Consider the following 72,089-nt stretch of genomic DNA (forward strand, 5'->3'; position numbering starts at 1 on the left):
AATTCCATATATTTTAAAGCACACCTTAAATATTTCTACAGGAAAAGAAAATTATGCATTTGACCTATTTTTACTCGCTTTTTTATTTTACTTCATTTTCACCCCATTTTCTTTTTCTTTATTTGTTTTCATAATGTATCATTGCTTGTTAATCTGTTTTCTTCCTTTTATTTAATTACTGAAAATTCAACTGTTTTCCTAAACTTTAAATGTTTTGAGATTTCATCCTAATTCTCTCCTTTTCTTTTATAATCATAACCTCGGTGTTACGCATTGCGTATGCCTTAGATTCTTATTTGATTTTGCATAAAAATGCTAACATCATACTTTTGAAATATAACTATGAAATTCTATTCTACTATGCTATTCGCAAATAGAAAAATACATATATTAATAATATAAAAATAAAAATAAAAATTATGGAGAGTGAAGAGGAGATAGAGGGGCCAATGGCCCCTAATTTCAATTATTAGTTATATTGTCGAGGTCATCTATGAATTTCTATTCTACGCCCTATTCACAAATAGAAAAAGTAAGGGAAAGTCGGCCACCATGATCCCAAAGTGACCAGTGACCTCAATTAGGGCAATGTGGCATGCACTGAGCCCCTATTACTTAGATCATTGTCCAAATATGTCCTCCCCTCTTTGGATTGAACAATGACCACTTTAATTCAACTTCTGATGGTCTCGCCTGGGCTAATGGTTCCTAGCATTGAGCCCTGACTAGCATTGCTTTGATTGAGGTCTCCAATGGTTTGACTAGCGTTGAGCCTTGGATAGCACTATCCCTGCAATCGGCAGTAACTTGCCTTGAGATGATCTTGTTGACTTTAGACCCCCTATCACTTCGATATGTCATTACTCCAAATTGTGCGCACTCTCTTCGCAAAGAGAGATGGGTACAAAGTCAAAGGTCATTGGCGGCCTCATTTGCATGATTATCTCGATCATCATGTCCCATTCATTGTCCTAAATTCTCTAGCCTCTGCCCTTTCATATTTTTGATTTAATAATTTAAAAATAATTTTGTATTAAAAAATATAATGTTAGCATTTCTGATGCAAAATTAAATAATAAGGCCAGTGTAAATATAATGTGTTAAGTCAAGGGCATGGTTGAAAAAGAAAAGGACGGAACTAGGACGAAATCGAAAAAAAAAGGTATGTTGAGGACTAAAGTTTGATTTTATTTTTTAATAAAAAATTGAATGTGAAGATGGAAACATATAAAGAAAAGATAGATGGTGAAAATGAACCAGGGAAAGGGTAAAAAAGAAAACCTAAAACTAAAAAAAAGAAGAAGCAAAGAAATGGATGAAAAGGAATAAAAAAATTAAAATAGAAAAGAAAGTAAACCACCGTTCAAATTGGAATATGATTTTTTTTCCTAATTAAGAAAAAAGAAAGAAAAACCTAGTAGTACCTTGGAGTAAGCCACCATTCAAATTCTATCCTCGTCGTTATCCTGGGCATATAAAATTCAAATATTCCCTCATCTGTTGGTTTCCATCACCGCACCTATTTGAGGAAAATCCGATCGTCCAACCTATTCCCTTGACTTTAGGCTTTCCAACGGTTGGCGGCTCCCTTACTAAACAATATATATATATATATATATATATATATATATATGCTTCATCCATCCGTAATAAAATCATCACATACTCGTATATTTTTGTGCAGTAAAACCTCCTTGTATTTTTTTTTGGGGAGTGACCATGACTATCATCAATCTAATAATCGAGATTAATCTTAACCATCGGCTTGCTTTCGACGCATGGTACTCTTAGTGGATTCGAACCCTTACACTATAAGTACAATTCGTGAGATGATATTTCAGTTTGTCGTTGAGGTACATTTTTATGGTTAAAATTCCTCATATTTAATGTCAAGTCTACATATATTACAAGGGAAAAAATATCTAACCACGAAAATACGGGGCGAATTGAACTCTCAGACGTGCGATGCAAGAATTTAAAACTCCTCAAAACTACCTTATAATCAAGACCAAATCGATATCCGAATGGAATTATCCTCGACGAATATGTTGACCATATCCGTGTTCTCACCGAATGTGGTCAATCTATTGTATTGTATTTGTGTTGTCCATTGCTCTGTATATAATATTATATGATATTGAGCTACAGTTTGGAAAATCTCCCCCCCCCCCCCGCCCCCCTCTCTCTCTCTCTCTACAGGGAGCTTTCTCTCTCTCTCTCTCTCTCCCTTTCACATTCTGCACGAGGAAATGGCGGTTCGTCCAATGCCGGTGACTTATTATTCACTGTGCATATGGCTTCTTCTGGTGAGTTCATGGTCCACGGCGGCTGTAGACGGTGGGATTCCGACGACCCTTGAGGGCCCATTCAAGCCAGTGACGGTGCCCTTGGACAAGCGCTTCAGAGGACAGGCGGTTGACTTGCCGGAATCCGACCGAAGAGTTCAGAGGACAGTCAGCGGCTTCGAACCCGAGCAAATCTCCGTCTCCCTCTCCTCCAAATACGACTCCGTTTGGATATCCTGGATCACTGGTATGTGCATACGTGCCCCCTGCCCAATTGATTATTTTCATGTGGAGTCCGAGAAATTCTACCGTTCGGAAAACTAATGGCTCACGACGATGTCTTTGCTGTTGGATCAATGCGCGATCGGCGACCCACCACCAAGCGCTGATCCAATTGTTAACTGGCTCGTGAACCTGTCAGGTCATCGAACAGTAGAAATTCCCGTGCATTCCGAGTCATGTCAACCTTTGCCCAAAAACCTTTGACCCATTTATTTTCAGGATTAAAATCACAAAAATTTGAACTTTAATTTTAACTTAATCCACTACACAACAAAAATATACATTTTCCAAGTAAAAAATTTTAACTTTTAACTTTAACTCAACACACTACGCAACATTTGTCCTTTTCCACAATCAAAATCAAAATTACTTTAACTTTGAAATCAAACGCACTATTTTTTGTCGTGCAAAAGGTTAATTTTATATTTTTCCTTGGTTAGGATGACGGCGCATTAGACTCGTTTGAGAATTATGTGAGGTAAATAAAACTGCACTGAAGGCCCCTCTAAGCAAAATTGAATTTATAATATCGCACTATTAATTTGAGTAAGTTGAGGGCAAGTATCACGGTACGAATAGTCTGAATTTGATAACTATATAATATATGACGATGGAAGTCAAATGACATCAACATCGGTTTCTAACGCTTTTGCGTGCCGTGCCAAGCTGGGATCTACTCATCCCTATATCAATTTGAGTGCGGCTGCAGAATCTTGCGCGCCGACCATTCTCATGCTTGGGAAGTGTGAGCTCATAATTATTCATAGTTGTCGGGAAATAAAAAATTAAAGAATTCTAACGTGTCTCATACGTGTTGTTTCTGAATAAAGCTGTGTCCTCTTAATAACTTATTAAAAGATGTTATAGTTCAAAAATGTAACGCCTGATGGCACGACGAATGAGTTATAATTCACAAAATATATATATATGCAAGTGTTACTTAATAAATGTGAGATATTTCGGAGGAAAATCAAACATATCACTCAGAAGAACTTATAATCGTTCAGTAATTTTGGTTGACTCGCTCAGTTGGGAGCCATTTTATTCATATTTGCGGTGATGCCCCTAAAATTTTTGTATTTGCAATTTGGTCCCATTTTGCTTTTTAGTCAGGAAGGGGAAGAGAAACAGAGAAAGAGGCGGGGGAGGGGCGACTTTGGTGAGGGCCGACAATCGGTAAGGGGCTGTGGTGGCTGGGATTGTCTTCACTAACGACGTCTCCTTGGGATGTGGTGTCTGGAATTATTGCCGCCATCGCCTTTAATCGTCCCTCTCTCTTGGGCTAAATCGGAGCGGTCCCCCGCGACCTCACCTTGGGCAGTGGTGGCTGGAATTGTTGCCGCGCTACCCCCTTCTTCAGTTGCCCCTTCCACGCCTCTCTCTCTCTCTCTCTCTCTCTCTCTTCCTTTTCCTTTGTCTGACCAAGAGGCAATATGGGACCAAATTGCTAATATGAAAAATTTTGGGGCACCGTTGCAAATATGAATAAAATGGCTCCCAACTGAGCGAATCTGTAAAAATTTATGAACGATTATAAGTAATTTCCCGCCTACTTAATGAGTAGTGTTTATTTTTTTTTTTGGTGGAATAGGGGTCGAAGCTCAATGCATTAAAAAAATAAATTAAGTTATATAGAAAAGAGGCATGGCAGTCTCAGCATATCCCCAAACAAAAGTAGATCAAGTCCACGAGGGCAGGTGACAAACTTATGAACACCAAAGGAAGCTTGATTGCATGTTTAACCAATCAGTCTGCACACATATTCCTCTGACGATACCCATGCTGCAACATCCCCGTCCAGTCCCGTCGGAGGAAAGCTCGAAAGTCTTGCACTAGTGCGTCATTGCTACCCATGTTATCTTGTTGATACCAATGAGATGGTCGTCCACCTCGGAGAAGCTTCTTTTGACTTGTGTTAAGTTAGTCACTTTTTTGTGTGTTTATCAAATAAGTTCAACTAATTAAGTGCTGAAAATTTAATTTCAACATTTAATTTGAGTAATCAAACCCCATCTAAGTTTTTTTCCTTTTTGTGTACACACCTGGTGTATACATAAGCCCTATCAGTCTTAATTAATTCAGGTTTGAGTAGGATTAACTCACTAAGAGGTAAAACGGATTTTCTTCATTTATAAGATTTGAATCCGAGACCTTGCTTAAGAAAAATAAGTACCGAATCACCTGAATCAATACACATCAGTTGTAGTAAATCTTATTTTAATTTAATAAATTTGGTAGTATCTTATTGTTGCAAATGTCCAAATATCTATAGGAATTGCTTTAAAACCCTATAATATTATGTTACAATGGAGATTAATGGATTTAATGCAAAAATAATCCTAATAACTAATAAATGGGCACGAGTATGAACCCGTGGCCTCTTAGTTACTAGATAAAGGTGACCGTTGCGATGCTACACTTTCTTTAATTAAAATCGTATAATTTAAGCGATTGGCACGAGAGACAAAAAAGAAATAATTTGTATTTTTGTTAGGGCTATACGGACTCGAACCATAGACCTTATCCGTAAAAGAAAACAAATTGACTATTTTAAAATAGAAGAAATTCTTGAGGTCTATACATTCCATGAATCATCACTCTGCCAAGAAAAATCAACGAGTTATCTTCTGTGATAGAATTAGATATTTTTTTCGGTTACAATGAAGGTACATGTACCTAGTACATTGAAATAGAAATCCTAAATATCTACTAAAGGGGTACGGGTAGTCCCACTGGGTATTGAACCTGGGACCTCTTGGTCACCAAGCGAGAGGTGCGCTACTATATTATACCCTCAGTTGATAAGTTAGATATTGTTGGGTCCATCATGTAGAGGACTCATAATTAACATTCAGCACGAAAACAGAAAACGAGTGTATCAGTCCCAGAGTACTAAGATAACACACAGCATCTTCAGGTTCCCATGTCGTGTGCACGGGGCTATCTTCCCGGAATTTTGAGCTTGTGCTCGTAAGGTGCACAGATAGGACGCAAGCCAAAGTACAATTTTCTCATTGCAGTAAATAGCATTTTGATTGAGTGAAAGTAATCGAATTCTGTCTTTTCGATTTACATCATGATGAGGTATTGAGATGTTGTCAACTGATGTATGCTTTTGTTCATATTTCCAGGGGAATATCAGATTGGTGAGAACATATCGCCTTTGGACCCTGAAACCGTAGCAAGTGTGGTTTACTATGGGATTGCAAAATCGGGACGTAGACATCGAGTCATTGGTTCATCGCTCATATACAGTCAACTTTATCCATTCGAAGGTCTTCAGAACTACTCTTCCGGCATTATACACCATGTTCGTCTCAGAGGTACAAATGCAATTTATTTAGTTTGAATCACCTACATAGGTAGTTACATATTGGTGAAATCCTCTTCCCAACTATAATACTCGATACTAGTTCGCAGTTGCATGGAATTTCCGTAGTTTCAACATGTTTTTCGACTTAAATTAGTCTGTTTGGTTCTAGACATTTTTTTGGGTAGAATTTCCGTTGCATTCTCTCAACAGAAATTTCCAACAGGGTTGAAGCCGAACACGCTGTATTATTACAAATGTGGAGACCCTTCGATAGCAATGAGTGGCTTATACTATTTCTACACTATGCCCGTCTCTGGCCCCAAGAGTTACCCGAGCAGAGTTGCAGTTGTAGGGGACTTGGGCCTGACGTACAATACAACTTCAACTGTCAATCACCTCCTTGCTAACCATCCCGATCTCATTCTTTTGGTCGGGGATGTGAGTTATGCTAACTTGTACCTGACGAATGGGACTGGGGCAGATTGCTACTCCTGCAAGTTTCCGGAAACTCCAATCCACGAAACTTATCAGCCTCGTTGGGATTACTGGGGAAGGTAAAAAGACCTCGAACTTTCTCTTCCCCGGTTAAAATTAATTTGTATTAGTTATATGTGCTCGAGTTTCTTATTTTGTTATTGTGTTTAACAGTAGATGGAATAACCTGGTAACATTTCAAAAGCAAGTCAATTGACTTGGCATTTTGGCGGTTTTCTGATTGATAGCTTTGATATTTTTTTTTTATCTTTGACGTTCCGATCCCTCAGGTTCATGCAGCCTCTAGTGTCGAAAGTTCCTATCATGGTCATAGAAGGAAACCACGAGATGGAGGAGCAGGCTGAGAACCGTACATTTGCTGCTTATAGTTCTCGGTTTGCATTTCCATCCAAAGAGAGTGGTTCCTCGTCAAAACTATACTATTCGTTCAATGCAGGCGGGATACATTTCATAATGCTTGGTGCCTACATTGCTTACGACGAATCATGTAACTTCAGAGACTCTACTTTTGAGGCCATTTAGAACTGTTTCCAACATCCACAGATGTGCAGATCTTTGTTTCTTCCTCGAAGAGAATATGATATTTCAATGTTTCTGTTGCAGCCGATCAATACAAATGGCTAGAGAAGGACCTTGCCAGTGTCAACCGTGATGTGACGCCTTGGCTTGTGGCTACATGGCATCCTCCCTGGTACAGCACTTACACAGCACATTACAGAGAAGCTGAGTGCATGCGGGTCGCAATGGAAGATCTACTCTATGATTATGGGGTTGATATTGTCTTCAATGGACATGTAAGTCTCTTTTTCTCGTTGGACGAGAAAACCAAAAGATCGTTGTTTGACACTCTACTCTACTTTCAAGACCAAAATGCTATTAAGATCGATCAAATTACTAGCCTGAGAAAGTTATTCAATTATCTGAACGATGTTTCGTTGGAATAAAAACCAACAGGTCCATGCCTACGAGAGGTCAAACCGAGTATACAACTACACCCTTGATCAGTGTGGTCCAGTTCACATTGCGGTTGGTGATGGAGGGAACCGGGAGAAGATGGCAATAACACATGCTGATGAACCAGGGAACTGTCCTGAACCTAGTAGTACACCTGATCAGTTCATGGGCGGCTTCTGTGCATTGAACTTTACATCAGGTCCTGCTGCTGGTAAATTTTGCTGGGACCGCCAACCGGATTATAGTGCATATAGAGAAAGCAGCTTTGGACACGGGATTTTAGAGGTACTCCTTTTAGTGTTTTGCAGATGATCAAAAAGCTAATCAGATCGCAAAATCCTCAGTTCAGTTGAGAATTCAACCCGAGAAGTCGGATCATGCTAGTACCTATAAATAGGATCCTGCATATTAATTTCGACTAGCTTCTCACAATATCGAGCTATTCACGTAACACGCTCTTCTGCAGGTGAAAAATGAGACTCATGCGCTATGGATCTGGCATCGGAACCAGGACATGTACAGGATTGCGGGAGACATCATTTACGTTGTTAGGCAACCAGATGTTTGCCCCATCAAAGGTTATAAATCGCAAACGTAATCTGAAACGCAGACATTCTTCTGTATTCTGAAGACGCGAAATATCGATTCAATCATTTACTAATTTTAGACGTAAGGTCAAGTGATCTCATCTCTCTCTCTCTCTCTCTCTCTCTATATATATATATATATATATATGTCTCTGTGTATATATAGTTGATTGACTTAATCTCATGCGATGTCATCACTTAAGATATCACAGAAAGAACCAACTAATTGATAAAATTCTATCGTACTCGACATTTTTCTATTATTGAGATGAATCGGCGTGGAAACGGGCATCTCTATTCATTTCATTGAGAAGTCGTATCATATATCTTTCAATTTGGGCAGCTAATTAAGAGCCATATCTTAACGAACGATGGAACTTCTCATGGAGTCGAGTGTAATTAAGTTCAAGGGCATGCATTCCCGGACGGCAACCTTCTACTTCAAGCACAATAGAAGAAGATTGGTAATTATGTCCCGCTTCGGGGTGATTTGATCAATAGGCACAGGGTCCTTCCTCTTAATGATCACCACTGTTTGATCGGAGCCGGGGTCGGAGTCGGAGTCGGAGCCGAGCAGCGTGATTGAGTGAGTGTGACGGCGGTTGAGATTTGAGGGAGGGAGGGACACATGCAGTGGGAAGGATATCTATACTATTCGATTCCCCCCCTCCCCCCGCCAGTGCCCGTTGGATCTGATGGTCTTTTAAAATACATCTTAGTAAATTTCTTATACGCGGAAATTGATTTCCAGTTTATCTGCTTATGTCAAATTTTCCGACTTTCCGGTTTCATCGATTTAGGAAACCTTTAATTTTTGAATTGTGATTTCAGATTTTTCCCACCAAAACTGCACGCTCTTGATTATCGTCTCTCGTATGTCTCTTGGCAGTTGCAATTTCTCCGTACCGGGAGAGGCTTGCTGGATCGAAGTAAGTCGTAACACTAGATTATTTAAGGTTATACTACCGACGAATTGCTCCCCCCTCCCCGGCCCTCTGGCCCCGATCGATCCTATTTCCTCTCTCAAAATTTCCAGTTTCCAATTTCATATCTTCTGCTCTGCCAATTGTCTGTCTATCTATAGATACTATTTTGGAAAGTTTCTTATATATGAAAATTCTATTTATATGTATCTACTCACCAATAAGTAGATTTTATATCCTCATGTATTGAGAACATCTCAGATTTTCTAATTAGGAAATCTCCAATTCTGAATTGTGATTTTATTTTTTAGTGCACCACATTCTTTTTCAAAAGTCCAAATATCGAATTTCAGTTGATGTTCTTGTCAAGAAATTAAAGAAAACACGGCTCCTAGACATGCCTAGAACGAAGATGTGCCGATATCCATGAAGTACATATGCGGGCAAAAGAAACAAATCTCCCCTGGTGAACTTGTCGAATAGTTGGATTGATCAGGCAAAATAATATTTGTCGGGTAAGTAGAAAAACTGTAAAATCTCCATTAAACCTTCAAGTGATTAGAAAACTCGAGCTTATTAGAGCGACCGGCTATGTCTAGTAACTATTTCATATCTGAAAGAAAAATGCGATAGAGATTTCACAAAATCAGAAAACGCTGATGGGTGCGGCCGCCTGCAGTGCGTCCCCGAAATCAGCTGGCATCTCAGACTTGAGGTGCCGACTAATTTGAAGAGTCGTTTGTTTTCTTTCTTTTTCTTTTTTTTTTGTCCCCTTTCTTTCTTTTCTCTTCTTTATGATTTTAATTTGTAAATTTAAAAAGAAACTGTTTTAAAGTATTAAACTTTAAAAATATTTAGTTTTTAAAGTTGTAATTGATAAAAATGAAAATCAAATTAAAAGAATTTGAAGACTTCTACTTAAGTACAAAAAAGTTCAAAAACTTAGTAAATTAATTAAAATGTTCAGTAGTTTTCACGGACATAAAAATACTAATATTTTGTTTTGGCTGGTAAAAATACCTTTTTTGGTTACAGTAAAAATATTAATATTGAAAATTGAAAATATGAAATCTGTTTAATTATGATACTTCACTGGAGTTTGAAATAATGAAAATATTTTAGTATTTGGCGAGTACATTAAACGATAACTTTGACAACTAAAACTATTAAATGGTCCAATTTTTGTGTTTCGTTTATAGTTTAGATACTGAAATTTTCATAAATTTAATGGAAATCCTAACATAAAAGAAAAAATCGCAGTAACGGTGACATATTTGGTACTTTTAGTAGAAATATTAAACACTTGAACTGAAGTGCTAAACATTTCAATTGAAATTATCAAATGTGTCATCATAATTTCTTGCCATGGTAGATGAACTCAAAACTTAATATTTTGATTTATGAGTTAGTTTTTAATTTTTAAAAATTTGAAATCAAATTAAATCATAATTCTACTCCATTACCAAACGCACTTTTAGTATTTCAAAAGAACATTAAAATACTACTTTATAACTTAAAATATTAAGTACGCCTAATTTTAGTACTTTGTTAGTGTGGGTATATAAATATATATATATATATATATTTGGTGAAAGTACCTTGTTAGTATTGAAGTACTCAAATTTCCAAATATTTTGAACTTTAATTATGTAAAAATTCTAAATATATATTTTACTTTGCTATTTTATTAGCTCTTGAAATATTAAAATTTCCATATTTTAATACTTTCATCTCTAATATTGTCCGATTGCATGGTGAAGGAGTGACGGTCTCCCCCCACCCGAAATCCCTTTAACAAGATAAACCTCTAATGAGCTAAAATCAACCCCTTTTAACTCGGGATTTCGGTAGGGTTTTATAGGCTTTATTCAGAGTTGATGACCAAACTTACACGCCAATGCAAGATTAACTGCAAAATGGTTAAAAGAAACCGGTTCAATCGTGAATCGATCTGAAATGGATCCTCCTAAAATGATCAGAAACAACCAGGCAGCATTGATCCAAAGGCTCTCAAATCCGAATACAATTAACATCAAGTCTTTCGGACCATAACATGGTATAGAACTTCTCTCCGACAAGAGAAAACATTAAACTACAATAGCGCTTCGCTTCTTACGCTCGAACAATCTTTTCATTTGACCCACTGCTCCCATCGAACTGCAGGTCAAGGCCGAAATGCAAAAGGGACCTTACAAATAACAAATGACTCAAAAGCATTCTTCTCTAATCGTATATTTGTCGAGAAAAATGTACACTATGTATCTTGTTACATGTCAAAAATTTTGGTAGGAAAATTAAAACTGACAAATCTCAATATGATCCCTAGTTGTACACTCACCGGGTTTGGATTCTGGTTTCCAGCTTCCTCTCCCTCTGCCTCTCACTGCTCTTCACTCGCTTTTTAAATTTTCTTCCCAATGAAAGAAGAATCATAAACAGAGCCCAAACAATGAACTGATTAAATTCAGATTAATTCGTAAAACAATATGTATGCATCACAGCGGAGAACCTCCTCGAGTGTGACCTCCCGCACGAGCGCATCGCTTGCGTGGTACCAAACTGAGCCACTGCCTCTGATGTAGGCTACGTAGTGTCCACCCCGCATTGTCCCGAGGTGCTCCACGACACCTACTAGTCGGTATACACACTTCTGTTCACCCTTGCCCCTGCAAAATTCAAGACGGATGTACAAAAACATGGTTAACAGATTGCAGGAAAAGGTGGTGATGCAATCCTCATGTTAAGTAGCCAATAATCACCTAATCACTCACTGATTGATTCTTCAGAGTGCAGGTCTTAAATGAGATACTACTGTTTCGATCTTACTCTCGTCCTCACACGAGAGCTGAAAATTGAGGGCAACGTTCATGAAAATGGTAATAAAAGGGGAGATAGATTAAAAACTGAAGACTCAACATAGTAACTGCTGTGATACTACATTATGCCAGTGAAAACCCGTATCAGAGGATTTGAGTTGGCGACAAATGGAGGTACCAACGTCCCAGAACACCTTGAAATTTATATGCAGTCCAACCATCTTCAAAGTAAAAACAATCATATTCATGAAATCCAGAGTTCAATAACAAAATTATTTTTCCATGCTGAAACTCTGGTGAGAGATCGAGCAAAAAATCTATAGGTTCAGTTCAAGAAGACTATTGAAAGGGCATAGATGATAGGACAATGTTTGACAATAACATTACCATGACAGTCAAGAAATCACTCTCACCATGACAGTCAAGAAATCACTCTCACCATGACAGTCAAGAAATCACTCTCACCATGACAGTCAAGAAATCACTCTTGAGCTCAAGCAAAAGGAATCCACATCAGACCTTTACCCAAGATCCATCTAATACCTTGCTCGAACTCAACTCAAACTGATACTCAGAAAACAGTCAACAAATTCCCATAAACAGGATCCATATATAAAAGTTCACGTTACTATGTAACCAAAAATACATCCATACTTCACAAATAAAAGAAAAATTTTCTACGTATCTCACTCAGAACTACTTATGATGCATGAACAAGTATGGTGTGCCGTTACGTGGTTGATAATCAGCTAACTAACATGACAGTTAGAAAAACAATGTAAGAAAAGACCGAGAACAAACATTGGAAAACCTAAAGCAGAAAGGAATTTTACCTGGAGTCTATGTATGGTCTTAGGTCTATCATTTCTCGAAAAATGACATGACCACTTAATTTACTGAATCGACCACGAGCATCTTGACTAAACCGCTTGAGATGAACAGTGAGGATTGGCGGGGCCTTAAATATTAGGACCCGCTTAGTTGCATCTCTCTTCACCTTCACACTAGGCGCAGCTTTCTCCACCTCCTCATCCTTCTCAACTACCTCTGACTCGTTGTCTTGGGAATCATCTTCTTGCCTTTTATCCATAAGGGTCTCCTCAGTTCGACTGCTGAGGCTGGCCTCAGTTTCACGTGTTTTAATCTCATCTTCCGATTCACCTTTACTACTCTCAGAATCATCAGACTTTGTGGAGTAGTTGCCCGAGTGATCTAACTTCCCACTGCAAGAAAGATCAGTGCTTGCATTTCCATTGCAAGAAATCCTGTCTGGAATAACCCGATTGATCCCGCTTTTACCCTCACTTCCATTATCGCAAATCTCTCCCATGGCTTTCTTTTTCTTGGTCTTATTCGTCTGTTGAAGTTGCAGAGCCTTGGAACACTTCTCACAGTGCCAAGCATTATCTCTGGAGAGAAGCTCAGGCTTTGTAAAGTGGGCCAAACAACTCTCAACCGATACCGGAGAGTCTGAATCATCAACCTCGCCAGGGTCAGAATCGCTGCTATTCCCCACAGTGTTGCTATTAGCACCTAAAGAGGAATCTCCAGCGGGTCCCGAAACGATCTCAGGCTCAGCAAATAAGTCGCCAAACCCATCAAATTCTGCTGATTCATCTGGTCCAAAGGCTGGGCCAACCCATGAGGTGTCCACTTGTCCTTCACTTGAGGTCACTACAGAAACTTGACTATCCTCTTCCTTATAAGGTAGCAGCAGAACTTGAGAATCTCCGACTCTAGATAATGGCTCCTCATCTTCGCAAGGGTTTCTCAAATGCATCTTGTCCTTTAAATAATCATCCCCTGCACCATGATCATTAGGTTCAACATCATTATTATTAACTGAAGTTGAGCCAATATCATCTGAAACAGCTTCAGGACAAAGATTGTCCATCCTTGTAGAATCATCGTCCATCTGAGCACCTTCATCGAGCACAGAATTATCATCTTGGGAGGCAAAGTTAACTTCACCTGATAAAGGCTCTGAGGAGTCGAGATAATCTAACCATGCGCAACTATCTTCCGTCGCACCAGCTGCCTTGTCAGCTGATACCTCAACAATCGGTCTGTTTCCACCACTTTCATCATCTTTAATATCACGTTTTTCATTAACAACAGCAGAATTTTGTACTCGAGAATCCAAAGAAGAAGAAGAACCAGAAGCCTCAAGGCCTTCAAAGGGTGGCTGTGGATTGTTAGCCCAGATGCTTAAAGAATCTCTACTAGCTTTTGCTCGTGGCTTACCGCCTCTCTTGGGCATCACTTTTGCCTTCTTTCCGCGGGAAACAGGCTGGGACTTTTTCGGTGTGGGCTTCTTAGTAGGGACCGGGAGCGAGATGTCCAAGAATGGCTCATATACTGTGGACGTATGCCCACATTCCATGCAACAAACGGTGCTAGATATATGTCCCCCAAAAATGGAGTCAACAATAGTCAAATTCTTGTTGTCCTTCAACGAATTCTCTCTTTTTCTCATGTCAAATTCTTCAGTGGATAATAAATCCAACAAGCAACGGAGCAACTCATGACTGTCGTGCTGCTGATACCCTCTAAATTGTGGAGCCTTTGAACAGACACTCCCAAATAATGATCTTGGATTAATCACATTCCTTTTTCCTGCTTCACCCTCTATTTCTAAAAAAAGCTTCTTCAAGGATATAGCAAGTGGCCCAATAGACGATGAGTCAGATGTCAGCAAATGATCCCGTAAACGATCCATTGCAAGCAAATTCTGCATGACTGAGTTGAAAAAGCATGTATTTCCGAGATTAACCAATCCCCTCACCACATACCCACCACTCCTTGTTCGTTCTAGACCGCCAGAAACCGCACTCTCTGCTTTCTGGATCACTTCACTTGTAACACTTCCACCACCAAACCAAATATCCTCTATATCAGCTTTCGAGCTCTTTGTACTTCGTCCTTTAATTAACTTCACGACTTCCCCAAATAAATCCTTGCATTCGTTGCTCTCCTCAGTTTTCTCCGCTGAGATGGGACCACTACAAGGGAAACACCAGCGAAGGTAAGGGTTCTCGAGTTGGATTGCTAACTGGTGACGCATAAGCCTCGCGTGACGAACAGCATGGCTCTGAGGAACTGTTGGGAACCCAATCCCACCACACCCGTAATGTCCGCATTCCAAACAAATCCAAATGGCTCTTGATTCCGACTTCAAGTCCACCGAAGCGCTCGCCTTCTTCTTCCCATGCTTGCCCTTCCCGTTATTGCCCCTCCTGTCAGTAGCACCAGCCCTACAATCCTCACATCTTATGGTCTCTGAGGACCCAATTTTTTCCGATAGGGCGGTCAAATCAAATCCCTTTTCAAGGTGGGAACACGGTCTCTTTTCATTCGGAAGAGAAGCTCCATCACCGACCGATACCGCCACATCGGTCGGACCAGCACTGTCTCGGGGGACATCTTTCTGGACCGGGGCAGAGATCCTTTTCTCCTTCGTAGGTGTCCGGGCCTTCTTCTTCGCTTTCTTCCCCATTGTTTATCCCCAAACGCCGTCTAAGGTCATCAAAAACCTCTCAGAACCAAGCGGATAAATCCCAAAATTAATCGACCAACACAAACCGAGAATCAAGGGTATTAGTTCGAATCAAAGCAGTGGCACCCAACTGGCTGGACTGAAAGAACAGCAAGCATCGCTCCCTAGATTGGACCCATCTCGCCAAAGCGATTTCCCAGATCAATCTAACTTACTAATTGGGACAGAAACCATCTAACAACTACAGAAAACCTAAGAAAAGAACAATTTTCACCTCTTACGCTTCATCTACTGAAAGAGCACAGCTGCTGCAGGGGCTGAAGAAGATGCTGAGGACATAGCCAGAGGAAGACTAGCGAGAGAGAGAGAGAGCGGAATGAGAGGCGGACGTAGGCGGCCGATGGTCAAGATCCCTCGCTCATTAGCCACCGAGCAAGCAGGAGGGGGAGCAGCAGAGCGAGAGAGAGAGAGAGAGAGAGATTGATCAAACTTTGAGCAGCAGACGGAAGAGAGAAGTTAGCCGGAGTTAAGGAATGGGCTGGGCCTAGAGTAATGTTGAAGATGGACCAACCTAAAACAGAGTCCTACAGTCAACACTACCTAGTGGGACCCGCACGCTGCGCGAGATCAGTGTTATCAGAACTAGACCGATTGTTGAGCCGGCGTTGGGTTTCATTGGTCGGATCACACATCATCTATATACGTATATAAATTTGACTGTCATGTAATAAATAAGGGTATAATTATATTGTAAATATCTACATACAATTGCAATATATAAAAGTTAAAAAAAAATCATAAAATACATGAAACTCATCTATCACAATCTCAAAATTTTTAAGTTTACTTTCTAAAAAAATTAAGATGGTCTGCAATCCTTACTTTAATATTAGATACTCCTAAATATTGAAATGCAAAACTCACTATTAAAAAAATATGATGTTTGAAATTTTTTTACTCTTTTGTATTTTACCAATTAACTTTATCCGAGATTAACTTGTTAATTCATAGTAAAATAAAAAAATTTAGTTATTAAAAATAATTGTTATAGAAAGAAATCACTTTCTTTCGCAAAAGTGTTATTAAGAAAATTCTCAATTTCCGTATTAACAAAAAATACACCTTATAGTTATTGAAAATTTTCTGTTGATAGGGGAATAAAAAAATAATCACTAAAAAAGATGATAATTATTTCAGTAATTTTATACTTATGTATTTTATATATTATATATAGAGATATCAGATTTCCGCTTAATTAGCATCTTGGACTAAACAAAGTAAATAATCTTTTTAATCGAGTTTGATTAATCTAGCATTTAATTTTATGAGTCAATTTTAGTGAATAAAAAAATATTTTATTGGTTATAAACTGCATTGAGTTTTTCAAAATATTAGTAAGATATCCATGATTCATAAATTTTTTACTTGAATAATTAGTATGTTATCCATGATTCTTAAACTGATTAAATTTGTCAATTTCAGGGAACAAAAATCTATTTCATTGGCTATAAACTGCATTAAGATTTTCAAATAATTAGGGCTTATTTAGTTTGTGGATACAATTTTAACCTAATTCTACCCACAACAAAACAAAATAACTCATACAAAGTCAAACAGTGGGCCCCATTTATACCACTTTTTTTCCACAACAAAACAAAATAATTCATACAAAGTCAAACGGTGGGCCCAATTTATACCACTCTTTTTCAAAATCAAAATCTGATTTTAAAATCCTACTATAAAACCAAACGCAGCATTAGCATGTTATCCATGATTCATAAATTTTTTCATTGAATAACTAGCATGAATTTGATAAAAAAAAATTATTTGAATAAAAAAATATGTAAAAATGTTAGTGAACGAATGAAAAGAAAAGAATGGTGCAAAAGAATTTAAAAGCAAACTGTAAATGTTAGTTTCCAAAACAAGATGCATTAATAAAAATGTTATATAAACTGCATAATTCATGATATAAATTCACACTATTTTAAGTTGAAAACATAAATTTCACGAGTGATGTATCGGTGTATAGAAGATACAAATTAAAAGGTCGAAATAACTTCCACAATTTTGAAATTAACAGTCGAACTTTTTCTAAAAACTAAAAAAATTTAATTAATTACGTCAAATTGATGAAAATAATTTTATTCATTTAAGATCTTACTAATATTATTTATAGCACATGCAAATGAATACTTTATTAAGTGAATAAGGTAGTATTTTTTATGTAAAAAAATTTAAAGAGTTAATTCAGTGTGATAAATATAATATTTTTTGTTCATCATTAACGTAGATTATCAAATAATTAGTATCCATCACAAACTAATTAATGTTTTTAAAGACTCAATTAGAAAATGAACTATACAAATTTCTTACAAGAATAACAATCTCATGCAACGAATGGGGGAATGTCTTTATATATGTGCGTTTGTACAAATTTAACTTCACTTAATAAATAGAGACATAATTGTAACTATCTTGCTAATTTAAATATTAATATGTTCCCAAAAAAAAATGATCGAATAATTTTTGTTGGTGTTAGTCTACAATACAATGGGTTAAAAAGTGAATGTAATTAAGAAAATTAATTGAGTTTTTCCGGTAAATTACTTGATTTCAAATAATTTTACTTACTTTTATATATAATTTACTTAAATTATAAGTAAATTTCTTGATTTTTTCTTTCCAAAAAGGTGATTATGTGTCATCCACTTAGTGGTTGCATGGTACGTGTATCGTACATGCATTCTGAATAAAAGTATTTTACAATTTTTTGGGATGAAGAATGGGAGCTTAATGATAACCCTAAGAAAAACTTTGTTTAGAGTAGTCTCTATATATCCATACTAAACAGTTGTGGAACACCATAAAAAGTCTTCTTGAAATTTTGCATAGAAAATAAAGATTGGGTAGGTCATTTGAGCAAAACATAGGTAAAGTGCTTCACTGGTATATATATTAGAAGTGTGCCTGCACGTGCAGATTTTATACCAAAAATTTCGAGTTCACATTTTTTAGTGAGATTTCTTGAATACTTTTGCACCATGTTCCTGACACTACTCTTTAAAGGCTCTTACTCGCGCTACACACTATCTAGTATAATTTTTATTACTTCTTTAAAATCTTTGCAAATGTATAATTATTATTCAAAAACTTTGAACATATATAAATTATTAATAATATCAAATAATAAAATTATAAAAAAATGGTGAAATGATAGAGAATAGAGAGGGAACATGGGGAAGATATGAAAGAAAGAAAAGAGAAGAGGGAGAGAGAAAGCCTAGAGAAAAGTGGAGAAGTTAATAGTTACTAATTATAGGGATTCATGAAATTACTCTCTAACTTTCTTTAATTTAGTGGTCACCAATAAATATAATATTTTTCATAGAGCATTTTTGCTAAGGAAAGTGGGTAAATAACACCGCATGTCACAATTTTTTTTTTTGGTTTTCATCCCACGTCACAAACCCAAATATTTTCAAGAGATGTTATAGAATTTTTTTTCATCACGTGTCTTGCTGTAAAAAATAAGACGGAATGTTAACGTGGCTTCATTTTAGAGCCAACCGAGACGCACGTGTAGAACTGGTGGGACCCAGTCCCTTCTCCCTCCTCTTATGATGTCTTTCCCGCTTCCACAAGCATTAGACTGTACTACCTTTGTTTTCCTTCTTTCCTTCCCTCCCTTCTCTCTAATCTGAAACCTTCAGTTATCAGCGATAAAACCTTAGTTTTGCATGTCCGTTCTTTGGTGGAAGAGGGCTGAGAGTAACCATCGATCACAGGTGAAGGTTGAGCGATTGTTCGTTCTTTGGTGGAAGAGGAGTGGTGGACCAAGAGGAATGATCGATCGCAGGTGGTCTAATTCCCTTCTGTATTTTCTTTTTCTGCTTTGGAGTTGATGAATCACATTAAAAGCCTTTTTTTTGGGCAAATTACAAAAAAAAAACTCAAATTTTGTAAAAAGTCTCAGTTTTGTCCTAAATTATGTTTTGTGACAAAAAAAACATAAGTTTTCTAAAATGTCTCAAAAATGACCTCCGTTATAACTTCCGTCAATTTTTGTTGCTAATGGTGGGTCCCTTTAACAGTCCACGTAGGTCACACGTAGGCAAAAATTGACAGAAGTTATAACGGAGGTCATTTTTGAGACATTTTAGAAAACTTATGGTTTTTTTTGTTACAAAACAAAATTTAGGACAAAATTGAGACATTTTACAAAACTTGGGTTTTTTTTTTTATAATTTACCCTTTTTTTTTCAGGTGGGATATAACTTGGAGATTGTTGGTCGACTGTGAAAGGGAGTGAATTCTTCGTTGATTTTGAAAAATAAACCCCATAGTTGAAGAGAATGTATGTATAAAAATTAGAACTTTTCACTTTTTGCGAATTGTCCTCATCATTTTCATTTGAGTGATTTGTCTGTCTTTGGGATTTGTAGGGTGGGAAGTCAGTTTGATGTGCATTTACACCATGGAGGATACATGGAACTGACTCCTCTAGTAAGATACATTGGAAGATCAAAGTTTATTTTGACAAGAGATGCTGATAGAATGTCCTGGATGGAGTTGAAGGATAAACTTGATGAATTTGGGTATGAAGAACCCGAAAAAATGCGGCATGTACCTTCTGGAAGCTCTTTAGAAGATGGTTTAAAAGAAATGAACATTGATCCTGAGGTGATGGATACGATTGAGTTTGGCTTGAAGTCTGAATTGATTAGTGTGTTTGTTGAAGATGATAGAAAGGGGGATGATAATGATATATATACTGAATATAATGGTACAAAGGATAATACAAATTCTGAGCCTTATATAGATGAGGCTACTGCAAATGATGAGGCTTAGGGAGGAGAGAGTTATACCAATGATAAACATACTGATATAAAAAGGTTATGAGGGTATTAGTGAGGAAGATGATGATGAGTTGATTGTTGGAAGGAAGAAGAGGATGAAATTCAAGAAGGTTACCGCGATGAGGTTGGCATTGAAGAAGAAGAAGAAAGCTTGTCAAGCAGGACAATCTAATGACTTGGAGGGTGGCAGAGATATTCACAACAATGTTGAAGATGAGACAAATGCAGTGATGGCTGTGAAAATTTGGAATAAGAAGTACAAAAATTTCAAAGGCAATTGTGATATTACTAATATCACTTTTAAAGATACGATATTTGCTAGTCCAAAACAATTTAAGGAGGTTATAAGGAATTATGCTCTTGTATATGACTTCCAGATTTGGGGGAAAATGAGTGGTGAGCACAAAATTGAGGTTTTGTGCAAGAATAAGGATTGCCCATGGAGGACATATGCTAGTTGGACTTGAAAGAAAGAAGGATTTATTGTGAAAATTTACAATGACCAGCACACTTGTATAAGGACTACAAAGAATAAAGAAGCAACATATGAATGGATAAAGAGTCATTTCATAGAGAAATTCATGGAGAACATGGATTGAAAGGTTTGTGACATTATGCGAGAGGCGAATGTTCAATTTGGGATCACAGTGTCCAAAATGACTTGTTACAAAGCAAGACAGCATGCACGAAACAAGATAGTAGGCTTCATGGAAGAACACTATAACTTGTTGCCCACATACTATCTTGAAAGGTTTGTGACATTATGCGAGAGGTGAATGTTCAATTTGGGATCACAGTGTCCAAAATGACTTGCTACAGAGCAAGACAGCATGCACGAAACAAGATAGTAGGCTTCATGGAGGAACACTATAACTTGTTGCCCACATACATTGCCGAACTAAAGAAGGTTTATAAAGATAGTACATTTCACTTAGTGTTTGATAGGGATGGCCCTGGTCGTGAAGCTAGGTTTAAAAGGCCCTATATCTACTTTGAAAGTTTGAGAAATGGGTTTCTCGATGGATGCAGAGCAGTGATTGATTTAAATGGATGTTTTCTAAAGACTAAGCTAAGGCGCAACTGTCAAGTGCTATTGGGAGGGACGGGAACAATCAAATGTTCTGAATAGCTTGGGAAGTGGTTGAAGGTGAAAATAAAGAATCTTCGAAACGGTTCATCCAACTCTTAATGACTGACTTGGAAATGAGACAGGGATCTGGATGGACTATCATTAGTGATTGGCAAAAGGCAAATATTTCTATGCTAAAATGATATACTTTCTAATGCTTTAGGTTCAATTACCATTAATTTAAATTGTTTGACCTTTTGTTCATTTGTTTTTTCTTTTGTGTTGAAGGATCAGATACGACTGTGAAAAAAACTTATCCAAGATGCTGAACATAGATTCTCTACGAGGCATGTATATGCTAATTAGAAGAAAGACCATAAAAGTGAAGCTCTGTTATGGAGAGTAGTGATGAACACTGCCGTGGCAGTGTATCAGAGGGCGATAGATCGAATGTAATTTATTTCTTTGCAAGCAGCTGATGCATTTAGAGGTATTGATATTAAGTTCTGTAGGGCTTTTATATCTGAGTGGAATGCATGTGATACTATTGATAATAACATGTGCTAGTGCTTTAATGACTATATACTAAAAGCTAGGTCAAAACCCCTCATAGATATGTTAGAGCACATTTGAACTTCAATTACGCAAAGAATGACAGAAAATAGAGTTATTTGTTAGTTCAACTGATGTATTATGTCCAAGGGTGAGGAAGAAACATGATGAGGTCAAGCTACTAAGTAGAAGATGTCTGCCAGTACATGGAGGAATGAGAAAGTTTCAGGTTATTGATTTAGGAAACAAATATGTTGTTGACTTAGATGCATGGTCATGCACATTTAGAAGGTGGCAGATCATAGGCATCCCTTGCATACATGCTGTTAGTGCCATAAATTGGAGGGATACGCATGAGAAGTCTGAAAACTTTGTCAATGTATTTCTGAAAAAAAAAAAAGAAGAAATATATCTAAAAACATATCAACAATGTATTAAACCATTAAATGGCATAAATCGGTAGCTTAGGGTTGAGTTTGAAACTGTGCTGCCTTCACTAGTTAAAAAGCAGCTTGGCAGATTAAAAGGGACCAAGAAGGAGGACCCAATTGAAAAGGTAGATAAAGGGAAGAAAAAAACAACTTAGGTGAGCATTGCTTTTAGCTTAAATAATATTAGAGGTTATAACCATTTTTATAGTGTTTTATACTAAGTATATGTGATGAACATGTTAGGAAGAAGAACAAGGGTATGCTAGAACCACAGAATTCCAACCCATTTGCCAATGTGGACCCTTCACCCTCTCAGTCTCCTAATTAATATTGTTGATTCCTCACCATCTCAGCCTGCTATGGCTATTGGTCTCTGCCTATGAGCCTGTTGTGGTTGTTGATCCCTCACCCTCTCAGCCTGCTATGGCCACTGATTCCTCACCATCTAAAGTTGTAGCTGCTCATCTCTCTATTCCCTACATTTCTTACACTGCCAATGGTTCTGTTTCGAGACCAAAGCTACAAGCAAGTGCATTAACCATCAACTTTTGTCTCACTATACTTTACTTAACTTTCACTATATAAATTTGAATACAAGTGATTGTACAGGTTAGGAAACAAAAACCAAATGCAAAAGTAGGGAGTAGCAAGTAGGCTCAAACCTTTCAGCAGCTCATGTATAAAGAACTCTACTAAGTTAAGAGAGGGTATGGAGTGATGATTGGAGAAAGTAGAATGCCACATATTAGTGTAAGTATCGTCTAATTTAATAATGTTACACATGGATAATGTTTTTTTACTTGCTTATGCTTAATATCGTGCATATATGTCATTTCAGATACCTAATCAACCATTCAGGACATGTTACATTGGTACATATAGATGACAGTTCAGTACTCCAATCCACCAAGAGACCCCAAGAAGCCAACAAGTGTAGCAAGAAGTCAAGCGCAGAAGAAGAGCACTGTTGCGAGCACTTCACATAACTCAAGAATCCATGAACATCACTAAGAAGAACATGAGGAATTAGATGTGGTGGTGGAATAGTTGTTGATATAGAACGGTTGTGGTTTTTGGGTCCAGTCCAGTAATTTGTATTTATTTTGGCATGGTGGTTGGTATATATTAAAGGTTCAATGGCTGTTGGTGAGATGATATTTGTTGGCAATTGTACAACTTGGTTTAGTAGTATTCTCAGATTTTTTTGGCAAGTAAGTTGTAGTGGTTATGTAATGGTATTTTGAGGTAATTGTAAGCCCCTAAGAACATATATTATGAAATGGTATTTTGGTTATGGAATTTTTCTTTGGTGGTCTAACTCTATACCTAGAGAACATACGTTATGGAATATAAGGTCTTGTTCTGTTTGTAATTGATAGAGGAGGGAGGGAAGGAAGAAAACAAAGGAGGGAGGGAAGGGCATTAGAGGCGGGAAGGAAAGCAAAGAAGGGAATGGGACCTACAGTTGCGTCTAAAATGAAGCCACATCAACATTCCGTCTCATTTTTTACGAAATATTGACGGCAAGACACGTGGTGAAAAAGAAAATTCTGCAATATCTCTTGAAAATATTTGGATTTGTGATGTGGGGTGAAAAACCAAAAAAAAAAAAGTGACATGTAGTGTTATACCCAATAAAAGTTAGACCAACTACTTTCCTTCTCCATTTTGTAATAATATAAATGTAAAAATATAAAAGATTGCTTAAGGTCAATGCAAAATGATTTGGATTGTCTCTAACCTTTTAATTATGAGTTCTAATTGCATTTGGATTTTGATATTTCTCTCTCTTTTATTTGATGTAAATACCGCTTTAATGAGAAAATGATAGTAGTTCATGTTGCATGTGCACTTATTTATGCAGCCATGGCCGGTTGAATATGAAGAATGAGAGGAAGATGATGAAAATGGTTATCTTGACATGACTGATTCAAATATGTGAAATTTTTAGACTTGATCGACCTTCTCCTAGAAATAGCTATTCTTAATGACCCAAAATCAACCATTAGAGGTTTGAGGTGAACTTTTTTATTAATAGAGATTATATTAGGAGGCTTGTGCATGTTGATGATGTTACATGCACTAAACAACTGAGAATGAATAAGAGAGCATTTTTCAGATATATCAAATGTTGGATGATATAAGTGGTTTGCAACCAACAATAAATATTTACGTTGATGAACAAGTTGCCATGTTCTTATATATTGTCGTTCATCATTAGAAAAATTGTGTCGTTAAACATAATTTCATGAGGTTCGGTGAAACTGTCAGCTGACTTTTCCAAAAAACATCGCATTTGCAAGCCCATTTGCACTAGAAACCCTGGTGTGTTTGGATTTTAAAATTTTTTAAACTCAACTCAACTTAACTTCACTTATTTTCAATTCAACAACACAATTATTACTTAATCATTATTTTATCTCAACTATTCATTACTTTTTCACATTTTTTCCCATAATTCAACAACACAATTATTACTTAATTATTACTTTATCTCAACTAGTCATTACTTTTTCACACTTTTTCTCATAATTCAACAATACTATCATTACAAACTAATTAAAACCAAAACTCAACTCAACTCAACACGAAATCCAAATACATTCTTACCCATTGCTGATAACTCCACAAATGATTGTTGGAAGTGGTTTAAGGTATTGATAACAATGATATTTTTATTAACTTTTTTGTTAAGGTTTAAGTAAGCTAATAGGTACTGGCTAGTAAGATATTATTCGCATGTAAAATTGTCTTGGTGCTCTAAATGAGATTTATATTATAATCAACGTATCTTGAATTGATCATAGGGACATAACTCGTAAGGGTGAAATAGTAATAAACGCGTTAGGAGTCTGTACACCTAATTTGCAATTTACTCATGTCTTTTCTACATGGGAAGGATCTGCTACTAATTAAAGAGTAATTCGTGATGTTCTTACTGGGGAACATGGAGCTAGATTGCCTAATAAAAACTTATGCTATTACTATATAATTTATTTGTTTATATAATCAAAGTAAAAATGACATACATATCAAGTGACATGATTTTTTTTAAATAGGTTGTTATTATCTAGTAGATGTCGCTTACATTGATTGTAAGGGATTTTTAGCACCATTTAGAGGACATGGATATCATTTCAACGAGCGGAGTCGAAGTCATCAACCAAGAAACCTGAAAGAGCTTTTCAATCTAAAATTTGCACCTGCACACAATGTCATTAAGGGATGTTTGGATTTGCTTAAAATATGAGGGGCTATCGTTAGAAGTCCATCATTTTATCTCGTTGGAGTATATAATCAAGTTGTGTGCTTTGCAATTACATTAGAAGGGAGATGATCCTATGAACTGAATTGGATCGAATCAATAGTGTAACCTAATACTAGCGAATATAGTATCTATTAAATTTTGCCTTTTATGGGCTAAGGCGTTGCCCTTATGATCAATTATGAGAATCATGATGTATTTATTTATTTTTATTTGCCTCTATGGAAGGTTGGCTTCGGGCATGTTCGGATCACCTACGAAGGAGCGGGACTGTATTATTCCCCTAAAGGATGGCACACATTATATGTGCATTTTTTGTAGTTACCTCTTATGATGCATATAATATCGCTATAGTGCATACATCGGATGCATGGACAAATTAGAGGAAGAACTTAGCAAATAAGATGATTAATCAATGGAGGGGGTCGCTTAATTAGATCGTTGTGCTCGCCGCCATTACATGTAACTTGCATGTTATTCTTTCTTAAATAATTATATAGCCGTGCTCGCCGGTTAATGATTTTCTTAAATCTCTCTCTCTATATATATAAAGTTGTATCTCGACTAATAAATAGGGGTATAACTATAAATAAAAAATATATTATGTTATAATCAATTTAAGAAATTATTTGAATTAAATAGATTTTTGTAAATAAAATTTTATCAATGAAGGAATCTTTACACTTGGAGGTTAATGCTCTCATTCATGATTAGGTTAATGCTTGATAACGAATTCATGTCTTAATATTGGTCATGGAATATTTAATTGTGAAATAATTTATTATATATCCTTAAATAAGGCCCCACTCAGAAAACATAAATAAATGGAGTCCCTTCTTTCTAGATCCCTTCTCGATCACTAAACAACACTATAAAAGAAAAAATTTCATTCAGCAAAAAAAAAAAAAGAATAAATTTTAGATTTTTTTCCATATTGAGTTTCTTATCTGGAGTTATTGCTTCTATTTTTCAAGTATTTTCTAATTTGATCTTTTACCTTTTCTGTTTCAGATTCTTTATAGGAGCCAAAGGAACTCAAAGAATGTTCGGAAGGATCAACTACCCTCAATATTATTTGTTATCATGTGATTTCTTACATGGAATGGCCTCTAAGTATTCATCTCTCAGAGATAATACGATATCTTGATTTGTGGTTCGAACAAACATATGGTACAAATCCCCCTTATTCAATTTCTTTTCTATTTTTTCTTCCTAAAGTCTTGAAGGACATATATAATAGATGCTAATTGTTATAAACATGGATCTTCCTATATATAGAGAAAGATTAAATTCTCGGCTTTCTTATACACCTTCAACATAATATTCATATATGTAGAGTTTCTATCCACGCAATACACAAAAGTTCTAAGTAAAAGGATTTGTTTTAATTTTCTTATTTTTGATATTTGTATTTTTCAGCCAAAAAAAATCCTCCACGCCGATCTTTATGAATCTCATTGTCTTAAAAGTGAAAAATAATATCCTTTTAGTTTTATTCACCTAGAAAGTAATCATTTTGTTTTCTTTAGTTTTAGTTTTAGCCATGAGAATAAACTCGGTCTATTGACGTAATATATTTTAATGGTTTATATATATATATATATATTTTAAATTTAGGGCAAATTACTCAATATATCCCATGATTTCACATTTCTTTCAAATCTATTATATGCTCTTAAAATGACCTAAAATATCTCATGATTTATATTTTTTTTCAAATCTATCCCGCTAGTATATCCCCATCAACATTTAGTGGTCTTGCTATCGTGACCCTTTTACCCGGGATAGATTTGAGAAAAAAATTAAAACAATTGGATAAATTTGAAACCTACTAACGTTTCATTAACGGAAAATATAACGCTAGAATATATTTGGAGAAAAATGCAAACCGTGAGATATTTTAGATCATTTTTAAAGTATATGATGAATTTGAAAGAAAGGTGAAACTATGGGATATATGGGGTAAAAACCCCTTAATTTTACAACTATGCAATTAACTTTTACTTGGAAAATTAGATTTATGTATAAATCAGTCAAAATATGGAGGAACCAAATCAACACACTCTAATCTTATAAGTACAGTCTACATGAAAAATTGAAGAGAAATTTCTTTATTCAACCTACAATTTTTAATCCGCAACAGTTTAACTTTTTTTTTTCCAGGAAGTGATAAAATAAATTAACATTATTTGTAAGTAAAAATATCATAATTCAAGAAAAGGTGAAAAAGAAAAATTTACATTATGATGTTTGAAATAAATATAAGTGATAAAATATATTATACACATTAAATAAGACAAATTAGTTGTAAAGGTATTATTAAATCATTTCAACTAATATGAAACTTTTATAAAAAATTACTTAAAATTATTGAAGATTATTATATTTTAATATTTTTAATACTGATTGACATATTTTATTACTCTCAAGTATCAATAATATAATTAGCATTTCAAGTTTAAATAGTTATAATAAAAAATTATAAGAAATATATGAAAGCGAACCCGTGCAACGCATGGTATAGAATGCTAGTAAATTAGATAGTTGTGCTTGCTACTTAATTATTTTCTTAAATAATTAGATAGTTGTGCTCGCTTAATTAATCAATGGAGGGTGTTGCTTAATTATGTTATTCTTTCTTAATTAGATTGTATTTGTGTGGATCTTAGAAAATGATATATCTTTCTTCGATAAATTTTGGTCCATTAATATTATGCATATTTAACTTGACATAATCATTGTGACCTTGTTTTGTTATAGAAATGGTTGGAATTTCATTCCAAGTATATATGCAAACCATAAAAAAATATAAAATGAAGCGGTTTGTGGCCAACGATGCTGTTTTTATGCCATGTGTTTCCGATGTTAGAAATCATGGTACTCGCAATGCAGATACTAGGTTTAAGTCCGGATATCTTCTTGAACTAAAGAAAATGATACTATAGAAATAACCTAATAGTGGCATTAGGCAAGGCCTCACATCGAATCTTGAATGAATACTCTGAAGAAAGATTTGGGGGATTGTTTATGGCATGATGTTGATATAGTACAACAAGTTTTGTTTGGAAGCAACTTGGAAGATGTTTATAGTGGAGAATGATGCATGGGAAGCTTATTTGGCAATAAATACCCAATATCTGACTTCTTTTTCTATTTATGATCATATTTTTCATTGAAGTAAGATAACAATAATAGTTATCATATTCTTCAAAGTCATAAAGATGTTGGTGCATTCAAACCTAGAAGCTTTTCACAATTTGAAGAATTAAGTTTAATACTCGCAAGGATGAGCAACCCATAAGGATGCACAATGAGTAAAAGAAATACTAAATAGCTAGCATTGGATGAAACCACAAATGAAATACAATTAGACGTGACTAATCAAAATGAGGGAGTGGCTATGACAACATGAGTACTCTTATGTAAGAAAAAGTTTCTTGTACTCTTATGCCTACTAGAGAGGGATGAAACACTTCATCAAGCAAAAAGGGAAAAAGGACAAACAATGATTTGGTTGAAGCTAAGAGCAATATCGCTACTAGAATGAGGGAGCAGATGAAAGAGGTTACTGAGATGCTTTCGAAGTGTATGCAGCTCGGCATGGTTCAAGAGAAATTACTTCAAATTCTAGTCGCACTTTGTGCCATCAAGTGTGTCATTGCACGAGATAAACATCCTGCTATCCATGTTGCAAAGCACCCCATTGAAGTTCTTTTATTTTTTGGTATAAAACTAGAGGAACGTTTAAAATGGGTGAGTGATTTCCTGGCAATGAGTGATGGATGATTAGCTCAACAGCTAATGTAGGTTTGCTCAGCTGCTCAATGGAGGTCCCTTTAGACCGCTTGTTCATCAAGAAAGTGGAGTTAGGGCTCTCATTTTTTTAAAAGGCAGTGTTAGGCTTATTTTGATATTTGACCACTAGCGTTGAATTTTTTTTTATTGGTCAAAGTTGGTCATGGATGGTGTTATAATGTTATGTGGGAAGCTGTTATAGGTGATGGATCATTGAAGGTTTGAAGCTTGCAATGGTATTTAGCTGTTTGCAACATTGCCAGCTATGTATTTTCTTTCAACTTATTGAAACCATAGTCATACATTAGTCACGCTCCAAGTCCTCCGTTTTGTTATTGTCCAGGTGTTCGAAATTGTTGATGGTAAAGTTGAACTATTTCTTTGTATGTGACTGTACCTAGTATTTGTTGTTTCAGGTTGCTTTAAAATATCATCTCCATTGCAGTTCTCTTAATTGATGCTTGAATGTGCTTATCTTAAAGTCTAGTTTCACCTTTTCATTGTGTAAATTAAAAAGAAAACCATACAAGACAAGGTCAGTAGTTCAACTTTCCAAGTTCAAACAAATGTAAGAAAATCACCAATGTAATGCAAAGAGAGATCTGATGAAATGAAAGTGCTTTGCTTGTGTCTTTATCGAAGATGAGTAGAAAAATTGCTATTGGGTTAAGGGAAATGGGATTTGAAAAACAACCATAAATCGCATGCTAGAGAGAAATTCGTTATGCTATGAAGTCTCCTGGACTTGCGTGGCAGCAGTACGACCTCCCCTCGATTCGAGGAGAATATGGCACGGATGGGTTATGTCAGCACCCCATTTTGGTTCACCAGTTCAAGCAATGCGCATCAACGGCGATTCAGCCTATGACTTGAGCATCGATACAGAAGATGGCTCGACATAGTAGCTAGTCATTATTCATCCTCAAGTCAGCAAAGACAAGCAGATGATTCAAGCGCACAACAAAAGAACTTCTATGATCATCCAACGATATACAGAGCAACCAGAGAGCCCAAAGAGTTCCCAATCCGACATCAACAGAAAACAACGCCGACAGTGCTATTTTCCACAGGTTTAATGGGCCATCAGAAGATAGTCAATATTGGCCTTTAAAAATCCATCGCGATGCTAAACAGATGAAAAGTGTCTCCAAATACATTTCGCAGATCATCTGCTCTATACAGAGCAATTTCCCGAATACAAACAACTTTCAGAAGCAGTCCAAAAAACACCGGTTCATCAGATAAATGTTAATGCCTGATGTCAGATATAGCCAAACCTCGTGGTTCTACAGATCATGAGTCTGGCTTTAGATCATTCCTCGAAAGTCACGCAGACTCTTCAAATGACTCTCGAGTGACAGAATAAGCATACCTTTCAATGGAAATACACAACCAGAGACTAGTCTGACGAAACATCTACAAATGAAGTTAGCCCTACATTGCCCCTAAAACTGCAGCGGTCATACACAATTGGCCAAATCAGACTGCATAACCCTTTTCAGTTTCCCGAGTGACCTCCAAGGAGCAGAAACACCGTTTTCAACGCAAATCCATAATCGGAGGGTCCTTTCGCGAAAACTTGACGCCGGATAGCTAGCCAACACAATGCTAATTATCCCAAGGCTTAATGTAGAATTCTCAGACTGAACTATACAAATTATCTAGGCCTCTAGAATGGTTCCCAATGCCTCTCGGCAGTCCTTTGAGATCTGTTTTCGACGAACAGAGATAGCTGCGATCTCCGGCTTGCCCAAGCAAAATAGGAAGCAATTTGAGAAATCTGGCTGCAAACTCCTAGGACGTCTCTGGTCCCACATTTGCGATACCGGCTTAAGGGTCAACTATTCAGTCTGAATAACAATACATGTCAAAATGACCAACGCGGAACACCAGATGCAAGATATGCTATCAGAAACGACTAACTTTGCTCTGATCGCTTGAAAGGAGCAAAACTGGCTTCCGAGTCTCATGACCATCCGAACATTTTCCTATGTAGAATTGGGCAATGTTAGGCTCATTTGAATTGTTTTTGCGCGCACATCGCCAATTCGACATTCATTTGAGCTCCGAGCCTCGAACGCGCGACCAACCGGGACCTGAACTTCCTCCCCGCTCTCATCCTAGGCCTGTGGGACCTACGACCAACCCTTAGCTGCCCCTCCCTTGTCATCTTCTTCATCAAGCCAATAAGCCAATTTGCATTTGTTTTCCTCTTCAAAATATCCTTCAATCAACCATTTTTATACTCTTCCATCAACTTCATCCAACTATCTTCTTCCATCATTCTTCAATCAAAACCCCATGCTAATCCATCCTCATCCATCTATTTAAGAAAACCGCCATTCACTAATCAAGGGGCCTAATTGCACTTTGTTTCACTAATTTTGTCATTAAGCATGCATATATATAGCATAAAGCATCATGAAGCATAGACACATACACTTGCCTTCATCTCTTGCATTTTACACTTAAGCAAATGCTCTCAAGCTCCCCATATCAGCCTTGGTCGCACAGTCACAACCCCAGCCACAGAACAAGGCCAAAATTGTCGGAAAACAAACCGTTTTCTAGCGACCGCCCATCCGACTTAACCAAGCTTCAAACAAATTTCATACCCCACATGTATTCGACCTCCCGAGTCCATTTTCAGGGTTTGTTTCAGCATTTGAAGCCTCCAGCCCATCGTTCGACGCCTGATTAGAATCTGGTCAAAATTGCCACTTCCCGGTTTTCCGGCGACCACCTTTCTGACTTAATTCAAAACTCAACCAAATTTCATATCCCGCCTACTTTGGACCCCATGAGTCCATTTCCAAGCTTAGATTTTTCATTTGAAACCTCTAAGCCATCAAACCAGCTCAGACTAGAACCGAGATTGTTTTATTGTCTCGGGTCCAGCTTGCTTCACCTGAATTTTTCATGCTTTGTGGGTCACTTGGAGCCACCATGACCCACTAGCCAACTTCAACCACGTCCCTAGGGTATCTAGGAGTCGGGAGGTTCTGTGCCAACCTGCTTGTTTAAGCCCAGCAAGGCGTTTCATCTCGATTGCTCAGTCGGGTCGGCTTTTCTTAGCAATTTCACTTTTCCTTGCAGATTCGGGTCTATCTGAGGCCTTGCTCTCTAAACGACCATCACAGCCTCTTAGGAGTCCAATGGAACTGGAATAGCCCCGACAAGCCGGACTGTCGGTCGGGTCGACTGAACCGAGTCGGGTCTATTTCTTCAGAGGGCAGAACCAATTTCCAGAAACCGATTTTTCGACTTTCCGCGACTTATCCTTGAATCCCGGGAGTAGGTATAACTATTTCCGACTTGGGAGAGCTAGGACTTTTACGTTTCCATGCGTTTGTAGGGCGATGAGGCAGTTCGAGACCGGTTCACATGCATAGTTGTCATTTTTATGCATTTTTACATCGTATTATGTATGTTTCCATCGTATAACGCGTTAAGCATGTCGGGAAAGGGCCATAGTCAGTTTCCTTGGCTCGACTTAAGTCATTTCCCGAGTTTTATATTTTTCCCGCTTCTATGATGTCGGTACCATTTTATCGATTCCTTTAATATCATTTTTGTGCATGCTTGTATGTTAAACATGTTTTTCGAGAACATGACGGTACCGAATTTGCAAAATACATATTATTCCTCGTGTTTGATGTTTGAGTATGCGAGAAATAATCGAAATCGGGTTAAAGAGACTGCCTGAAACCCGAAACGGGTCAAGGAGGCTCACGACCATCCTCAAGAGGAAAGGGCCGAGAGCTCCTTGACCTTGTTCGGGTAAGGAATGGCCTCTTTACCTCGATGAAATTCATTTATCGAATTTTGTACAATCACAATTTAAATATTGTCGCAAATCGCACATTAAGATGCCTTTAAAAATGCTATGTTTCAAGCAACGAGCATGGATTCGTGTATTGGAGACTTTTGCAAGTCCATTAGGGTCCAAGGGTATTTTGGTCATTTTGACCAAATTTTCCTCGACCTTCCTGGACCCGTCTTGGTCACCGATTCACGAATCGTTTTCATCAAATTAAGCTTTTTGGGTATTCAGATTCCATTCGGGCAGTCAATGCATGATTTGTCTGATTATCTGTATTCCGCACATTTATTGCATTCGGTAATAATCCTTAAGCTGTAATCCCACAAACGGGTTAATCGGGACGCTCACATGATTAATCCACTCGACATTAATCGGTTTGCACGAATTGGTAATTAATTGGTAACTCACGTCAATAAATTACCAAATGATATCAGTGCTCTTTTCAAAACTGGCATTTTTCTAAAATCCAAGACGCGTGGTTCGATGTAGCACGGATGTCTAGGAATGACTTGCATGTCCCGACTTGAGATTTTGCCTGATTTCAAGTAACTCAGGTTGTAATGCGGAAGTTCTTTCTAGATCACTTTCGGGCAAATCGACCGGTTCTTTGACTTTTTCGGGGTGCTTGCATAATCCTGGAAGACCTAGGGAATTGGTCGGCACTGGCTACAGGCCGAGGCGCCCACATCGCGTCGTTTCCCTTTTCTAGAAACTATTTTCATGTCAAGGGCAAAATCGCCTTTTTGCAATTTAGCGACACTCCTAGGGTTAGCTTGATACAAACAATACAATACTAGAATAAGGACGGACTACATGTTCAGGTGTATGTTCATCTGCATAACCTTTTCTTATCCAACTGATGAGTTTTTGTCATCCTAGCACAATTTTGGGTATTTAGTCGGGTATTCTGGACCAAAACATAAATACTTGACTAAGCATGCATTCAACCTAAGCATACACGAGCAATAATGGGTCAAGGCATTAGGTTTTAGGCTTTTAAGGCAAACATGCATGTTCTCTAATAATCTGTAAATATTACATTGTCGCAATACTAGAAAAACTTTAAAAGCAATCCACGCATATGGGACTTGACTACAGACACCATGTTTGTTAGGTCATCAAAACAAAGCTGAATGCAATAATGCTTTACACACGTTTGTTTGCTTAGCATAGGATGTTTGTTATCTGCATGCTGTTTGTTACTTTTTTTGCTCTTGCTTGTTCATGTGGGTCGAGCCTGACCCATAGGATGCATTGCACTTGATGTCCAACGCCTTAATCATTGATCACAGGGTCCAACGCCCCATTCACCGAGCGCACAGTTGAATTTTAGGTTTTGGTCTTTTCCCTGAATTTACGGCGAGTCTAAGCGGAATAATAATCGAACACAACTGACTGGGATTCAACCAATTGTAATTTGTATTATTTTGAGAGCACTATAAGAGCATTTACTTTGTACATTCGTGTTTGTAAGAATCCTGGTTGGCAAGTGAACGGTCTGAGTGTCGAATTAATTGAGTCGGTCCAATGCTTACCTGGAGGAAAGTAAACCCAAGCTTTCACGATTTCGGTTCACACGGGAATTCAACCATCATGGTTTGATGAACCGTTATGTGAGGATAATGAACTAATTCATTGACATACAGGCCTACCTTTCTCTCGGCTTCTCAATCCGCATCATTTGGTTCATCGAATTTACGGTATCAAAATTTGTAAGCCGAGTGCAGCCTAATCCACGTAGTAAATAAATAAAATGGCAAGCCTAGCAAGCTAGAGTACAAGAGGGCGTGCGGGATATAGGCCGGCACTTAACGTGAACCCCCGAACTCGAATTTTCCAGTTCTGCAACGACCAGTGCCTTAGCAAAACTAGATGTATCGTTACCCCTAGACCCGGGTAATTTATCGACCCTCGACCTTCCGGTCATAAAATGATAGGTGACGACTCATTTTCACGTGTATCTGTCACACATCCCCCGGGAAGGTGGACACTCCCAAGCCGCTCTATTCGGTCTCGCGCATGCAGACCTCGACGAGAGCACATTCTGGTTCGTACAAGTTAGGATCACTGGACGATTTCTCGACAGGTCTGCACCTAACTTTAACAAGAGTGTGGTTCACTCTGACTTTTGTTTCATTTTCTTTGTCTTTGTTAATTTTTAATTTTGAGCGAAGTCAACACATACCTCCGAGGTAATGCAGCTACAGCGTTGACACTCCCAATTGGTACTTGAGGTCATAAGGGAATATCTCCAAGCACTCCCGCTGTTCTTCCAACTTTGATTCCAAACTCACGACTTGCTGAGTCATGATTTTCTCACCCTCATCAGCATATTTCAAAGTTCTCTTTACTAGAAACTCCACAAATTCTTCAACAGCCTCTTCAACTTCACTTTCGATTTCGTGAGGGTTTTGGATGGTCACCTCTCGTCAATTGGGGAATTAAGAGGTAACGTGTTCAAATCCAAGAAAATTAAGGCACTTTATGTCTCTGCTCCAAACAAGGGGTTGTGAATCGACCTCCTTCTCCTTCACCTTAGCCAACTCAGTTTGAGACTTGAGTGAGCCCACAATTTCCTTTCGTGGCTTGTTCCACCTTAAGGCTAGCCCTGGGGGTGTGGATCCAACAATCATCGGCTTCAGGTTAAACACCCGTGGCGTAGTTAGCTGGGCATGTGTCTGCTGCCTTTCGACCTTAACAGCCAGCTTTATCACATCCTCTTGGGACACAAAAGGCTATCATTCGATTATATCCGCGATCTCCTTGTTCAGACCTCCTAAAAAACACGCAATGATCGTTTCTTGAGACTCACACTCACATCCCATGATCAGCATCTCGAATTCCTTAACATAATCTTCTACGGACATACCACACTGCCTAATACTTTGCAATTGAAGATAAAGCTGCCGCTTGTAGTACTCAGGCACAAATCTTCTATGCATAAGTCTTTTCATCTCTCGCCAACTACGAATCTCATTCTTGCCATCTTGCCATCATTGTGCTTTTAAACTTTCCCACCATAGATTAGCATAACCAATAAACTCAAGGGTAGCAAGCTTACACTTTTGTGATTCATTATACTCGTAGTACTCAAAGACCTTTTTCAACTCGTTGCACCTACTTGAGATGCTCTTTACGGGAACTTGTGCATTTGAATTGGGGAATCTTCAGCTTGATGTAGTTCCTGATACCTCTTTGTTACCATTATGTTAGAGGTGGAGAAGCTGGCAGTAAAGCCAACCCTCCGAGTGCTTAGGTCACTCGATCCAGATGTTCATAAAAGTCATCATGTCTTTGTTAAAAGCCCATGAACTAGACTTGTTCGATAAGACCTCCTGGAAGTTGATTTTAGTGGCCTTTAGCCATATCTTCAAATTTTGTGGAAATTTTCTTCAAAACTCTTGTGTTTACACTACCTCGCTTGTTTCACTCGACACTCTTTTGTGAAGGATTGGATAGAACCTTCGCTCTAATACTAAATGATGTGCTCTCAGAAATGGATAAGGAAGAAGGATGGAAGGTAAAACCATATAAACTCACTTGATAAGATAAATCACCACGAGAAAGAAAAGATATTTTGATTCTCCATAGCCAAGGATGAATAATAAGAATCGGGGTTTCACCACTAAATAAGGAACTTGCTTAAAGAAGAAAAGAGAGGAAATGCTTTAGGCAATTTCATTCAAAATATTCATCTATCTTTCTCATTGATCAGAATAGAGCTTATATAGGGCTCTTACAACTACTATTCATAATGACTGCAATAGAAAGAAAAAATAACTTGTTTCCAAGCATGAGAAAGATAAAGTTTTAATGAAGATGATTGAACAAAAAGTCTTATGGCATTAACTCCTCATCTACCTTGCTGCAACCACCCTTATTGGATGAAAATTCATCGAAAATGCAGGTAGGTAATTATTGAGCCACTTAGTCCACTTGATCTGGTGTTTGACCACCTATTTCAATGCACTTAAGTATGGCAATGGGGCTCGAATGCACTGTATCAAGTTCTTTGCCTTAAAACGTGTCATTGAGCCCAAAATAGATCTTGCATCTTGGGCTGCATCCTGAAGCACATCACAATTACTCCCCTCATTTGGGACATCAACCTCGGTTGGTAAGATATAATCTCTTGAAACCGTCCTTACTTTAATGATTTGATTAAAAATAATAAAATAGAAAATTAGTAATAGGCTGCTAGCGGGGTGCCTAGGCTTCCAAGGAAGATGGGTGCATTTTTTCGGACGATCCTTGTTTCCATTCAAAGTGAAAGTCGAGTGGGTAATGATATTGGTTGATTGATATGCAAGATCAAATGAACGAACAGATCCAACCATGAATAGGAAGAAGATATAAGTGGCGTTCTTAATGATTCCCTAATCATGATAATTGTGCGAGTATGTGAGCATGTGCTTTGGAGATAATAATTGTCCTATCTCATAATTCGATTTAGTAAAGTTGTTGAAAGTATAAATATTTTCATTAGGAATAAATTGCTTATAACATTTTCAAGAAGTTGGCTAATAAACTTGCTTAATAAAATGGATCAATAATTTGATCGATGATCGAAAAATCAGTTTTGCAAATCATGGAATCAATTTTAAATTGTTTGTTTTTGCGGCTCTTTGGTTTTCCTTATGTTAGTCCAAGTTCTTAGGGTGTTTTAAGTGTTTTGAGCTTATTTGACAAGTTTTTAGGACTTTCATATTATTCCCTAAACTTTATTGAGTTTTGTGGAAAATTCCAGATTAGTCCCTCGGCCCTTTTTGTTTCAGTTCAGTTTCTAAATATTGAGGGCTATTCAGATTAGTCCCTACATCTTTCCTGGATTTACAAATCAATTCATGAGCTTTCTGGATTATTTCAGCTCAGCTCAGAGACAAGTTTTGGTGCTTTTGTCTTAGTCTGCAACAATTCATCATTTTTGGAATGATCCATGGGCTTTCGCATTTTACAAGATTAGTTCTTGGGTCCCGTTTTGGTATGTGGGAATGAAATGGAATGGAAAGTAATGAATTATATATAAGGAAATATAATGATGTTGAGTGAAAAAATGTGATTTTTTTAATGAACATTACAAATGAAGGAATATAATTATAATATTAAATTTATTTATCAAGACATCATGTTATATATATTTTTAGATATTATAAATTAAAAGAACATGTATGATAGTTCACAATATATAGCGTGAAAGGATGGAATGACCATTCCCTTTCTTTCTTGAGGTAATGCTCATTCCATTAAAATGAAAGAAAAAGATAATAATGAGGGAATGTCCTTTTCAACTTACCTAAAAGACAATAATAAGAAAATGAAGTGGAATGAATAAATGAACATTCCATTCCCGCATACCAAACGAGATCTTGTAACTTTCTGAACTTCTCTAGTTTAGCCCCTGGACCTTTTTTCGCATCACAAACCAGCTCTTGACCATTCCGACATAGACCCTGATTTGTTCCACTGAATTTTTGAACTTGTCCCTGAATTTTAAGGAATTATCGTAATGGTCCCTATATTTTCAAAATTGTTCTAAATACGACCATGTTCTCTTTTTAGTATTCCCGATTCAGTCTTGAATTTTCAATTAATGCTAGATCTGCCATGGAACTCTTTTAAAGGTGGTTTTTCAGAAATCTCAAACTTTTTTTATTTGTAATGTGATCACTGGACTTTTAAAAATTATCAAGTTTGCCTAGAATTTCCAAAATTGATCCAAATTGGTCCAACATGTTTGAAAATTTGAAAAATCGAACTAGGCTTCGATTAAGCACTCTGCTTTAAGATTTAAGAAATATGGATAAAATGGGAAAATGGTTGAAAATTGTTAGAGTGATGATATGATCGATTTGGGTTGTAAATGGGGCATGATGTTATGATACACACGATTATGTAAGAAACGTGAGGATGACCAATTGTGATTAGCTTAATCAGATTTGGGAAATAGAAACAATTGCAAGCTTTGATGATTTGGATACCAAAAGGTTGAGTTATTGTTTGTGACTCTTTAATCCCGTAATAGATTATTCTAGATTTTGGCCAGACCAACAATTTAGAGCCCTAAGTCGATAGTTGCATGTTCACTTTGGCTACTATAGGTGTCTTATAAACTTTACAGATTAGTGGTGACTCCTATTTTTCAAACCCGATTTGGAAGTCCATCCTTGTTTGTTATTTACATATTAACAAGTGGTTTGAAGCTCAACTCGGCTCTTCCCTTCTCGATTTGGCTTAAAGGTACACATGCGTGCAATCATTCATGTAGTTTGGTAGATAGATCAAAACTAGTTTTTTGGAATTTTTCAATACACCTGATTGAACGGGTATTAAATGTTCACATGTGTGTAATCGCTCATGTCATATGGCTTGACAGACATGGATTGAATTTATTAAAGTGGTCTTGTATATTTGGACTTGAAATTATGAAAGTTCACTGTAACTTAATTAAATCGATGAATTTATATATTTGTTAGATTGAAGATGATTGGCAACATAGTGAACTTTCAATTTTGTTCCATTTGTTTATTTTTAAAATTAGTATGAAATTGAGTTACAAAAAATATGCGCAAGTAATATTAGCAATTGAGGTGCTTGTTATGTTTTTATGTAACTTATCACTAGTAATTGCATTGGCAAAAAGTAAATCATTACTAAGCTTAATAATAACGACAAACTCAAAGGTGGCAACTATGAAATTTGGGACCCAAAAATTCAAAATCTTTTCTAGAAATCCCGCCAAACTATTGCTGAGCTTGAGTGTGTGTGTTCTACAATAAACTTGCATATTCAGGATAGTGAAACGGTACTGATGCGTTATAATACCATATGTAGTTTCAGGCGCCATGATAATGTTCTTGAGGCTCAAAAGAAGATAAAAACCAGCTAGTGCAAGAGAAATAGGCTCAGTGGTCAAAAGGGAAAAGCCGATGCTAAATGCTTTGCGTGCAATAAACTAGCCCCTTTTGCTTTAAGTGTAATAAGCAAGTATGTTGTTTTTCACAAATCCTTGAATTAAATCATGTTTCTTTTTATAGCTTTCGTATGCTATTTTAATCTCATTCAACATTTAGTGTAACGTCAAGGAGTAGCACAACAGAGCAGCTAGAGGTCGTCGTGAAGAGTTGATAGAGTATCGTCCAATGTATACTGGGTCCAGGTGGACTTATGGCGTGAAAAATTCCAGAATGGAAGTTAAGGGTGGGGTTACTTGCAAATAAGATTGCAAGATGGACACACTCCTTTACTTGCTATATGCTCCAAAAATTCGATGAAATTTCGATTTGTCCATTTTCTCCTGTAATTAGAAATAAATCTTAATTTTCATAGCATTAGAGTTGATATTTTCTCGGAATCTATCCATTACGCTTTTAATTTTTTTTAAAAATAATTCATACTAATGCATATTGATAATAAAATCACACTTAGTATGGTTGTTTCTCTATTACTACATCTTCAACTAGAGTTGAGTGGAAATATTTGGCATTTTTTTTTTGGTGTGTACTCTGTTATCTAGAAATCCAATGGGGTCTGACTAATCGAGTCGGGAGATCGAATATTAAAGGTTATTCTCCCTCCCAACAAGTGCGCTTCCCAGAGTTTGAACTTGTGTTTTCCTCCCTACGGGGGTGAGCTGCTTACCACTCAGCCAACACTTTTGTTGGTGAAATATTTGGCATATTTGTTAAGGTCATAGTTGTCCAAGAAAGAATATGTTAGCTAAGAGTTGTCGCTCAACAAAATTGTTTTGCCAACCTGTGGAGTTACCTAGTTAGAAAAACAACTGATATATTATATGTAGTCTAATGAATGGGAGGGCAAGGCATAGCTCGTACTATTTTAGTACACTTATAGATTATTATGCGCGATATAATTTTATTTATTTAAGTTCTCACCAGTTTGAAGAACTAGAGTACTTCAAACACTTTATTGGTCTTGTTTAGAATCAATTGGAAAGAATTGTTAAGGTTATAAGACCCGAATGTTAACTGGAATATATATATGAACAATTTAGAGTATTATGTTATGAAAAGAGCATTCCATAATAAAATGGTACTGCCAAACAAAATAATAGAACTTTGCTGGAATGGTTTGATGGATGATAGTGCAAGCTTATAGTCCCATTTTATTTTAATGAGATGCACTTATGATTGTTGTTTATGAATCTAATAAAGCTGCCTCTAAATATGTTAGCACCACGCCTTATGGGTTATGGACAGACTGTACGCCCAATCTGAGTAACATATGATTGGGGGGTCTGTAATATTCACGATTATTTACCACAAATATGAGAAATTAAGGCCAAGAGGGAAGAAAATATGTATCTTTGTAAGATAGTGTGAACGTACCAAAGGGATTGCATACTTGAAAAGCAAATAAGCATCTAACGCAGCGAAATCGAATGGTGCAATAAAATTAAAAAATTTCACACACATACAAGATCAACACCCAGAATCAAATCCCGAGTGCGTATTATCACTTTGGTACGATTAAACAACGCTGCCTTATCAGTTCTACGAGGATGTTCTTCTCGATTTTACCTTTTAAAGCGAAGTCCCCGTAGAGATTGATGTGTCCTTGATCTCGAACGTTGAGCCGTCCAAGAGTCGGACCCCTAGTTCATCTAGGGATTGAGCCATGATTTTCCTTTCTAAGGGGGACAAAAATATGACTTGACATAGATAGTGCGAAAATTCTTTTTTTAGGAGGGGTAAAATATTAATTTTACTTGAGTAAAACCTTGAATTAATATAAATCTGGGGGCAAAATTTTTAAAACCTCAAACTTCAGGGGGGCAATTATGCCCCTTGGAGCCCATATGGCTCCGCCACTGAGTTCATCCACGTCAAGGGGCACCTCTCCTCGTTCCGAACTCATCCACACAGGCTGCCCTCACAATCGGACAATACTCTCAAACGAAATTCGGTGCGGTCAGTGGCCTCAAGGTGCTCTCGGTCGCCTACAAGAGGCTCGACTCTCCTCCGATAGCGGCTGGAAGTGGCGACGTGCTGTTGCTGGTTGGGCCGTGCGCCTCTTCTCCTCTCTTCCTCTCACACAGGTTTCACAGGACAGAATATATCTATACGTATTTTGCCTATTAGCCCCTAAGGACTGCTTTGCAAATTACTTAATTCCCGAATAATTATCTATTTGCAGGCATATCTCGTGATCTTAGATATTTCCATAGTCATCAGTATCCCAAAAGAAAAAGACCGAAATGCACTTGATGTAAGTTTTTATATCTAGACTTTTTATATATAGTAAGTTTCAGAATAAGGAAACTTCCATTTATCTCTCATATAAACATTCCTTATAAGGATCCACCAGTGTTGTATCAGACTTTGGGATGTACTAGCAACCCTGCAATAAAATTGTAAGTCTACTACGGTAATTGATTTCTAATTAACTGCTTTAATTAGAATAAATTATCCTTGGTTAGAATATGTCCAATTGTGTGTGACTAACTAGACTCACACTAATTGGCCATGAGACCATAATGTCAACCTTTTTGACATTACCGTAAACTCATTTTCATGCCTAAAATAAAATTCCCAAAATATTTTTAATTCTCATAGTTCATGGGTAATGCCTAACATGTGATGCCATGACCACCAAAGTACTAATGAATGTATCAATTAGAACATCCCGATGAACCATTGACCATACTTACCATGCACTCGAGTCCCTTCATTATAAGATTCCGATCTAACCAAGGTCATGGTTAATGTTAAACCATATAGCTTAATCTCATATGGAATCTTTAGGTCTCCATTCTTATTAGTAAGACTTAAATTAGAAATTCCTTCTATTTAATTCCAAGTACTTGGACCAACGATTTCTTCATCAAGAACAACCTCATACCCATAAAACCTTATCCCCACTTACCTGGAGTAACGAATCCTTTCTTGACTAATCACCTACCTCCATGCATAACTAATTAGAGCCACTATATGTCGGATACTCATGCATAGCATAAGTGTATAAACATTAGCAAATTCTAACCACCTATGCATGTGATAACCGTGTCTTCCAAGGGCGGATCTACATTCAATTTAATTGGATCAAGTGAACCAACTAAATTTTCACATCTTATTAGGATACCTATATTTGCAAATATTTTTCACTTTAGTCCAATTAATACTAAAGAAATTTCAAGGAATAAATAATTGGGGCCAATTCAAAAAAGATTCCATAAATCACTATCTCAGTTATGATAGTCATAATTAAATATAGTAAAATTCCCTACATAGATGCACTAAATAAATTCTATTAAGGAAATAGAAATGATATCATATGATCAAAACAAATAGATTATCTATAGTGGGAGTCAAATTACTAAAAATTAAAATATAACAGAAAAATATCACACCAATGTAGTTAAAATTACAATAATTCACTAAACATAATGAGAGTAAATGCTATAGAAAGCAATTTCATCAAGAATTGAAAAGATTAGTCTATTATTTCAATTATAATTAATTTTAGAGGAACAATCTAACATTACACGCATACTCTAGCAAAATTACAAAAGAAAGAATGACATGTATTCCTAACTTATGATTTGATTTATGAGTTTGGATATTCTAATGAAAATTTTAATTATTGTTCATGCATTTGATTCAATTATACTAACTATTACTTATAAAAATGAGTACCGAATTTATTAAAAGATAGCAATGACTACAAATGGTTTTTTAAAATGTAATTCATTCTAAACCAGATTATTATAGAAATTATGTGTTAATTATTATTTCTAAAATATATAACTAATTGAAAAAGAAAACGGAAAACCAAAATTTTATAATTATATTATATCTTGAAATTATATTTAATAATTATAATTTAGTTAAAAAATTTCATGAAATGATGTAATGAAAATTATATGAATATGTTAAGTTTAGAAAAAAAATAATCTATGAAATTTAGAATTTTGCTTGATAAAATCCATCATGATCTAATTTTACATCTAACTATAAGAAAATGAGCACATCAATATGTGCAGTAAATTCGTGCAACACACTCCAATGAAAACTAGTTACAAGATATTTAAGATATTCGAGTTTTTGTGAATGAGTTTTGTACCTCTTTATTCGTGATAACTACTATTATTATGAAATTATAAGTTATCTCAATAATATTTTTATAATACAAAAACATACTGAAATTTGGACCCATTATAGTTCGCAGGTCCTGGATTCGCTTGGGTGTCATCTCAGGTTTAAGGATTATATGCACTAATATGATGAAAATAATATTTCATTGACATGAGTAAAGTTCCATGTGAATATCATTTACGCATCATGTTAGAACAACTTATCATATAAGCATTCACATGTCTATCTCAATATCTAATTTTGTATACCATGAGACTCATTACTTCATATTCATTAATATCACAAAGTAATTATTGAGTGGCGCCTCGCATTTGACCTTGGAGACTCGAAGACCCAATGAACAAGCAAGGAAAGGGCCGAGACCCCGGACAACCAGCTGTAGTACCGCAGGGCATTCAACTATAGAAAGACGTGGCATGAGGAAGTGCAACCTGAAGCAGATTCCATGGGCAGTTGATTGCCGTGCTACGAGTTGTAGAAGGTTGCAGAATTTTGAGCGCGATCTGGTTTTAAATAAAATTAGATTTCGGCAGTTGTCTTGTTCCTTGTTGGGTTGATTTGTTTCTTGTATGGGATTAATATACTCGATTCTCTTCTCATTGTAACAAGAACTCAAGAGAGAACATTGAGAATGCGAGCACAAGAGAAGAACGTGGGTTTCTCGTGGAGGCTAAGGGTTCGAGTGATAGAGAGATAATACTTTGTAATTTCCCGATTTCACATAGTCGATTTCTCCTGCTTTGTGCCGTGGACGTTTCCCTCTACTTTGGAGGATTTTACCACGTAATTCTTGAACCCGATCTTTTGAATCATCTAAATTAGGGCATTGCAGTCACAACAATCATCATGAAAATAAATAGAGGCGACGATCTTCCAGAATTATGCCCAGTTAGAATTCTTACAATTGCTAACTGTTTTAAGGAATTTGTACTAGATTATCACTCATATTCTTAACTCTTGAGAATGGAATATCCAACAAGTGTCTTATGGACCTTTTATTCTAAAGAACATACACAACTTATGAATACAGGAATGATGAAACGCCATTAATAGGAATTATCCATAAACATATATCGACTATAGGACATTCAACTAATAATACTTTCATCAATGGATAGGACAAAGGTGATCGGGAGAATTTCGCCTCTTAATGGGCCGATTAGGTTTGAATTGGATTAATCGGGGTTCGTGCAACTTTCAAATATCTGGGTACACACCAAATATGACAGAGGTGGTCGTATCACAGGATATAACATTCTTGGGGAATGAATTTGAAAATGGGTGTGATCGCTAAAAGCCAATTGTTTTATGAAACAAGGGATTTTGATGAGAACGCAGTTGAAATGCAAGATGTGTCTGCAGTTGCACGATTAAGTAGGAGCTACTCAGGACGGAGCCATGATTTTCTTCCAGCAGTGACAAAAATAATGAGTTGATGTATACAGTACATGAGAGTTTCTTTTAGCGGGAGCAAAATAATAATTTGACATCTGATTGTAGGGCAAAATCTTGAGAAATTATAATCCCGGGAGCGATAATTCTCTAGGAGATATGTTTCCACAAAATCAGGTACTGGGCAGAAGCAATTGTAGAAAGCATATATCAATGTGGTGCCGAAATGGAAAGGGAAGTTTTTATTATTGATTCGAGTGGTGAGAATGAGTGGAAGACTTTTGAAGGGGACATTGCATGCGAAATGCTATTGTCCCTCAGCCAGAGCGCATGATATGTCCCGTTGAAAACTGCATGATCATATAAGAGAAAGAGAGTGTGATGTCGAGGGACGAAATTTGCCCCGAAGAGCCTATGGTAAAAACCAGCCGTATGTAGAGAGCATGCGCCGCAATTAATCCATCACCATCATACGGGAGGAAAAAGAACAGCAAAAAGAGGACGACAAATGAGATAAAGAAGTGACCTATTGTTGGAGTTGTTGTGGCCTTGTAATTGATTACGGACTAATTACGGCATAATTAAATCTGACTTTTTTTGTCTTTTGCCTTAATGGCATAAATTTGGAGCCTAAAAAATCATATCCTAGAACTGACATGTCAAAGGGGGAACGAACATGGCACGATGGAACAGCCATCCAAGAAAAAGTGATGGTTGCACTAATTCTATAATACATAAACTGATATAAATTGACAAAAAGATAATTATAGATTAATCAATCCAAAGAATACTACAGCTCACAGGAAACACAATGACATCATATGAAAGAGAAATACTCGGCTAACATTTTTGTAATCAGGTATCTCTAATTTATTGCGGAGATTAATTCTTATTTAAACATTGGGTTGGTTTTATCACGAGATGCTTTCAATAAGTTTCGAATTCATGTACTGTAGATAAAACTCGCTAGCTGCCAATGCAGTTAATGTGTAAGTTGTCTCGCCACTATGTGGGTGTTTGATCCAGTAAGCCTTGGACTTAATCCTCTAATGTGTTTGTGGGATTGCGGTGACCAAGTTGGGCTAAAATCTCAGCGAGCTATGGCGAAATAAACATTTCGTGGCGGTTAGGTTCCCTTAATTGGGACAGTCACAGCGGACTAATCACTCGACCTAATATTTTTTATTAAAAAAAAAAGAAGTTAATTTGTAAGTTGCACCAACCTTGTGGAAACAATATTTTTTTTCAATTTATTTTTTTAAGTCGAGGTTTTTGTGGCTTAAAATCCAAAGTAAATCCTCTTCGTCCGACTCAAGTATGCCATTTACGTGTGACTAACTGTATACTTGTTACCTTTCACAACCTCCTAACATGACCTAAACTCCAGATCTCATAAACAGAAGCAAACTCCTGGGCCGGCTAAGTGATCATCTAATGTTTGGTTATACTGCTGTTTTTTTTTTAAAAAAATAAAAGACCTATTATATAAATATTAAATATCTAATAAAACATTATGAAAAATTTTACATAAATATCGAATCTTTTAATTATTCAACGAGAGCGTGAATCACTAAACTATAACCACTTTCATTGATTATTGTGCGTTTTGATTTAGTTTATATTATCAATCACCCTTTCGACATCATTACACATTATTGAAGAGAAGGATTAGTGGTCACCCTTAGTCCTCCACAAACAAGGTGACACGTGGAAGTGCCCCATTCTTTTTCAGCGCTTATTCTCTCTTGCCCACCCCCTCCCTTTTTTGGAACAGCTCTATTTCTTTATGACGTGTTCCTTTCCTCCACCAACCGGCGTCTCTGACCCCGGTGAAGGCTTGGCCCGCCCTTTGCTCTGTATAACACCCTCGACATCGAGAACTCTTCCGGGTCTTGATTAATTCGATTTAGGGGTTGAATCATTTAGAGATAAATTTTTTAAATTCGCAATACTCGAATACAAAACCTTAATTAGGGGACGGACTTCGCACCAATTGAACTGACTTCGGTTGGTTCTACACTATTATATCTTACTAAATGCAAGCTTGCGCTTTGCGTGGATTTGAAAAGCTATTTAATTTATGTAATATTTTATTATTATTTTTAGAGAATATTTAATACATTTGTGAATTGAAAAAAAAATTTATTTTAAAATTTTTAACGTTTATTTTCGATTTTTAATAAAAATTGAACATTACAATTTTATCAAGATCAAATTAATAAAAAATCAATAAAACTTAAATTGACAATTAACAAAATGGAATTCCCGTGTATTTGATGGTATTTTTGGTAATTTGATGTGTTTAAAGTAGCTAATAAGTATAAGTAATCGGGATTTTTACATCATATAAGTCATGGTTTACCTGTTTTGTCAAATTTATCATATCGTTTTAAAATTATCAAATATATTCTATGATTTACATTTTGCTCCAAATCTATCTCGGAGTCATATGTTCCGTTAATGAAACGTTAGTAGGCACCAAATATGTCCCATGGTTTTAATTTTTCTTCTCAAATCTATCACATGGTTTTAATTTTTTTTTCTCAAATCTATTCCGGATAAAAAGGGATACAGTGACAAGACCGTTAAACGTAAATAGAGATATAACAGCGGGATAGATTTGGAGAAAAATGTAAATCATGAGATATATTAGAAACTTTTTAAAACATATGATATATTTGACAAAATGGGTAAATCATAGCCTATATGAGGTAAAAATCCCTAAGTAATATAATGAAAGATTTAAGTACAGCAAATTGAATCATACAAAAAATGGTGTTGTAATATATATAATTTATGTTGTTATGAAATGAAAAGTTATCCATTAGAATTGAGAAGAACAAAATTGCGATGATAGAGAGACCTAAATTAATAGATATATACATTTTTTTCTTTTTGAATTTATTAGGTTTTTTAGTTGAAAGGTCATGTGACGATGAACTGAGAGTCCTATAATTTGGGTTGTGTTTTACATTTATGTCTTGAAGTCTCATCTTTATTGATGATTTGGTCTATTAACTGGTGTCTAAATCAGTTTGCATACATTTCAACTAACTTGTTTATCTTATTGGACAGGCTATCCAAAATCCAGTCTATAGAATTCATATGAAATAAATTCTTTCTACCCAACTCCACGGGGAAACCAAGCAATTACGTTAAGTTCGGAGGGTATGTAAAAAAAAAATTCTTATGTCTAAGCAAACTGATCAAATGCTTTAAAAAAGAGACTAAATTAATAACGAAAATGATGTTCATCCCCTCGGTAGATATGATATATAGATTTTCTTAAAAAACAAAATTACAAGTGAGGCATGAGTTTAATAAAATGAAATATAAATCTCAATAACTAATTAAAAAGTACGGGTAATATCTGCAATCTCTTAATCAAAAGATTGAGATGTACACCTCGGTGCTATACCTTCTTTCTCGACCTACAGATCGAGAAATTATTGATTACAGTTTGGCCTGTAGGTCCATCTTAAATATATGTTAAATTTATGACGTGCATTATTTTGGGCTTCCACCATTTTTCACCGAAACAGATAAAAATGCCGGACGTGCATTTTGAGTAAATGTACAGAGGTATTTTAACCCTATTCATCTATTCTTTGATCCATACCATAAATCATTGCTAATACTAGATAAGACAATTCATATAATATAATAAACAACTTTTTTTTCTTTTTTCCTTTTTTCGGTATACACCCTGGTATTGAAAAGCTCAATTGAGTCCCGACTAATCTAATTGAGCCGAATCGGTCTACTAAAGAATAAAGTTATCTCGGTATGAATTTTCTGTATTCATAAGAATTCGAACCCGAGATCTCGCTTAAGTGAAACAAGCGCCGAACCGTTTGAATTGAGTTGTGAACTCACCCTAAATGGAAAAGATTACATAAATAAATGACTTGCCGTACTAGCATCATCATTTAACTAATTGAATATTAGTACAAATGTGGATTGATTTCCGATAATTCGACCCATATTCTTTTCAAGTAATTTTCTGTGTTCGAATTTATCGATGAAGAAAATTCATAATTGAGTGAATTCATCCTAAGGAACCTGATCTATTTTGAGCCTAGATTAGTTGCGGTTCCTTGGATCTCCAAATACCAAGTTGTGTCCCCGCACACAAAAAAAAAATGAAATATTGGTTCTGAAAATTGCAACTAAAATTGACAGTGATGAATTCGTTAAATTAAATAATCATAAACTGCAGTGCTGATCCATCCAAATTGGTGGAGTTCATGATTGATTATTTCCAAGGAGGATACAGGCAAGTGCAACTTAGTTTTCACACGACATAATACGAAAAGGATAAGGTTTTAAATTCTAATGGCTCATGGAGTTTGCTGCGTGCGTACGTATACGCCAAACTTATGAATATATGATGTACATGTGTACGTATTTTACTTTTCTCTTTTTACATGATGATAAAAGGTGAGTCCGAATTATATATAATAAACGTACATGGCCAATATATATATATATATATATATATGAGGTATGTAAACGTACTTTTCTTTTAATCTCTCTAAAGTTAATTTCTACTAGTGTTACGCATTCTGTTTAATTAGTCCCAGGTCTGAAACTTTGAACTTATCGCAGTGCAAGCGTCACGGGGAACAAAAGTAATAAAAAATTATCTAGTGGTTGGGATTAGACCAACTTCGAATAATAAGTAGTTTTAGTCAATAAATTGAGAATATCACACTAATAATCTCACTTTCATCTAATAAAATGAATTTTTAGTATAGACGTTGTAATAATATCAATTTCTCGTGAAATATGTCATGATATTAAATCATATAATAAAAATATTGGGTCCATTTTGTTCACCCAATCTAAAATATTCATCATATATAGGGTGTTAAAAAATAATTTTAAAAATTTCTGCAATGAATTTCTATTAATATTTAACAACCTTGCCCCTTTATACATGAAGATTAAGTTTTCACTACTTGTTTGGATCATTGATTACGAAGTGTTATGATTTACCGTATGATATGCCCAACATGAGACTGATATACCTATGGTTGGATTCGCCACTGGAATCAAAGCCTCTTTGATTGATTGGTTGCTTGTTTAAATTGAACTTGTCCATATTGGTGAAAGGCCTTCATGCATGTAGGATATTCCATATATAAAGGGGGCTAGGGATTCTTGTTTGGATAGGAACAGATAAAAAGGAAAGAATCATTTGAAATGAAAGGATTCCAAGTGTTGACAGGATGAAGGGAGCCACCTATGAAAGTGTAATATAACAGCACACGTGAGCGTTTGTTAATTAGGAGATTGTATGCATATTTGATTCTTGTGAAGGAATTTACCGTAATCCTTTATTAATTATTAGTATTTATATTTCGTCATAATCTCATGGGTCTCCCTTGTAAATGAAAAATGGGCTAAATCTATATATCTCTTCCTTTCATGCTTTGCTTTATATCTTACGATTCATTATATCTAGATAATTTATACATCAAATCGTGCCCGAATCTCATTTATTGGTGTTTGCCGGCAATTGGATTTGCTAGGAAGGGAGAAAGATGAAAAGTTTTGGCATGGAGACAAGAAACTAAAGAGATTATTTCACCAAAAGAAGTTCTTTTCTTTTTCTTTTTACGGGATAAGTGCGATATATCAATCCACTCCAGATAAATCAACTATATTTACAATAATTTTTTTGGGCGACAATACGGGGGCAGGCCCAAATGCATATATTTACAATAGTTTAGCAAAGCCTGTTGTAGAAAAGAGAGCATGAGAAACAAAAGAATAGTTAAAACTCACTCGCTCAGATTAAGTAATTTGTAAAACAAATATTATGAGAATTTTTAAGAAATATAAGATGTTCAATGTAATTTTTAGAAATCAATATCTCATTGGTTTGTCGAGTTAGAATCTATTTCGGTCTCGTACCAAGCGATGGGAATAGAATGGAATGGATTATATATAGGGGAATATATAGTATTGAGTTAAAAAATGTGATTTTCTTTAAAGATCATCACAAAATGAAGGAATGTAATTATAATATTAGACTTATGTATCAAGATATCATGTTATATACATTCTTAGATTTATAAATTAAAAGAATATATATATGATGATTCACAATATATAGCATGAAATGAGGGAATGACCACTCCATTTTTTAATTGGGGGAATGCTCATTCCATCAAAATGAAGGAAAAAGATGATAATAAGGGAATGCCCTTTCCAACTTATCTAAGAGGTACTAATAAAAAAATGAGGTGCAATGAAAAAATGAGCATTTCATTCCTGCATACCAAACGAGACTTTCAGGATTCCGAGTACTTGAATGGATTCCGTGAATATAATTTTACTGAAACGAGTGGTTGAGACATGTAGACATGTGCAATAAAGTAAAGTTAAACAGACAAAGCCAGAAATTTGAGGGGGAAATATAAAAAATGAAAGAGCCCACAGTTTCCATTTTATACGTACTAATCCAAGCCTTAAGAAGCTTTAACTTTACATTTAGTGGAGATTAAGCCTTTTCTTCTTTTTCGGTAGAGAGATTAAGCCAATTTAAACTTTGATTATTCGAATTAATTAATAGGAATGTAGAGAGAGCAGTTGTGAGGAGGTTAGGTTAAGTAGCCCACGCCCCTAAAAACTGTTGACGAAGGACAAAACTCTCGCTCTCTTCCATGAAAGATTATTTGGTAATTCTATTTGGTCACGTGACTTGAGGAATCATAAATTCAATTACAATAAATTAAATAATAAGCGCTAATCACTCAACTAACTGTGATAAATTTTCCCCTCCTCCGTATATCAGATCACACACACTCCCTCTTCATATAATTTGATCGAATAATTAACCTAAAAAAAATCAAAACCACCAGGAAAAAGGGGAGGGACTAGATTTGTTGATTGTGCATTGTACGCCAGTTTTTGCCTCCAAACCCTAATATAATGATTAGTTCAGTGCAGTTACACACGTTGTGCGGGTACGTGAAAAGTTAATAAATTTAATTTACTTGATATTTATAAAAACAATGTTGCTTTTAATATATATATTTTTTGTTATTAGAGATGTCTAAAGCCTAGTATAAAGAATAGAAATAACAAAGCTAAATAAATGGGCATAAAAGTTTCACTGACGAGAATCGAACCCCGAGACCTCATGGTACCAAATTTTCTTTTCTTAAAATAAAATATTTAATATTTAGTCCCAAATCAAATATTGTTATTTTTGTGTTTTGATATAATCTATATATATATATAATGAACTATACTTCACATTACATAGGTTCATATTGAATAGGATTAGAATAGTTAATTTATATTTATATAATAATATTAACTATACTCAGTAATAAATATTGTTTATAAATATTTCTAACAATGTCTACAACATACATTCAAACGATATATTTTAATATCTCTTAAATAATATCGATGTTAAATAAATAAACAAGCATAATATAATTAGTTACATAACAAAGGATCTCCAAAAGAATTAACACAAGAAACTTATTCTACGAAATTAGGGTCAAATAAAAAGTGAAAGAATTTAATAATTGAAAGTATGTATATGATAAAATATTATTTCTCCAAAAAATTTACAAGATCAAATTTGTATAAATGTACTTAGTAAATTTACGTTAACGATTAAATAAATATTTAATACACTTTAAATAAGAGAATTAGTAGCAAAATTATCACTAATCTATTTAAAACAAAACATGTATGTTATGATTATTATTCAAAATATTTTGTTATTGTTGAAGATTCTAAAAAATGTTGATAATTACTATAAAAACCCGTGCAACATAGGGATTAGAATCCAAGTAGACAAGTATGATCATAATTTTCTTGATGAATTTGATTAGCTAAGCAATCGAAGAGATATCTAATCACGAGATATTATCACAAAAAGACTGGTTTGGCGCTTCCACATTGTGCTTGTTGGCTTTTATATATTATAGCTAATACAAGTTAAAAGCCTTGCACAAGTAATCATATTAACCCTTGATATTGAACCGGATCAATAGGTTAAACGGAACTTGAAATGATCAAACTTTCTTTTGTCTCAATTAGCATTACCAAAATCGACTTTTTTTAACAATTATTTATGATTGCAAAAACATAAATGGGTTGTATATGTCTCTTCTGCTTTCTTGCTTGCCCTATATATTAATTATTGGGGGGGCAAAGGAAAAGAGGAAGGGAGAAAGAGATGCATATGCTACTTTTCTATTTCAGAAACTGCTAAGCTTCAAGGATTGCATTGCGAGGTCCATAGCTAGAAACCAGGAAAGGGAATAAAGAACATTGAACCAATTAAAAAAAAGGAGATGAAGAAAAAAGAAAAAGAAAAAGAAAAAGTGGACATCTTACGAAATATGTCCTCTAATGTTTTAGCAATCATCCTTTTGCTCAGGTAACTTTTGCCAGACGGGAGAACATCTCGTTCTTATCTATTCTAGTCAAATTAATCTATCGTCATACCATTTCAATCAATATTGGGACTGCTGAAATTAATTACGTGTAAAAAATATCGTAAAGGTGACCAATGATTAATCTTTCGTGATAAGAAAGTTCTCACTATTTATGGACGGGCTAATCGAACATATGTTACATGATGTTTTGATCTGTATTTTCCAGTCGTTTAATTTTAAATTTTTTTGGCAACTTTTAATAAAAAAAAGGGAAAAAAAAAGTGGGGGTAAGTGTTAAATGCTTTTAAATTTAAGTGGAATTTAATTTGCTGCAATGGTACTCCACATCAAGAATCAGAAAAAATAAATAAAATTATTATGGGGGACATTTCGGGGCTAAAATGGGAAAGAAAAGTTCGATGCCTGGTTTTTCGTTTTTCTATAATAACGTCGAGTTTCAAATTTACCCCAGGCTTTCTTAAAAAAAAAAATTGTGGCAACGCCTATGCTTCCGTCCTCGAGGAGTTATTGACTTCCCTTGACATGAATTTTGCGATATTAAAAAGCAAAAAAAAAAAACAAGTACGTGATTTGTGGCATACTTAGCCTATGAATAATAACATAAAATGATATAGAGTAATATGAAAAAAAAGGTGGTTTCACAAGCCCTCGTTGGAAAGCCACAGATTATAAATTCAATTTTTTATAGTAAAATTTTCCTCTTAGTTTCTTCTTTCGCTAGGACGATTGATCTCTCTTCTAACAGAAGAATTAAAAGAGAACCTAATATTAGCACATTTTATAGAAATTGGCATTGACCTAAAGAGAGGTCGTTTGATGAACTCATATGACTGCAACATGTCACCCTACAAAGGTGGGGACTACTAATCATTTGAGGCGCAAAATTTTTGTTAGGTGGACGGAAGGGCCCATAGAATGTCCCAACTTTTTAGGCTTTTTAAATTTTGTCCTAATTTTTTGAATTTGTTTTTTCCGAATGTCTTTTTTTATTTACCTTTTTATTAATTTTTTCCCTATTATTTTGCTTCAGTTGATGAGCAGCTTACGAGTGTCCCCTACTACACCTCAAAAGACAAATTCCACTGATGTCCCCACACAGCTTAATTAAGGTAGTTCAATATGTTATTATACTAGAAAAAGACAGCAATTATTTTCTTAAATTAGTTTAGAGCATTATTAATTTTTCCATTGCTTTTGTAGTCATGCTAACACATGATAATATTGCACAGCACCGTTGGGGGGGGGGGGGGGGGGGGGGGGGGGGGGGGGGGGGGGGGGGGGTTGGGGTGTTGTGAAAGGAAAAGGAAACATGATAATATTAATTATAGGGGGAACTCCAAAAATATAATAATAGTGCTTTTCGTTGACATATATGTTGGAAAAGAAATAATATATTAACAATTTACGTTAGAAACATATTGCCATCTAATCATATTCTATTTTGAGTAATTACGTTGTATATATTGTTTTATTCTCATCCTTTAATTCAGCAATTCCAATTTTTGTTCTTTGAACTTGCATCACAATACAACTTACCCTTTATAATATGAATATGTGTGCTTAAAGTTTCTAGGTTAGTTATTACCAACGTGGGTTGGTACAAGTGGTGTTCGCTACATTTTTTTAAAATAAAGTCTAAGATTTGAGTTTTGTGAATGAAAAATTAGTGTGTTTGGTTTTAGAGTTGAATTTTGATTTTAATTGAATTGTAATGATAGTGTTGTTGAATTATGAGAAAAAAGTGTAAAAAAGTAATGAATAGTTGAGGGAATTTAATATTAAAAATTAAATTGAGTATAATGGAGTTATAAGTGGGTTTATGTATGGGATCCACTTTTTTTACTTTGAAGAGTTGATTTTTGTTGTGTAGTGAGTAGAGTTAAAGTTAGAGTTAAAATCTTAAAATGTAATTGGGAAACCAAATGGAGCAGAATCCGGATTTGGGAGAAATTTATTTTTTAGTAGAGCGACCCAACTCGGATCCGAATTTCTCGGAGCCCAAATAGGACTTCTGAATACCAGGTAGCCCAGATCGAAATGTTCCGAATTTAGTTTTTAAGTGGTTATTTCATCAAAGTGTAAACTTGCAAGGTTCACTTAATTACTTCGTGATTAAGTGAAGGAAATTAGATGTATCTTAATTACTTCGCATCAAGTTGTCACTCTGTCGGATGACAATTAGATGTATCTGCACGGAAGCCATGGATTGATAAATGTTTCCTGGGTATCTTATTTTCAGGCCCAGTTATTTCTCTCTTGTCCATGTTGTGGGTGATCTGCCAATTTAAGCCATGGAATTATCAAATGGAGTTATCTTGCAGTTATCTTACCCAGAAAGAAATTCCCTTTATCGTTTAATGGCTTTCCATAAAAATGAAAACCCTCCATTGGCCTTGTTTCACTTTACTTACAAAAGTAAAAGCCGGGAAGAGAATATATCTATCATGTGCGTGCTTGAGAAACTCACATGGTGAAAGCATAAAAAAAAAATACTTTCTAGTAGAGAAAGATAGCTTAGTTAAGTGCACAGGAGATTCAGCTTGGATCCGAAATCAAGAGGTCTTCAATTTCAGTTCTCATCCATAATAAGTGAGATACCCCATACCCTTTTATATCCTCACTATATTTCATGAATTTCTCCTTTAATCAGAAATTTTTTTTTTAACAAGACCGATGGTGATTATTAATTATATATATGGTTGACTCTTTAGCCAATATTTCCTCTATTGAAAAAGTTTGTTACGTGTAGAGTTGAAGTATTCTTCGGGCTAACGAAGTTGGGCTCTTTCATTAGAATCCGATTCCACCTCATTCTGAGAGAAGAAAAAGAAAGTTTTATAGATAGTTCACGAATCTCTTATGTACTGTAACAAAATAGACAATAGTTATTCTTCCGCATCTACCCTTGAGTAAGAACTCGCACGAGTGAGCTGTCATGTTCTCATTGGTCTAGAACAAAAACATAAATGAATGGTTAGCACGAATTCATTTTCCCGGGTACTAGGGATCTGACTCACCAGAATATGACCCTAATAATATTAAAAATTGGACCAAAGTCATCTCTTTAAGCATTTCCTGCTCATTGTTGATGAGTTGTTGGTGTCTCTCTTTAGCATGAATATATATAGCAATTCCACTCCCCATCTGCATCATTTCCACTCCCCCCAATAGCTTAGCCTCCCTCCCCTTTGTATTCTCATCACTTTGGGCCGCCTTCCTAAAATGGAAAACTTTCTACAGAGGGAATTGATCCCTTCTCCCCCTCATTGTTTCAATGTTGATCCGATCCTCTGGGTTGCTCTAGGGATGACCTCTAACTTACCCGATTCTCGCTCTTCTTCTTCTTCTTCTTCGTCTTCTCCTAATGGATCCATCACATGCACCGGTTCGAATCAATTTTCGGTGTCTGATCCACCAACACCAACCTCGATATCGCCCTCCTTGGACCTTCCTAGCTTATCGCTTTTCTGGCATGATCCGGCAAAACCGAACCCTTCAGCTCAAATTCAGAATTTTCTTTCGAATAATGAGAGCCCTGATCACCGTATCCCGACTTCGATGAACCCACTCTGCTCCATTCCATTGCTCGGGCAGTTACATGCGGAACAGGTCAAAACCGACCTCGGCATGACAAACTCTGCTTCCAACTGGCTTAGTACTATCAGAACTCAACCGATGAAGTGCACTGGGCGGAAATCTCCGAACAGGATGCCGGGGAAGCTCTTTCGGGGAGTGAGGCAGAGGCACTGGGGAAAATGGGTTGCTGAGATCCGACTGCCCCGGAACCGGACCCGTGTATGGCTTGGGACTTTCGACACAGCAGAAGAGGCCGCGAGAGCCTATGACACGGCAGCTTATTTACTAAGAGGAGAGTATGCCCACTTGAACTTCCCAGATCTGAAGCACGAGCTCAAGGCCAATTCCACCACAGCTGCTCTCCTCGAGGCGAAGATGCGAACGATTTTACAAGGGAACCAGACGACCTGTAACACGAACTTGAGTTCATACGCGAGTTCAAGTGCCTTCCTGCACAAGAAAGTGCCTGTGTTGGATCAGTCACCCAAGAACCCCGTACCCAATCTTGACTCAACAGTCAATGTTTTGAGCCAACATAGCCCAGCAGGGAACGACTCAAACGACTCTAAGCCAGCATTCGAGAGCAAATTCGGGTCATCTTATCATCATCAGACGGCAGGCAGAGAATCAGAGGCAGTTCAGTTGAGTAGAATGCCATCTTTGGACATGGAATTGATTTGGGAAGCTATTTTAGTCTCGGAAACGTGACCTCTCTCTCCCTTGAACTTCTCTTTGTACGCACGTCACAAAAACTGTCATCGGATTTGAAAAACTTACATTTTTTTTTTGTTATAAGAGAGACTCATTCGCCTATTACATTAAAATAGAAATCCCAAGTATCTCATAAAAGGGCATGGATAATCCTTTTGGGTATCGAATCTGGGACCTCTTGGTCACCAGACGAGATGTATGCCACTGTGCTATACCCTCTCTGCATAACTTGCATTTTCTCCTTGGGGTAAAAATCTCGTCTATGGTCTGGTACAGCCACTGGACATTGTACATTCAAATACAATGCATATATGATAATACTCGATGCCTGTATTGAGTGCTAGGCGAGCTTTCACGACTGAGTTTCTTCCAGAAAGCTAGGAATAATTTTTACAATATGCTTTCAATCAATCGATGGTCTGATTTTCAATAATCCCATGTTTGTAGCTCCTTCTGCACTTCTATGTTATAGAAGCTTTTAGCTTATGAGCTATTTTTTTAAAAAAAAATTATTCCATTTGATTATTGTAGAAGCATAAACTGGAGGAATGAAACATTTATACAGTCCAAAGGGGGCACCTTCAGCTTCTACGCCACAGCTTTCCGATTGAGACCATATGATGTGCTCAGCCTAATATATATAGTTAAAATGCTCGTTCGGGAATCGGCTGATGCAGTTTTAAGTTGTTCGTAACTTTATTTTTTTTCAGTTAATATTTGTGATGGGAGCCCCAAAATAACCAAAATCCCAGTTCCGGCCATTCTTTGGGTACTCATTGTTAATTCTTTCGATTCAATAAAGGCATCATATGAAAAATTAATCGCACATTTTGGTTGTTATTGGATCCATAATTTATTTATTTTCTTCTATTATAAGGGAGACTTGTGACATATTACAGTAAAATAGAGATCTTAATAACTAATAAAGGAATACCAGTAGGCTCAAAACGAGTATCGAATCTGAAATTTTTTTTAGCAAACAAAAACATACGTCACTGCACCCTCTTTGACAATAAATTTTCTTTATTTAATTATAAAGGAAGGCATAACAGAATATTTTTTGTTGGGAAATAACGAGTACACATACAACTATGTGGTAAATTTGGCTTACTTTATCTTTGAATTTTTAATCGTATGGAAAGTCTGGCCTATATGCCTATTATAACTAGTCCATACCTGTTCACTACACTATAATTTTTTGTCAATTAATATATAAAGCATAGAAATGAATATTGATTAAAAAAGGTATGCCAAAAACTAAATAAACTACCGAGTACATATAATAAATATAAATTTTGAATAAGATATGAAAGAAGTGAATTTTGATGACAAACAAATATTTATTTCTTTTGTTTATATAATATTTAGTATATTGAATTTGAAAAAATATCTGGTACTTCGATAATTTTTTTCAAATATTGGAAATTTTTTTAATCTTTTTGAAATTTTTATTAATTACATATTACTATGTAAAAATAATATGAAAAAATAATTAAAATTCATCAAATATTACACATAAAATACAATAAAAATTGTTTCACTAAGAATTGAAAAGGTCAATTCATGCTATGCATGAGGAATTGAAGATTACATAATTTGACTTGTGCGGTGTTTCCTTGTCTCGTTCTTTGGCCTTTTGTATATTTATATCAATTGAGATAATGAAAAGTAAAGGCATGCGAAAAGTTCTACTGAGAGAGATGGAGATTAGAGCATCTTGATTTCTGATAGAGGACAAGTAATACTACTTGAACATTATTCCTGATTCACTCTTCACAATGAAAAGAATACCTTCCCCAATAAGTGGCCATCTTTAGTAGATGATAAATTTGAAATACTACGAAGTGGAGGCCCAATAAATTATGTAGCCCAAGAGCAAGTCCAAGTGGGTGCCGAAAGAGCTCAAATGGATGTCATATCGACACCACCTCAAAAAGTAACGCACTCATTCTCATGGAGGCACTTACCCAAATATGTCATTCCAATGGAAGGCACTAGGGGTGTGCACATGTACTAGGTAGACTCGAAATCTGTTGGAATTTACCTGTTAAGGTAGGATCTGGGTAGATCTAACTAAAAATGGGGTAAGGTCCGGGTAACTATTTAAAGAATCGGTGAAAACAGGCTTCAGTTCTACTACATAGGGTACCCAAAACCTTAAACAGAACCTGCAGCCGAACCCTATTTCTTTTTTATTTTTTTATGTTATAGTAATTTGTATTTCATTTTGATAAATAAAACAAAATTTAGAATTAAAAAGAACCTTAAATCAAGTCCTATATCTAAACCACGAGTCTCTAATCGTCTGTCTCTAACTCTTCTTCCTCTTCTCTTCCTCTTCCCTTTTAGCCTTCTCCACTCATCAATACTAGATTTATTATGGATGTTCAGTTTTATTTTGTTATTATGTATAATGTGGATAAGATCTTTTCAATTTTATATTTTAGTTATTGTATTTGAAGAGAAAAGATATATATATATATATATATATATATATCTGTGTGTGTGTGTGTGTGTTTCTATAGAGCATCCGGAACATGTGGTATGATATAGTTTTTGAGTGGGGTTCGGTTCCATGTCTTAACAAGATAGGTCTGATTCCAAAATCTTAAAACCTATTACCTATAGGGTAGGGTTTGGATACTGTCAGCATTCCATTTTGGTCAACCGACTCCAAGGAAGGGCAAAATCGTCATTTCAATCATCCATTGGAAGGAAATATTTTTGATTAATTGCCCAAGGATTTACGGCTCTTAAATAAGGTCATTTTTTAACTTTAATTTGACATTTTTCAAAAAAAAAACTCTACGGAAAGTTTTCAGGCCTTACATGCATCAAATTCGAATTTCAAAATCTGAAACAAAACTCGAGACTGAAAAATTTTTTTATGAATAATATTGATCCTTGAATTTTTTCGAACACAATGGTATTTTTGGGATGACCGGTTGAAAAGATAAGAATTTCAGGCTTTACGTGTATCAATTTGGTTTTTTTTTTTCGAAATTTGAGTCGATGCCTGGGATTGAAAAGTAGTTTTTTACATAATATCGATCCCTAAATTTTTCTGAACACAACAGCATTTTCATATAGGTTTTTTGGATGTCCGTTCTGAAAGATGATAAATTCGAAATTAATCGAGCAATTACGATCGACGTGCATCAGAGGTTCAATATCGATTTTATCGAGATTCAGTCTCCATTGATACAAATTGCAATTCTCATAAAGTCAATTACTTTTCAAATTTCTCGATTTTAAAATTTTCATTTTGAAAATATTGACGGATTTTGAGAAATTGATTTGTTGAATGATGAACGTCCGTAGGACCAATAATAATAATAATAATGGTTAATTCCACTGGTGGTCCAAAACTTTTCATGAATATTTCAGGTTGGTCTAAAATATTTTTTTGGTAATTTGTTAGTACAAAAAGTTCAAAATTGTTTCAATGTAATGCATTCTGTCAATTGTCCCTGATGCCGTTAACACTTTGCTGACGTGGCGCATCCTATGTGTTACTTTTATTACGTGGAACTAATTATAGTGCGTCACGTTATTTAAGATGAAATAAAATTTGAAAAAATCCAATAAAAATACATAAAAAAATAAAAAAATATATAGAAAAATACTAAAAATATAGAATAAAAAATAAAAAATTTTAAAATAATTTTAAAATAAATTTTTATTTTTAAAATTTTTAAAATAATTTTTTATTTTTAAAATAATTTTATATTTTAAATTAAAATTATTTTAAATATAAAATTAAAAATAATAAAAATTATTTTAAATTTTAAAATTAAAATTAACATTAAAATTAAAAGTTTAAAATCATTTTGAAAAGATTTTAAAATTATTTTTAAAATTTTTTATATTATTTTTAAGGGGTAATTACACTGGTGGTCCAAAAAGTTTCACTAATGTATCAAGTTGGTCCAAAAAGTTTTTTTTTTGCGATTTGATGGTACAAAATGTTTCAAAGTTGTAACATGATAGTACAAACCATTATCTCACCATTGACGTCGTCATCTCGCCATTGACATGGGTGGACCTTTAAGTTAATTAAAGAAATATTTTGTACCATTATGTTACATCTATAAAACATTTTGGACCATTAAGTGACAACTTCAAAAGAGTTTGAACCATCATGTAACGTTCCACCAACTCCTAAAAACATATCTGAGCCACGTGTCGGCCACGTTTCTGCCACGTCAGCTTCGCTTGACGGTGTCAATGGTGAGATAACGGTTTATACTATCATATTACACTTTTGAAACATTCTGTACCATCAAGTAGCAAAAAAAACATTTTGAACCAACTTGATACATTAGTGAAACTTTTTAGACCACCAGTGTAATTACCCCTATTTTTAATAGTTTTTAAAATTTTTAAAATAATTTTAAATAACGTGGCGCGTTATGATTGATTTCACGTAACAAAAGCAACACATAAGATGCATCACGTTAGCAAAATGTTAACGACGTCAGAGGCAATTGACGGAATGCACTACATTGAAACGGTTTTGAAATATTTTGTATCAATAAGTTACCAAAAAAATATTTTGGACCAACCTGAAACATTCATGAAACTTTTTGGACTATTTGTGTAATTAATCCTAATGATAATGATAATAATATTAAAAAAAAAAAAGGAAAAAGAAAGTCAAAGAGGTCGACTGACTCCTCTGTTACCGTCCTTCCCGCCTCTTCCATTTCTTTTTTTTTTTTTGTTTCCTTTTCCTTCTCTGCTTCCCTCACCAGGGCCTGCACACTTTCCCCTTTCTTTCTTCTTCCCGAGCCTGCAACTAGCTCGTCCCCTCTTCCCCTTACTCCTTATGCCTTTTATTTTTCCCTCTCTTTCTCACCTGTGACCTGCAAACCTCCGCACCTCTGTCGAGCCAGCTTAACCTCTGGTCATCCTCACCTTCCGCCCGTTGTCCTACTCGGCTGAAGCTCTGATGAGAGCTTTCCCTTTTCTTTCTCTTTTCCTTTTCCTTCCCTTCTGCTTCCACTCCCTGCAACCTTTCCTTTTTTTTCTTCTTCCTCAAAGCACTGGGCAGCCCGAGACTAACCTCTGGCGCCCTCAGCTCCCCTCCGAGCCCTCACCTCAGACACCCTCGATCTCTCGGAATCTCCCACCCGCTCACAGCTCAGAAGCCAACCCCCTTTCAGTCGGCTCTCACTCTCTACCAGCCTCCTCTCCTGCACACCTCAATCAGATCACAAACCGACCAGCAACTCCCTACCCTCCTCAGCCACCACGATCCCGTCCATCACTGCCTTATCATTCTCCTATCACGAACAGCCGGTCCTCCCTCTCATTCTCTCTGCTCAGACGACCACCAGCAGCCTCATTCACCCCCTTCCCCGGCTTTTGGTTCCTCGGTTCCCTTCCTTCAGTTCACTGGCCTCCTACAACTCCAGGACAGATCTCGCCCACTTACATTCTGATGGCCACTTCAGTTCACTCCAGCTTTTCACGATCCTGACAGGCACGTTTATCATCATGATCCCCTCCACCTCTCTCAATCACTTTTGATCACCATCATCAACTGAACCATCATGATTCCTGCTCATGCCCGCCTTCATTCTCCTTATCGACTCATTTAGCCATCACCACTGTCCCGAGCCCTCAGTTCAACCTTTTTATTTTCTCTTCCTGCTCATCGTCCCCTCACGAAGCAGACAGACCGCACAGCAACCTTGCTTCCGCTGCCTTCCCTTCATCGTTTCCTTTCCTCAAAGCTAAGCCCCAGTCCTTCCCTTTTCTCTCGTTCTCTATTTTTTCGGTCATTGCCCACTATATGTTATGTCATTTGTTTCTTTTCCTTTGCAGGTCCGAGTCCAACACGAACCATTCTCAAGCTACTGAGTTGCTGCCTCTCTTTGTTTTCCTTTCCCTGACAGGTTTGCTGCTGCTGGTGTGCAACCAACCAGCCTCTTCCCAGCCCCTTGTGATCTTCTCGACATTGGCTCAGAAGAGGTATGATTCTTCGAGCCTAATAGCATGTGTAAGACTCTCCTTCCGTTTGATCCGGTGCTCGCATAAATGATGTTAATGTGAAACATGCGTTTTGATCGAGAGGATACGAACATGGTTAATATGAGACCGACACTTAAAAATCGGGATGTGTAATTTTAAACCAATGACGCCACGAATTTGACTTTAAATAAATCAACTTTAAAATTGGTTGCATGAGAAATGGAAATAAACTCACACGAATTGAATTTCATGCTTACTCGGCTTTAAGGAATAAAACCGATTAAATACACCAAAACCGGCATAAAACTGACAAATTGGACCTTGTTGTGATTCTGTATGCCGTGGCCATGTGCTTCGCGATGTTTAAATACATTTTTTTTATTAAAATCCCCACACTAACCGGATTAATCATGAGAATTAGGGTTAAAATCGAATTTAATTTCTAGACGGTCGGGAATTAGAGTTTTATCAGGCAGTTTACCAATGGCCGTCCTGATGGCTCAAGACCAGGGTAATCGGGACATTTAACTTGGCTAAATAAATTACTCAGTTTTTTTTAAATAAATTGCACGAACCGGTCAATAATTTGTAATCGCTTCGACAGTTTAAGAACTATTGACCATGCCTTTTTAAAACTCACAACTTCAAAAGCACTAAGACACGCGTCACGCATAGAATGGATTTCGAGGGAGTACTCATGTATCTTAACCTGAGTTGGGGCCTAATTTGAGGCAGCTCAAGTCAGGGTGCGAGAGTCCTCTTTAGACCACTTTTGGGCGGAGCGACCGTTTTCTTAGTTCTCTCGGGGTCCTCACAACCCCGACGGATCCAAGAGATCGAACAATACCAGCTATTGACTTTCGATTGTCCATGTCACATGGTCTCGATTTATTTTTCATCTACACACATTTATCGATTCAAGGGCATGACCACCGGTTCTTGATCCGCCGACAACCTAAACATTAGGGTGACCGAAACATACTGAATAAGAAAATGGGTGGGTACCTGTTAAGGTGCAGTTGTCACTCGTATACCCTCCCTTTTCTGTCTGTATACTTCTATCACCCTAGTGCAGATTCGGGCGCTTAGGGATTTGGATTAGAAGCATGAGCGGGTGTGCGCACCCGAATTTCGTCTCGTCGGGGCACGCGTGCGCGCGCCTATGCAACGCGGCTTGGGAGTGTCCACCTTCTCGAGAACGCGCGACGTACGCACGTGAGAAGGAGTCGTCACTTGCCATTTTACGACCTGGAGGTCAAGGGCCGACAAGTTACCCGGGTCTAGGGGTACAGGGTACACCTAATTGCTAAGGCATATGGTCTACGAAACCCGAGGTTTCGAATTCGGGGGTTCTGTTACATGCGAGCCTATATCTCGCACGCCCTATCGGTACTCTAGCTTGTCTAAGTTTGCAGTTTTAATTTAATTACCGCTTAATTAAGTTCCGCTCATTTTACGCGTTTTGACACCGTAAATTCGAAGAAACGCTCCAACCGTCTACTCTCCGACCGGAATTCTTATATGAATAAATGTACAACATAAATCCTTACTTTGTTCTCTCAAATAAATAAAATACAAATTACAACAATTGAATCCCGGTTGATTCGCGTTCGGTTATTATTCCACTCATGGCTCAACACGTGGTTTGAGTAACCGAAACCGAAATTAAAGCAACGCGGGCTCAGAGAGCCGGGGGTCGGGTCCAACTGAACTAACGGATGGCGAGAGAATCATGTGACTCTCTTAATAGCCGTAAGATCGATTGAGCTCCCAGGTCATGTCTGGCCACGACTTACTTACTCGATCCGAGTCGTCTTCCACATAGACACTACTAGGAGCGAAGCAGCAAGTCGAAACAGGACCCGATTCTGCACTCGGGTTGCGCGCCCTAGATGTGTGGGGGCGTTGGACCCCATGATTGACAAAAGAGGGTGTTGGACCTTGTGTATATCATATTCCTAGGGATCCGGGCTCAACTTGCAATAAATTAACAGAAAACAGAGAGTTGTGTCTTTTAATGTCGTGTTTACGTGATTAGCCAATTCGTGCGAGATTTCGATCAAAAGCGTATCTAATTATTCACATGTGCATATGAACAAGCAAAAATCAGTCACGACGAAATTTAATTTTGTCAATTTTAAGTCCGAATAATTAATTAAATCAATTTTGATGTATTTAATCGATTTAATTCTCTTAAATCCGAGTGAACATGAGATTGGTTCGTGTGAATTCGTTCTCGCTTCAAACAATTGGTTTTAATGTCGAGTAATTAAAAATGTTCCAGTTCGTGCTTTCGTCGGTTTAATTAAAACACAATTATTTATTTATTTATTTTTTTGTTCCATTTTTCCTATTTTTCAATTTTTAACTTTTTTAACACGACAATCACAAATTATCACCGCAATTATCGAATTTATTCATAAATTGAGTCCTACGCATGCCACTAAGTCGGAAAAATATACCTAGTCTCGGTTTAAGTAGGAAAACAGTGCGGTTGGACCGGATTGGAGGCGGTCTGAACAGTGCAGACTAGCTGGACAAGAGCTTGGTCGGCGAGCTGGGCCGAAAGGACGGGTGCTGGGCCGGGCGCAGCGAGCTGGGCCGAACGCGCGGCGCTGGGCCGCGAAGAGAATTGGGCCGCTGGAGGGAGTTGGGCCGCAGGGGGAGCAACTGGGCCACGATAGGCCGAATGGGCCTGACTGGGCCGCTGCTGGTTGGGCCGATGAGGGGGTGGACTAGGCCGGACTGGACCCCTGCTGAATCGAGCTGAACGGCTGCCGCTGTTGGGCCTGACTGGACCGCGGCGAGTGGGCTAGGTTCCTGGGCACGAGCTGGGCCGCCGTGCGTCTGTTTCGGCCGCTCACAGGCATTGCCTGTGCGACCCGAAAAAAAGAAATCGACCCGGTTAGTTAAACCCGAGACACAAAGGGAGAAGGGAGGTCCGGGAGCATGGGAGTTGAGCTCTGGGAGCACGCAGCCCAGTCTGAAGCTGAGGGGGGCATCCGGATCGGGCGAGCTAAGAGTTTCGGAATCGAGGACGAAAACGAACGTCCGAGCTGAGGGAGTCGTCCTAATGAGCTGGGGGTTTTCCGAAGTTCGAGCTTCCGGTCTTTTCGAGCGAGCTCCGGGCGAGAGAAACTCGAGCTGAGGATCCGAAAACGAAAATCAAATCAGCTGAGAGCTTTTGCTTTTTTTTTTTTCTTTTTTTTTTTCAGTAAATGTCGGAGCTGAGGGCCTAAAATGCCCGAGCTGAGAGTCTCCCGTGCGTGAGCCGAGAGCTAAGAGGATTCGAGTCCGGGAGCTGAGGGTGAGTTGCGGGTCGAGCCGAGGGAGTCGTCCCCCGCGAGAGAGCGAGCCCGAGCCGGGGGGTTTTCGAGATTGAGCTGAGGTTTTCTTTTTTTTTCTTGGAGAGAATCGGTGAGCTCCCGGATTTCTTCTTTTTGCGTTTCTGAGCCCCCCCTTCCAAGTCCCGAGCCGCGGGTATTGTTTCCAAAAATCGAGAGAGAGAGAGAGAGAGGGATATTGCGTGTCGGGAACCTTTGGCGTGTCGGGCGACGTTCCGTGTGCAGAGGAGGCGGCAGGCTCGGGTCGCAGTCGGCAGCAGCGATCACGAGATCCCTGCCAGAAGAAAGAAGAAGGAAAAGAAAAAAAATGAAATGGAAACGTGAAGAAATCAGAGGAAGAAGAAGAACAGGAGGAAGGGGGGAGCATGGTCAACTTCTGACCGTTTGACCCTTTTTTTTTTTTTCGATTTCGACGCTCGTACAAATTGAAAATTACGTCTTCTTGATCGGACGTCGAAAAAATAATTTGAGACCGCTATCGTGCTTAGAAAAATTCGTTGATCAATATTATGCGATAAAATTATTTTCAATCTCGAATTTTGTTTCGGATTTTGAAAATTGACGTCGATGTACGCGAAATTCGAAAACATCCCAAATAGTATTATTCTTGAAAAAAATCATAAAATTAGTGTAAAATTAGGAAAATTTGCTATTTTCAAAAAGATCGCGAATACTCGAGTAATTAATTGGAAATACTTCCATTACGGGTGGCAAAATGATGATTCTGCCCCTCTGGAGCCGGTGGACCAAAATTGGGTGCTGACAGCGGGGACAGCCTATGAAAGGTTGTCCGATCCCTCACGGGTCATGTGCAGAGATCTTGGCACCCTCGTGGTGTTTTGTGCCCCTATTTCCTAAGTTTGTGCTTAGAATGGATCAAAATACGAAGAAACGTATTAATATCAAACTCAGCTTAATCAAACATGGGCAAATAGGCAAGCAGAGGTTTATGTTTCGGGTTTTAGGCGAAAACACACTCTTGTCATAATCTGTAAAAACTGCATTGTTACAATACATAACAATTTAAAAGTAACCCACATATTTAAGACTTGATTACAGACATCGTGTCTGTTGGATCTTCTAAAATACTATCGAATGCTACATACCCTTCCAGGGCGGTCCATGACCAATTCACATCGAATATATCATCCCGTTTGTCTGTTTACGGTAGGAATTTGCTTGCCAAGTAATCTCGGTTCATAACCTGATAAATCACGTAAATCCGGCAATAACAAACAACTTATCTATTTATATCTGTTTTTCTCTATTTTTCTCTATTTTCTTGCGGGTCCAGTTCGACCATTTAGGATACGATTCACACTGGATCCGACACCCTTAACCATCGATCACGAGGTCCAACGCCCCCACACACCCAAGTGCACATGACCTGAGTGCGGAATGGGGTGCAACATTGAGTCACTCTTTTGACCCAAGTGATATCCAAGTGGGGGAATGACTCCGGTCGAGGGGTAACAACGACGTTAGATAATCACCCGGGAGCTTGACCGATCCCGAGGATATCTTGAGGACCATTTGGTCTTCTTGGGATCCGCTGGTTCGGTCGGACCCAACTCTCGGCTCTCATGAGCCCTCCCGCATTGCTTTAATTTCGGTTTTTGTTTCGATTTTTCCTAAACACACGAAGAGTCTGAGCGGAATAATGGCCGAACGCGAACCGACTGGGATCCAATCATTGTAATATTTTTATTTATTTGAGAGAATAATGTGAGGATTTATTTTGTACATTTGTTCATGTAAGAATCTCGGTCGGTGAGTGAATGATCCGAGTGTTGAATCGATCGAATTGATGTACTTACCTAGGGACGAGTAAACTAATAATTCACGGTTTTAGTTTGCGTGGGACGTCGACCATCACAGTCCAATGAATCGTTAAACGAGGATAATAAATCGATTCCTCGATGTACGAGCCTACTCTTTTCTCAGGCTCTTTGTCCGAATTGACTGTTTCCTTCGAATTTACTATGTCAAAACGGGTAAGACGAGTGCAGCCTAATCATGCGGTAAATAAATAAAAGTGGTAAGCCCTAGGCAAACAGAGTACCGATAGAGCGTATTGGATATAGGCCTGCACGTAAAAAAACCTCAGAATCCGGAATTTCCGGTTACGCAAGGCCAATGTCTTAGCAAACTAGGTGTATACCATACTTCTAAACCCTGGCAATTCATCAGCCCTCGGCTTTCGGGTCGTAAACAGGTAGTGATGACTCCTTCTCGTACGTGTCCGTCACGCATCCCCATGGAAAAGGTGGACACTTCCAAACCGTGTGATCGGTAGCACACATAGGGGCCATGACGAGATGAAATTCGGATCCGCACATATACCATGAAAAGTACAAGGTACCTAAACTTGCACACCCTAGAAGGCGCCTACTTTAGGTGCCTATAGGGGCCCACACGTTGTTTAAAATATAAATATCTGAATAAATATGTATATATAGTACAAATAATTTATTAATTAATTGTATTTAATATTTAAATAATTGAAATAATTACATTAATTAAAAATTAAAAATTAATTGTATTTGATATTTAAATAATTAAAATAACTACGTTAATAAAAAACTAACAGATTAATTGTATCTAATATTTAAATAATTAAAATAATTACATTAGTAAAAAATAATAATTAATTGTATTTAATTTTTAAATAATACGATCGTTATACAAAAAATCGTAAAAAATGATGAGGTATACTTGGACATGGCTTTTTCGATAATCTTCACATGACATTGTCGTTGTAGCTCAGCCATTATAGACGTTGTAAGCATGTCCTCCCATTGTTGTCGCTGCAACTCAATCTCCGGTTGCTTAAGGTCCTTGAATTAAATTAAGAGAGATTTTCTAGTTGTTGATTCGGATTTACGCGATTCCATCTTATCCTTGAAAGTAATTATAACGATCTTTTTATTTTCCCTTATTCTTCGTCTTACCTGCTTTGGTGCCTTTAGGACGCATCAAAGACTCCATGGTAACTTCCTCGGCCATTGGTGTTTAGAAGGTTTGACATAGTCGAATAAGCGCTAGAAGCATTTGTCTTGACTCGCTTTGAACCTCTGCTATAGCTACCAGGATCTCTCCATCTGGCATGCCTTTTGAGGATATTCTAGTGCCCCTGAAGAGTGAAATTGGTCTTATGCTTTGCTAGATAGAGTGCACGAGACATATCCATTACATTGTCGTCACTCCACCCACCCTGATGATGACTATCTGCTTGACCACCATTTCTTCATCGCGTTTAAATCTCCATTCCAACGGCCTAGCATGTATTCCCCGTAATAGTTCAAGATTCGAACCTAGAACACACTGTTCTTTTGCTTGATGCCGATAACAGGATCTTGCAACGTATTCAACCATGTGATAATCAATAGGTCATCCTCTTCGCAGGTCCAATATTGATTGGAGGGGCGACCTTCTTCAATTTCAGCCACACTATTGTCGAGGTCGATAGCGCCTAGACCACGCTGGCCAAATAATTGAGTGAATGGTGAAGTTGGGGGTCAAATGAGGAGATTAATCAGATGGCCCCCCAGCACTTGCCGATCTGGAAACTGACTCCCTATTAACTGGCAATATGATGCAGTCGTTGTACTGCACGAAGGTCCCATATTGGGGGAAAATGAAAAATTATGTGGATAATAAGGGAATTGATAATTTGGATCGGGAAAATTTGGATTAGGAAAGTTTGAAGACTGTGGATTTTGGGAATTTGGATCTTGTAGGACAGTACAACGAAGGTCCCATATTGGGGGAAAATGAAAAATTATGTGGATAATAAGGGAATTGATAATTTGGATCGGGAAAATTTGGATTAGGAAAGTTTGAAGACTGTGGATTTTGGGAATTTGGATCTTGTAGGACTTTGGAATTTCGCATGTAATTGTAGATAGCATTGAGATTGAATTGATCAGGGTCCATTTTTTCGAGAGAGAAGGGAGTAAGGTGAATTTGGCGGCGTGAAAATTGTGTGGGAAGTATTTGGATACGTGTCGATATATAAAGTTTATTCAATTAAGTAAATTAATTAAAAAATAAAAAAAGAAATTTCGAGACCAACAGCTAACATAGCCAATGGTTTAGTTTGACCACTTTTTAAAAGTTAGTTTCGCAGCAAGCTGCGGGGCCCAAAGTGGGCCATGCGGCCTGCTATGATTGGCAGGGTACTCACCCGGGGGAGTGCCCTCTCCGAGGGAGTGCCGGGGTGGGTGCCTTCCGGGCGCCACGTCGCAAGTGGCACTCACCTCTGCCTCGCGTTGGACTCGCTCTGATTGGATAATTGGGGGTCTTAATTCTTTAATGGTGATGCAAAAGTAATATCTTAAAAGACTGAAAAAAAAATGGTGACGTTTGTTTCTGGGGATACAGTGTGATGCATATTTTATCATCAAACAGCAGGAGGCTTAAACGACACATGATTATTTCATCACACGAAAATTGATTAAACCAAATGGGCATTCTCATGACAAGAAAAAGGACCTATAGCTATGGATTTCTAGAGATGTAGCTGTTTACATCTGGAGGTATAGCTGTTTACATCAATTTTTCGCACATCGCGAGAATATGGATTTGAGACATTTTGAATCGAGA

The 72,089-nt window shown here is 36.8% G+C and overlaps 3 protein-coding genes and 1 long non-coding RNA gene across 6 annotated transcripts; 3 read left to right on the forward strand and 1 right to left on the reverse strand.

The window, feature by feature from the left end:
- Positions 1-2,153: 2,153 nt before the first annotated feature.
- Positions 2,154-8,012, forward strand: LOC116212857 (purple acid phosphatase 15-like). The gene is made up of 7 exons (XM_031547578.1): positions 2,154-2,532; positions 5,699-5,890; positions 6,104-6,434; positions 6,645-6,862; positions 6,979-7,169; positions 7,330-7,614; positions 7,796-8,012. Exons 1-7 carry the CDS (start codon positions 2,250-2,252, stop codon positions 7,925-7,927), a joined length of 1,632 nt encoding a protein of 543 aa, XP_031403438.1. The 5' UTR covers positions 2,154-2,249; the 3' UTR covers positions 7,928-8,012.
- Positions 8,013-10,811: 2,799 nt separating this feature from the next.
- Positions 10,812-15,676, reverse strand: LOC116213822 (ubiquitin carboxyl-terminal hydrolase 2-like). 3 transcript variants are annotated; one of them, XM_031548904.1, is made up of 3 exons: positions 13,627-15,676; positions 12,489-13,458; positions 10,812-11,505 (listed from the first exon to the last, which is right to left on the reverse strand). In XM_031548904.1, the coding sequence occupies exons 1-3, from the start codon at positions 15,149-15,151 to the stop codon at positions 11,304-11,306; spliced, it is 2,697 nt and encodes an 898-aa protein (XP_031404764.1). In that variant the 5' UTR covers positions 15,152-15,676; the 3' UTR covers positions 10,812-11,303. The 3 variants fall into 3 exon arrangements, with proteins under 3 accessions (XP_031404764.1, XP_031404763.1, XP_031404762.1); XM_031548903.1 differs by having other exon boundaries at positions 12,489-15,171; positions 15,426-15,675; XM_031548902.1 differs by having other exon boundaries at positions 12,489-15,676.
- A 25,631-nt stretch (positions 15,677-41,307) lies between these two features.
- On the forward strand, positions 41,308-42,333 carry LOC116215024. The gene is made up of 2 exons (XR_004158395.1): positions 41,308-42,000; positions 42,099-42,333. It is a non-coding gene; the product is annotated as an uncharacterized LOC116215024 (long non-coding RNA).
- A 14,638-nt stretch (positions 42,334-56,971) lies between these two features.
- On the forward strand, positions 56,972-58,990 carry LOC116215516 (ethylene-responsive transcription factor ERF062-like). The gene has a single exon (XM_031551260.1). The coding sequence runs from the start codon at positions 57,100-57,102 to the stop codon at positions 58,159-58,161; it is 1,062 nt and encodes a 353-aa protein (XP_031407120.1). The 5' UTR covers positions 56,972-57,099; the 3' UTR covers positions 58,162-58,990.
- The last annotated feature ends 13,099 nt before the right edge of the window (positions 58,991-72,089 follow it).

Source organism: Punica granatum, chromosome 7, assembly GCF_007655135.1.
Source record: "Punica granatum isolate Tunisia-2019 chromosome 7, ASM765513v2, whole genome shotgun sequence".
In the NCBI taxonomy this organism is placed as follows: Eukaryota; Viridiplantae; Streptophyta; class Magnoliopsida; order Myrtales; family Lythraceae; genus Punica; species Punica granatum.

What these genes read in the sequence shown, in the direction of transcription:
- LOC116212857 (XM_031547578.1), top strand. Translation starts at nt 2,250, where the DNA reads ATGGCGGTTCGTCCAATGCCGGTGACTTATTATTCACTGTGCATATGG. An exon ending in ACACCATGTTCGTCTCAGAG is followed by an intron (nt 5,891 to 6,103) that starts GTACAAATGCAA and finishes AATTTCCAACAG; the next exon opens with GGTTGAAGCCGAACACGCTG. An exon ending in CATTGCTTACGACGAATCAT is followed by an intron (nt 6,863 to 6,978) that starts GTAACTTCAGAG and finishes TTTCTGTTGCAG; the next exon opens with CCGATCAATACAAATGGCTA.
- LOC116215516 (XM_031551260.1), top strand. Translation starts at nt 57,100, where the DNA reads ATGGAAAACTTTCTACAGAGGGAATTGATCCCTTCTCCCCCTCATTGT.
- LOC116213822 (XM_031548902.1), bottom strand. Translation starts at nt 15,151, where the DNA reads ATGGGGAAGAAAGCGAAGAAGAAGGCCCGGACACCTACGAAGGAGAAA. An exon ending in AGACCATACATAGACTCCAG is followed by an intron (nt 11,506 to 12,488) that starts GTAAAATTCCTT and finishes TGAATTTTGCAG; the next exon opens with GGGCAAGGGTGAACAGAAGT.